A 72,089-nucleotide genomic window follows, 5' to 3' on the forward strand; every position below is an offset into this window, starting at 1 on the left:
GAGAATTGAAAAGTGTATCCATGATTTTGAAAGTTTGTATAAAGAATATGTTGAGAAAGATGTAGGTAAGGAGTCAAAACATGTATCTCTTTCACCTCCTCAAGCAAAGAAAAGGAGGGTGAGTCAAGCAGGTTCAAGTGTTACTCAATCAACTGTAACTCCTCCGAAGAAGGATGAAGCAAATACTCCTCCAGTATCTTATGAGGATTCAAAATATGGGGGCTCGACAAGAGTTCTTAATGTTCTTAGGAAGATGAAAGAAATTGTTGAGACATCTGAGCTACCTCCTTAATATTCTGAGAAGCAACATGGTTATTATTCTCAGACCATGCCAATTGATAATCCAATAGATACTGAGGATGAGAGGAAGGAATATTCATTAGATTTATTGAAAAAAATAATTTCACCCCAACACACAAGTTTAAAGACTTTTGCATCAAATACAAAATGAAGGATTTTGAAGAGAGAAATAAGTTGAGGCTTGAGGGCACTGATGAATCTCAACATGCCTCAGTTGTGCAACAAATGATAGATGAGTTGAAATTGGATATCATTTCATGTGTTGAAGAAGAAGCAAAAGAGATGGTGAAGAATAGTGATATCTTGATTCTTCCAGGTTTGATATTGAAGGAATTGTTCTTATTTGATCAAGTAATGAAGCAAGAGGATTCCACACTTGGGTCATAATTTGAAACTCTAGACAAAGTGGAAGGAATAGGATATGACCCTGAGACTAAAACCCTTGCCAATTGGGTAATATTCAAAGGAAATAAGCCAAGGATGATTTATATATCAAAGGGGGAAGAGGGAATGGCTTTGATACAAACAATGAACAATATTGACCCCATTCTAGTTGCATCTAGGTTGACACATGAGTCAATTTTTAATTAGGTCTAGATTAAACACACGAAAGAAACAATTGTATAATTACAAAGAAGAGAAATGGAAATGAATTCGATTATAAACAAGATGCATGTGAAAACAAGAAGGTTAGAGAGTGAATTACATGGCTTAAATCTAACAAATCTCAAGCTAGTGTGGTTCATAAGCCTGCAAATGTAGATACTGAAAATAGTAGAATTGAGGAGATTGCAAGTGTTGATCATAAGGAATGTACCTTTAAAATTCTAGAAGAGATTCTTATTTATAGGGTGAATATCATTTTAGCTAAGTGTGATGAATTGTACAGAGGATTTAGTAACATTGAGAATATGTTAGAGTTCTTTGAGAAATGAAAAGATAAGCTTTATGAGATAGAGAGAAAATGGGGACCCTCCAAATATGAATTAAGAAAACTATTTGAATTCACAAAGAGAGATCATGATTCCCCTACATAGATAAAGACCACTATTGATCTTATTGAGGTTGTTTCAAAGAATTTAAGCCACATAAGATAAGATCATTCAAAATTAGAAGAAACGTTGAATCAACTTGCTTATGTTGATCATTCCTTCCTACCTCTTATTAACAATGAGGATGGAAAAGTTAAACAATTGGAGGAATGGAGGCTAGAGTTTACAAGGTTACCTTATGGTGCAATAGCCAGATTCAAAGAAGAACGTATTTTTCAGATTGATTTATTCCATAGGTTATTAAATAAAAAATTCACAATAAAAGTGAAATATGAAAAATTCATAACATAGGTGAAGATAGCATGAGGGAAAAGTGGGTGGATCTGCAAGTATTTTCTCCTACAATATCAAAGTTTGTATGGCCAACGCACACTCAAATCGTGAAATGAATCAATCACTATCACAAAGTTCTTGAGGAAATCACTGAGGAAGTTGTGGCGGCTGATGAAGTAGGAGATGATTAGTATTATTTTCTTGTTTATACTTTAACTAATAGTTAGTTATATTTATGAAGGGGTTTAAAGGTTTGTGTGCCTTTTCATTTTATAATAAAAGGTACTGAAACCCCTATTTAAGAAGTTACATTTTTTGAACACAAGATAAGTGGTTATTTTTTGAAGTACTCTTTTATGAAAGATACATTATGAAGTAATTCTTGTTTTCTGCAAGTACTCGCTGGATATGCAATGGAACTACTATGTTTTATTTCCATTTGAATGAAGTTAATATGATGATGCATTCTCTTTTCAATCGCATATAGTTTTAATCCCTCATACTCTTTATTTTCCCTTTGGATTATGCAAGTGTTATGATGGATGAGAATAATACATGAACTTGATTTATCAGATATTTTCATAATAATTTATGGTATTTGTCTAATTGGTGTCCTTCAATTGGAGTTAAAAACATTTAGACTGGGGATTATATTTGTAATACCCCAAGATTGGTACATTGGCATTTTGGACCAATTTTGGTGCATCACTCTAACAACATCAATTCCTCAATCAATTAAGTCCTATTGTACTAGGCATTTCAGATTCTGATTGTCTTTATTTTTTCTAAGTGCCAAATGTAGAAACCCCTAATTTGCATTAATCATATACTTTATTTAATCCTAAATATCAACTTAAATAGGCTAAATTAACCTTATAATCAAATTCATTTAATTACAAGTCCTCGCACTTTAATTAAATTAAATTCACCCCCTTTAGCTAATAAACACGAAAATGGAATTAAATATATTTGATTTAATTAAATACCCTCATTCTAATTGTTAAATTTAATTATTCAATTAATTAGAATAATAGGTTATGAGGTCATATTTAATTGAATAAATCAACATTCCTTCCCAATTCATCTCATTCAACTCCTTCAAAGTCGGAAGAATCAATCTCTCCTCTAATTTGAACTATTCATCTAGTTTGATCTTGACCATTGATTAGGTCCAAGATTCTATAAAAGAGACCATCAACCTCTCATTTGAAGAGGATGCAATTGATGAGTATCAAATCACTGTTGGATTGAGCACTCAAGCATTTTGCATTCACAATTCCATTACTTTCATATGTTTTTTCATATAGATTACAATGCATCCATTTAGAGGAATTTGCACACATCTTAGTTTAATCTTGCATTCATCTAGATTGAATCCTTCGTTCTAGTTGGTTTGGTTATTGAACTCTCAATTATGAGAGCGCATAGTAAAACCCCGTCTAAATAGAAGGCAATTGATTGCCTTGTGTAGACATTCAATGAATAATCTCAAAAAATAATGATCATGTTGAAGTGTGTGGTTAATTCAGAGGCCCACATTTAACACTCACAATTCTCACTTTTGAAGGCTTCATATGGAGTGAATGTCTCCCCCAAACACATAATTGACCATTAAGAATAAAGTCTTCATCATTGGAGCATTTAAACTTTGTAATAGAAAAACCTTGTGCATAAGGGTAATGTTCTAAATTGCTTTCCATGAGAGGCCGTACATTGCTTTTGTGTCCATTTGAGCATTTTAGGACCATTGTAGCACTAGTAGTTATATATCTATAAACCAAACCATTTTTCAAAGAAGCAAGCCTCCCCTTGCAAAACTTATTCCCCAAAATTCAGAGCAAGGGAGTGTTTTAGGGGCATATAACTATCCTTATCTTAACCTTGCAAACCCTTACCTTTCGCTAATGTTGCAACCTTAAACATACACAACTTTTGTTCCCAATCCCACAACATATGTAAAATACTTTATTCAATAGAATCGTTGTAGGAAAATTGCCTATATTTGGACTAAACATGGTACTAGAACTAGCTTTAAATTTCTTTTCTACTCACTCTAATGTAAGAGAAAGGGGGCAATGAAATTCACTATTGAATTTGACACTACATTTGGATGAAACAATCCCATTATAAATAAAAATGCCACATTTATTGTATGGTTTGAATGGATGATTCAAACATGCATAGATATATTTGACATGGATCTTGAACCTTTTTAAAAGCTACACACATCAAAATAAGTTTAATCACCCCTTAATCTATTTCCTCAATGTGATCTATATAAAGAAAAAAAAAACTCATAGATATATATATATATATATATAAGCCAATATTAATTATTAGTTCCTAAAGGTAGGATATTGCATCCATTCAACTCACTTTTTCAATTACATTGACCAATCACATAATAGAACTTAAAAGGCTAAATGAAATTTCAAATGTTTACATCTTTCTTTCTTTTTCAAGACTTTATAATTCATATTTTTCTCTAGTGGCCTATGCTAATTTTGGTAGGGATAAAAATTAATCACCCCAAAAAAAAAAGAAAATATTCTATGTCATGTCATTAATGACACTTTATGTCATACATTAATAACAAATTTATCTTTTTACAATTACCAAAGGTTGATTATATTTTTTCACAACAATTGAAAAGATGTCATTTGGCGACGACTTTATGTCATTCATTAATTTAACAGCTTTATCTTTTTATAATTGAGTTAATTAATTAATTCTTTTAATATTGTTTTGACTTGTGCATTTTTACCATATCAAATTAAATATAATTAAGTTATTTATTAACATATTATTTAACTTCACAATTTTTTAAACTAATAGATAATAAATTATATTCATAACTATCAATAGTTTAAAAAAAGATATTGTCAATTTTAACTAAATGGTATTACATAAATTTCACATTCAATTTATTTTTAGAATTTATTTAATTTTCTAATTATAAAAAAATCAAATCAATAATGTTAATATCGATATGTTACTTATTACAACAAAATGGTTCTTCAAATGCTTGCTCAAAACAAGGTTAACAGATTTACAAATTTGTGATGCAAAATTATCACAATCCAACTCTATTGAAGACATAAACTCAACACAAGCTCTAGTCTAAGCACTCACAATTTTCGGTCACAAAGCGGTATACATTTTTGAAGATCTAAATGTATTGGACTATTAGAAAGAACCGAATGCATTGGACTATTAGGAGGAACTTTGACCCATTAAAACCTCTCAATAAGAGTGTCTTAAGAATATATTTTTAAAGTTCACATAATTAACTATTAGGACGTTGATAAATTCATTGCAAATTTTCATTAATTTAAAAGAAACATACATTATGGAAGGAATGGTTGACAAAAAGTCTAATGCACATTTGCACATTAAATCATGTTAAATATATCAACTTTCCAATAAAATAATCAATTACAGTTTTCATTGATTTGAGAAGGAAACATATATCAGAGAACAATGATTATAATAATAAAATTCTACTTCACATTAGTCCAAGATAAAGCAGGACTTTTCGCCGAAAACAAATAAATTTTATTAAAAGCCAAAGACCACTCCACCCAAATAACAAAAATGACAAAACCGAAAAAAAGGCATTTCCCCTCTCACGAAAAATAAACAATTTAAAAACTCAGAGCACTCATTTTTTCTGTTTCTAAAAGGATGGACTACTGTATATCGAGGAGAGCTAGGTAAACCCTGTAACCATTCATGGTGGGTCTTTTTCACCTGTACGCCTCTCTTTACCTCCCAACCACAATAAACATATGCATTATAATAGTAGTGACAGATATTTTAAAAACCCAGATCACACACCTCAGCATTTAAAAGTGGGTAGTTTATTTTGGCCGGTGCAGGCCACCGCGGCCAGACGGACATCTGCCCATTTCACATTCAATTTCAATTTCCAGCCCAGGCAAAAATCTACTCAATCCTGGTCAATCCATCGATCTTCACACATAAAAATACTATCGACAAAAACATCGTTCTCTTGCGTGAAGCTCGGAAGCATGGCCATCCATTTCAAATCGAAATACTGAAAACAAAAAGCTTGCACACATACAGACTGTAAAAGCCCACCATCATACAGCCCAGAGAATTTCCCGTACTATTTTGGTCCCTCGGTTTTGGAAACATTACAGTTGTAGCAGATGGGAAGGTATTGTCATTACGAGTACCTTTATAGTATATAATACTAAGGAGTTAAAGAGAAAATAGTATAAATACATATAAAATATGTACATGTGTTGTTTTGTAACAGTGCGGGGATACAGTAGTACCCACTTGAGCCTTGAACGTACTTCGATTGCAGGACAGTGGACCTGTTGATTTTGTTTATTACTCGGAGAAGCCTCATCGAGTTTGAACTCTTGACTTGTTTTCCTCGTGGCGCTTCTGAAATTTGGTTGTAATCAGGCCTCGGAATCTATATGGTGGAATTCGAGTTTGTGCCCGACGAGATCCATTAGCATTGAATTAGCTGGAATATTTCGACTGAATTCACACTGGGTATGGCTGGGTTGAATCTAATTCCAATGGCCATCATTCTTAGAATGTATATTAGATTGTAAATTAGTACCCATTTCTAATTGACTATAAAATGTTGAATTTGGTGCTTATTATGTTATATTGTGTTGATAGGTCTTTTTATCTGTTTATCAAGTGGCGGAAATGAGAAAGCGGAGCTAGTGCTCGTGAATGCCGGTAGCTGTGATCATAAGACGTTGGTTGTCAACTGGTGAGCCGCCATGTTGTTGTTGGCAACCTTTAATGCTAAGCAATTTCAGCTCGTGAGTGGGGTGAAAAATCAGTTACTATGATAAAGTGAGGCTAAAAGACAACGGAAAGCTAGAAAAGGCAGAACTCTTTTAACATTCTTTGTTTTATTTGCATTTTTACTAATTGTTCAGTGTTGGATTGCTGCAAAAGGAATACCCATTTATTATCTTTCTCCAAACGAACCATAAAAATACTTTTAACCCCTCGCGAAAAGGCGAGCAGCTATTTGTGTTTCTGACGAAATGTAATTTTTAATCGAGATATTTTACTGTTTTCCTCATTTTGCATTTGTCTCGAGAATTTGAGATTTGGTGAGATTCTTTCATGGATAGCAAGAACTCATAGGGCAATTTGATGTCAACTTGGTTTGGTCACTACTGACTCACTGAGTAATGAGGAGGGCTTAAGAAAGTGGGCATAGTTCTTGTCACAGCTAGGCCTGGATGGCAGTGAAAGGACATTAAAGCTTCTATCTTCAGGTCAGATCTGTAAAGTGTCTTGGTTATGATTGAGGACACTTGGCAATTGATCTCGTCTGGGATCTAATAGAAAAGAGTATACTTTATTTTGTTGGGACGCAAAGGGCCAATACCCAGTCAAAGATTCAAGGAAAAAGTATTCATATTGATTAGAATCGAAGAAATGACCTTCCTACTAGGTGCAAAAATTTGGGTTACAAGCAAAAGCTCAGATTAATCCATGTTCTGGAGAGGATCGGTTATCTGCAATTTTACAAGGTAGTAATTCTTCCAGCGTCAATTAAATATCATGCTCAAAGACAGCGCCTTCTTACGTTTCGGCCTTTTGGATAGCACGCCCCTTCAAATCAATCCAGGACTTGCAACCGAGACTGCTAAACTGCAGTAGTGATCCAAACCTCAGACATATGCACGGCTCTGTATATGTGAATCTTAGACAAAATGCTTCGATTGTCATTGCTCTTGTGGGTTTAATCTAGTTTAACGGAAAGTTGCGTATACAAAGGAAGCTGTTTTGCCCTATTCCCGCAGTTTAGATCTTTAGATGACCATTGCCATAGTTCCAGTATCTTAATGTCGTCTTTCTGGTTCACTTCTTGGATTACATCTTGATAATTGGGGTTTCTTATCAATTTGCAAGCTGAATGCCTACAACTTGATATTTGTTAACAGAATCGCAAACGTTTGGATTTTCTTTTGAGCAGTATTTTACTCTGCTGAAACTTTAGTGGGCTCAAATAATTGATATGCCCACCACGTATGTGGCAGAGGTTCCAATTTCAGCAGATACTGTCTTTGCTGTTTGGTAGTTATATTCTGTTTTGAGCCGCAGTTTCTCATCTCATTATTACCATTGCATTCCTAAGGGTACGCACTCTCCCTCTCAAAATAGGCTATCTAAATTTAGCATTAACTTTGTCTTTTGTGCACCTTGCAGCCTATACACCAAATAACCATTCTTGTCCCTGGCGGATATATCCCCTCTGAACATCAACCTTCCTCCTCTAGCTCCCAACTCCCAAGTCGATGCACTGAACTTTGATTCTAGGCCATTGTTTGTTTCAGTTTATATGAGATGTGAAGTTGTGGTTCTTCAACTGTGCTGCTTATAGGGCCATGTCTCTGATTCTGGCCCTGGTAGATGGCATGTCTCTCTGTTCCTAGAGATATCATAATACCATGTGGCTTACAATATGACAATAGTGCAGAATTTTATTTATAGTTATGCATCATCCTGGCATGCTTACTTATCATGCGTTCTGGACAAAAATGTTTTTAGTGTCTGCCACAAGCCCTTATTCAGTTGTTTTTTCTTTTGTCTGCAGTGTTGATACTTGAAAAAACATGGGATGTTTTATATCCAAATCAATAGATGAGAGAGGCACAAAGAAAAAGTCAGGGAATGGTGGGGAGATTGCTGTTTTTGTGCCAGGCTTACGCACTCCAAAAAGCATTGACTTTGGGAGATCACTTAATAGCTATTTGTCACCAGACTTGATTGCCTGCCTTTCAGACCTTAGGACGCGTATTGTTGTCATGGCAGCAGGAGAGGGTTCGGCTGCAACCAAACCAAGGAGAAAGACAGCAACCCAACATGGTAGGTTTTGTTTGTGACTGTTATACTGAGAAAGTTATTCCATCCTTAGCTGTTGCAAAGTGTAACTTGGAAAATTGGCTTGCATGAAAACCTGTATCCTAGCTGTATAGTTATTGGAGTTACCGACTAAGTTATTTCACATCATTATTTCTAGGTGGTTCTACTCTGGCTGATCTGCAGCAGGCTCTTGACGATTATCTACCTGTTTTGCTAGGATTAACCAAGGAAGGTAACTTGCATATTTATCAGATAATTTGCTCTATTGCTCACGATCTTATTTTATAAATATGGAAACTCTGAAGAATTTCAGAAATGGGTAATTCAGCAATAAAGAGGCATATTTACCAAGAAAACCTGGTGTTTCTGGCTACTCATTAACATTATTTGAGCACATGAATGGAGAGAATGAAGTTGTATACTGATTGATGCACAGCTTGATTAGCATTCTAATAAACTAATATTTTTGCAGGAAGTCAATTCAAAGATTTGGTAGAATTTATTTGGGCCAATCAGGAGGACAATGAACAGGTTAGTGCTAGTTCTAAGGGGCAGGTTTGTGGCCATTTAAATTTTGTTAATGTTTCATAAAGTATTATTCTCTTGCTTTTGTGATACCCAATTATTAAACATTTATGCACAACCATAGCTCATGAAAATATTTGCTTTCCAGGAAACAGCAATATCAAATGCGTGGTATGAGGTTTTATCTGTTCTACACATGATGGCTATGCTGTCTTTGTCACAAGCAAATTTTTTACTGATTCCAAAAGCTTATAGTGACGGTTACCAGCCAAAGGTGACAGAAGGTTGGTTTGTGAAGTTAAATGTCCTTAGCATAAGGGGATTTAAAACTTAACCCTCAAACATGCAGGCAACACATATGATGGTTGCAGTTAGAGATATCTTGCTTGTAACTCAAATAATCCTTTTTTTTCATGTGGCATGATTTTTTTCACATCATTTTTTGTCTGCTAGTAATTATCTATATGTATGTTTATTCCCTTTTTTATCTAATAATTTTTTTTGGTTGTTCCATGGCTGATATGGCATTTGTTCGTTTCTATTACAAGAAAATAAGAAGGTGGCCATCAACATATTTATAAAGGCAGCAGGATATTTAGATTGTGCGGTTCGTTGTGTCTTGCCACAGTTACCAGATGACATCAAGTATGCCTTTTTTGAAAATCTGAATGCTATCTTTCAATGTTTCAAAAAGTTATTCTTGTCTTCTATTGTAGCTATAAGAGAAATTTGTCCTATGAGTTTTTGATGAAAACTGTAAACATTGTTTGATCCAATTTTTTTTTTTTTGTCTCTGTATCGATATGTTCATAACCTGTATGATTTTCATATACGTTTGGATGGTTCTGATATATATTTTGCTTTGAAGGAGGAAGCTTCCAGCAGATCTGAATGATGGAGTATTGCAAGCCCTTGCGGTCCAAGCATTAGGACAGGTTTGCTGATGTTTCCTTAGACCTTTGATCCTTGCTGCAAAAAATAAGTGAAATCAATTAGGTATTCATTGTGTTAATCTTGGATGCTTTGAGATTGTGGAGTCTATTTAGATCAGCTAAATGATATTAAACTCTTTTGGATGTCATCTCAACATTGATACACTGGTCTACCAAAAACAGGAAACTGCCTTACTTCAGCTGACAATATTGCATTTATGATTGTATATTCCATCTTGTGAGGGGGCAGAATACTGTCTTTAGGTATGTCATTGCCACACTAATTAGTGTTGACTTGATTAATCATACCTTTTAATTTGAAGAAACACATCTGATACTGTACTAGAATGATTCTTACATCAGCTGAGTGCTAGGATTAGAAGTAAAATATCTCCTTAAATAGGTAAATAGAGAAAGCACCTTGTCCTGTATCCTGATGGGAAAAAAATATGCATCATTTTGAAACCATTCAAGCTTAGCATTGACAATTGTCGACAAATCCTTCGATATCTACCATAAAATGAGTAGGAAGTATATTTACCCAAGAAGCAGGTTTGCATCTTGCCACCTAAATAAAACTGATTCTTGCCAACCAAATTATCAATATCCTTGACCATTTAAGAATCACCCAAAAGAGGTCCTTGCCTAGATTCACATAAGTAGAAGGGAAATTGAATTCAGCTGGTTGCCAAACCCAACATATCTCAACTGTTGAACCTTTCTAGAAGATACGGTCAACTGCCTTCTCTCTCCCACACAGAAGGCAAAAGGCAGCAACGACCCCCTTTGCTGAGCTATACTTCTTTAATGTATTTCTAGATGCCCCAATCAATGCCTTTGGTTTCAGGGAGGTTCTTTCTTTCCAAATGACTTGACGCTATTGTTTCCTTTTTGCTCGAGGGTAATTTACCTGGCATGACTTGTTCAAGTAAGGGCACAGGCATTAAACTGTCTTACTGTACAGTTTTTTTGTATAATACTAATTGTTAAATAAGGACTTGCTAGGGCAATTCTTAACATCTCTTCGATATAATTTTGCATTGTCTATTGCGATCTTAAAAGACAATTTTCAGTGATAATCTTGTATAACTCTTTAAAATCTGCTTATAGATTGACATAATTGCCTGAGCCCTACTTAGCCCTGCAAAAAGGCCACTGTTGTCGGCCAGTACTCCAAATATCTGCCCTGCAAAATATGCCCTTCCTTTTTCCCGAATGGAACAATCAAAGGCCAACTTGTTTATGCAAAGACTTGAAAGCTCAAATAGGCTGTGTGCATGAAATTCAAGCATCCCATGCACCCCTCAAACTGCCAACTGAGTGAATTGGAATGAATTTGCCAAGCAGATCTATTTCTCTTAAATGGCGCTGAATTGGAAATTACAATGACTGTGGTGCTAACAAAGTGCTACCATTTATGTCACATAGCTCAAAAGGACCCTTGGGTTTTTGTACATGGTGGGAATGAAGGATTCTGTAGTGCGTAATGATCAGCTGAGGACTTCCATTACTCTCACCATCCCCTTCTTTGCAAGTATTCCTTGCATTCTTATGTCTGCAATTCCCCATCCTCCTACTGTCTTTAAAGTGCACAGCATCAAAAGCAATGAGGAGGCCTTTCATTTGTTCTATTTAGCCCCATGAATCTGGAGATGTATAAACAATGCTGAAAATTTACTATCTGCTTCGAGACTTCTGTCATCAATTATAACCTTCCCAGCAAGTGGAAGATCAGGCTCATTCCTCATAAATAGCTTCTTTTTAGAATTTTCATGTGTTCAATCCTATTTCTTAGCCATAGTGAGATGAATTCCAAAGCAAGTATTCTATTAGCCCCATGAATCTGGAGATGTATAAACAATGCTGAAAATTTACTATCTGCTTCGAGACTTCTGTCATCAATTATAACCTTCCCAGCAAGTGGAAGATCAGGCTCATTCCTCATAAATAGCTTCTTTTTAGAATTTTCATGTGTTCAATCCTATTTCTTAGCCATAGTGAGATGAATTCCAAAGCAAGTTGCCAAAATAATGGATGATTTGACTTAAAAACTGATTTTTATATTTGGTTCCGCCAGATAGGAGGGGTTAATTTGCCTTATCTGCAAAACTTATGCTTTTTCAATTCCCTGAGTTGGTAGCTTTAGCAAAAGTATCTAAACAAATCTAGTGCATTCAGTTGAATGCTGAACAAAATGAACAAATGAACATTGAAGACCTCGCAATATAGTAGAGGTAAGGAACTCAAGTATATCCATGCTTGATGACATCTACAACTGAATAGGTCTGTGGGTATACCATTCACACTAATCCTTGCAAAAACATGTGAAAACGTCTCAGCTACTTTCTGAAAGAATGATCTAAAGCTCAAAAAATCAAGCATTTTGAAATCAAATGCCTCATAAGGGTCATAAGCTTCATAAGAGTCATTTTCTTTCTAAAGATGCTTTGAGCAGATTCTCATGCCCTTTCATGCTTTCTTATGAAGTCATGGTACTTTTCTAGGATAAATCTATCCACAAAAAGGCAGTCTTCCCTCCTTGGACTATTCGTGCTATCTGCTTAATGCAAATTACGAGGATTTGGCAAGAATTTTATAAGAAATAGTTTGGAAAGTGATGAGATGGCAACCACCTACTTACTCTCTTTTAGAGTGCTATGAAGTGAGCTCAATTTTTTTTCATTCACTCACTTGTCTGTGGCTTGCTTATTGATGGACTCATGATATATCTTTAAAATGGTCCAACAATAGGCCACATCTTGTAGAATTCCAAGGGTGTACTAGAAACTTGTCGTTCTTTGTATCTTTCATAGCCACCTCCAATTCAAATTCTACCTCTCTAGTTGGGAAAAGCTTACCTACTTTTTGACCTTTTGAAGTACTATTCATTTGACAGTTATCGTCAACAAAAATGAAAATATTATGGAATTGACATTCACAACTATCTTGAAGAAGTTCATGCTTAAAGAGAAGAATTTGTTGTATTATGCTCAAGTTTAAGAGACTATAAATGAAATTTGGAGGAATCATTGTCTTAGAAAAAGATACCGGTTGCCTTACACATCTCAAAATTTTCAAGGTGAGGTTCTAGCTCACTAGCTGCTCTCTGCCTTTTGGCATTTGAGGTGTCAAATTCCAACTTATACCTGGCTTGTTGATGTTAGAGTAAATAATTAATATCTAATTATTTATTCTATTGCTTAAGTTTACTTAGGTCATGCATTTATTTAATATTTTATATTTAATGCATGTTGTGACAACACGGGAGTTTGTTCCCTTCTAGTTGTCACACTTATCTTCTAGCTTGTTCTACAAGCTTCCATGAGCTCTTTATATTCGAGCTCTCCTCATTGTATTCTCATATTGTGAAGCCATTTCTTATTGTAAATACATTTCTTATTGTGTTTGCATTTTTGGCTCTCATGTCCGTTTAGGGTTTTTTCCCGTGCTCCATGCTCCTCCCCTTCTTGGCTTCTCTTTGACAGGTTCGCATGTAGGTGATCTTGGCGTCTTCGGAGTTGGCTTTCCTCAACTCCAACAGTTGAAGCTAAAATATAATCTTAGGTGAGTGGGGAATGCAGTGTGATTCCACATTCATATTTGGTTATCCTAATAGATTGTTTGTAGGTTCCTAATTTGTTCTTTCAGCTTGATAACCACTACATGGTGTATAGTTCAGGAGTTAGAGAACTGTTTCTTCTTCACTATTATTTTAGCTATGTTACTAGATATACCCTGTGTCCTGATTCTGGTATGATGGTACGATCCGGTTCTTGCTTCTGCCCAGATTCTGGCAGGATTCCAGACGGGAATTCGGATTCCCATCCGGAATACATGCAGAATCTGGGCTTGTGTTGGCCGCTTCTGCCTATAAAGAGCTTTAATGATCATTGCCAATAAGTTGCTCTATAACTAGACATTCACTTTGTATAAAATCTATTGAAATTCAGAAGCAAATAACTTGATAGCATGGAGAGGCGCTTTTGCAATGGCAAATCAGACTTTGTTTGAAAAAATACATAGCAGAAAACAGAGAGAAATGGCTACAACAATCTCAGTGCAGAACATTGTAATGAACAAGTAGGACGAAAATTCAACAGAAATGTCACATTCGTGTTTACCTGTAATACTCGTAGCATCTATTGACAAAATCTTTCCAGAAAATCTCCTTCACACCCAAACTAAGAAATTCTCTTGAAATTTTCATCTTTCCTTTTGCATCGTAGACATGATTTCTCCACAGTCCATGGAAAATAATGGAGCACGCTTTCCTGAAAGTTTTGTTATTCGATATCTTTAATATTCTTTAGTTTTACTTTTAAGTAGAGAATATATCTTTAGTTTCAAATGAAGTCGAAGAGGAACCACACGTTGTCCTTGATTCCTATGAAGATGAATTTGGATATTAATTTTTAAATATGATCTATGGCTTGTAATTTAAATTTTCATCATGTAATGTCATTTTGAGACTTTTGAATATGATATAATCATATATGAGGTATTTTATTTATAAATTTATTGGCAATAATTGGTTTATCATTTTATGAATCACGCTTCTAACTTTAACCAATTATGAATGAACATTGACATGTTACATGCACGAATCTATGAATACACACACACACACATATATATTTGAAAATGTCTATATATATACATGCGGTAGCGGGATCTGCCCAAAATTCATTTATGCCAAATCCTGGAATCCGAATCCAAACTCAAACCAGAACTAGGATCGGCTACTTAGTAGAGAATTGTGTACACAAGTCAATATGCTTCACACTTTATAACATCCTCTTTATCATTTGTATCATCCCTCTTCAGTTTTATAATTCTTTTGGATTTGCACCATTTGATTAGGTTCTGTAATTTTTGTACTTCAGTTTGATTTTCAGCTCTTGGAGTTTGTCTCAATACTTGATCATAATTTATACTATTTAGCTCCTTCTTTGGCCATTTGTGGGCATCAATTTTATACCTTTCATTATTCTTTCTGAATGTAGATGATAGTTTTCTAGGTCAGTCATCTATCTTGAAAACTTTATGTTTTGGACAATATACATATGCTCTAGTGCAAGTTAAATTGAGGTAGGAAAGTTTTGTTGTACTTATATATATATATATATATATCGATAGAGTAATCCTGATGATGGATCATGGAGCATGATCTGAAAAGTTGATGGTAAAAGAGTGTTAACACAGTTCAATCCAGAAGCTACCGAGACTCAAATAATCTATATAATAGCCAACGTGAAGCAATGTAAAATTAGCTCCAAAGCAATTGATGCATATTTTGCAATTTTGGTAATAATGGCATGATCTGTGCAATTTTCTCTACCATTTTAACATGGTATTGGAGCAGTCATGGTACTAGGCCTGTGCAGAAGCAATGAAGAATCCTTGCAAACAAGGATTTGTGTGATATATATTATTAATTTTTAATGGTGTTTTTGTTACATCAACATTACAGTCACAATAAAAATATCATATCTTTTTCATTCCCCAACAATTTTTTTAAAGTGTTTTGGAATGAGAGAAAAGAGTAGAACATAACCCAGAAACTGTTTGGAGAAGCAATCAGTGTTCTGCGAGCAGTTTGAATTTAAAACAGACGTTTGGTGTGAATTAATGTTTGCTGGCTGCATGCAAGAATTGGAGGACTGCGTTTGATATTTGTAATTTATTTTCAAAATCCTGTCTTGTATATAATGAGCAATAATAATTCTATGTACCAGTGATTCTTGAAGTTTTTTTGTAATGTGGGAAGTGGTAGCAAGGGCAATATACAAACCAGTGAATAGAATGTGGGTAAAATATAGTCTGTGTTTTTATGTCCACAATAAAGGATTCTGCATTTGTGAAAGAAATTTTTGTTTTAAAATCTTCTTGGAGATATTGATGGTGCACAAATCTATTTGGATGCACAAGCAGTCATGATATACAGATAATAGAAAAAAATTATGCACTACTATATAGGCATACATCAACAGATGAAATTGAATTTTTAAATCATTGAGTTTGTTCTTTTAAGGAAAGTTGAGAAGGCACGAAAAGAGGCATTTCATACTAATTTTTAGGTTTGAGAGGCACATGTGAAGTGATGGAAAATAGGAGAAAGGTAGAAAAATAAGGGATGCCAGTTTTAGATCCCTTTAATTTGGTTTATTGTACATATAGTGTGAGAGTCTAATATGATCACAAACATACAATATTGTTTAAAATCACTTAAATATTGGTTAAGGATATTATTGGAAGAGGTGGCCATTCTAATAGGTGAAATCAATTATTTGGAACTCTAATTTTCAAACTTATCAAATGATGGAAAATAGCATGGAGACTTAAATTGACTCTTCGAGGTGTATATTTTGGTGGTGCCACTTGTTGAAGTAATACTCTCTGACTATAGGTCAGAATTCAAACTTCGAATACATGTTCAGAAGATATAGTTATGAACCATTTTCTAACTTAAAGTTGTTTGCTAAGTGGAGATTCCACTATGAAGAGATCCCACTATGTGAAAAAGGAAAATTATAAAAAAGTACTGAAAGATTCAATTATTGGAGAATTTCAGATTTATGTTCAGACTGATTCCTGGATGACTTGAACTGCTTCCTGAATCAACACAATAAATGCAGTCATACATTTTTTGTGTATTTCAATTTTCAACCTACCTTGTAATAATAATTCAGTGACTATTCTATTTGAATATGCAAGTGCATGCCTTAGATTAGTCGATTGCTTCTCTTTAAAAGATAACCCACTTCACTTTATGTATTCCAATATCTCTAGTCTTTTAATCTAGACTGTAAAGCAGTGGCAAATTCCTTTGTTCTCTACCTACCTTTCAATATTGCATCAGTGAGTATTATATTACAACAATTAGATGCATGCATTGATTACTGTAGTTTGTAGCAAGAAATTGTTGGTTTCTTAAGGAAGAGTCCTACAAGTGAATAGTATGGTCTTCTATTACTTCTGCATGTGGGATTGTAATTTTGCATATGCCATTGGTAATAACCTAATAAGTCTTGGTGGAACTAAGTCCAAATTTTCTGTTAGAGAAACTGCTCTTGTGTCATGCTGATGTCAGTCATTCTCTTTATAAGTTTGTATAATCCTGATGTAATGGAAACATGTGGGATTCTTATTTTGGTTTGGATTTTTAATTGGAGAAACAGGGAGTAGACATCCAACTTGGATTAGCAATTGATAATGCAAAGGCTACCTTAGCAGTGAAACGAAGGCTGGCGTGTGAGGAAGTTAAGTACTGGCAGCAGGTATAATACGAGTACATTTGATATATATACTTTTACTGTACTTTGCATTGGTATTCTTTTCAAAACCAATGATTATCATGATTATTTTATAATAACATGTTAGGGTACGTTGAAAAAATATCCAGGCCTGTGATTTAGTGCGCAGGATGTAGTTGTGAACATATGACGATGCTTGAATGTTTTTTTTGATTGTCCTCAACAACCCTTCATGCATTTTTTTATTGAATTTTATAAATACTTTTAGAGTTGGTTGTCCTGTTTTTTGGCTTCTTTGTTATCAGTCAAAGTATCTTCTTACTTTTCAAGATAAAGTTATTGATACAGATATCTGTGTTTTTGTTCACATCAACTTTATTTTTGTTTGAAAGTAGGCTCAAGAGAGCACATCAAATATTCTTTTGGGAGGTGTTTGGGGAATAAAGCACCAGCTTTTCATCAAATGGAAGCATTCTGAAGCAAAGGTTAGAAATCTGCATTATTTATGGATTTCTATTTTAGTCCAAAAGCAGTGTGTTTTCTTATGTGTAGGAAACAATAAATACCAATGGTCCTATTGATTATTTTATTCACATCGAACTTCTCTGTCCTCGTTCATTGAAAGCTACTGAAGTTTGTTATGAAGTCTAATCTTAAACACAAATTGTTTTATGAAAACTTTGAATGGAAGTTCCTCTTGAAAGTATTGTATGTGTATCAATGAAAGAGTATGCACTTTACAAGACTTTCTCTCATAAAATATGTGTAATGAAAGAGTAATCACATTAAAGGAATACTTCTCCTAACATAACATCAATGGTAAGAACTGTATCTGTACCCCCCAATTGATAAAATCATAAAATTCTTTGGGTTTACCAAATGTAAGAGTTGTTGTCGGTAAATTCTATACTGTAGCCGACGGGTAGAATTGTATCTGAAAGGGCAGTAGTAAGATATAACACAAAACAAATACTTTATTCATATACGCAATATGCACTCCAATGCTTATAATGATTATGACGATTGCAATGATGTTCCAAAGTCCTTTCCAGATGGTGTACATATACTTTCCCGAAGGGGTGACTCAACCATCACGTGCCCTTTTGGATGCAATTCTACCCATCGGCTACAGTATAGAATTTACCGACAACAAGAGTTTGAAGTTATATTGTTTGTTCAGAAAGTTATTGCATAGATTAAATGTTCAATTGTGTGCTTCACTTTGTAAAGACCTCTTATTTATATTAACCATATGCACTCTTTTACCAACTGGTCACATTTCCTCAAGCAGGTCAGCGAAAGAGGAAATAATAATTTTATTCAATTTTAAATTTGTCTCCAAAAAGGAGTTCTTAGCCCATGAGGTCAGCCAACAATTTTTTTGTTTTGATTTTTAAAAACTTCTAACATGGGCATTACATAAGGAGAGGATCTCTATGTTGTAATGGAGGGAAACATCAACGAAAATTGGCGCTAGAAGGAGGGCTTGAACCTCCGACCTTGTGGCTGTTGATGTGAGTTTTGTTCCACTACAACAAAATCAAATACTTAGTATTTTAGGACGAAACACCAAACTCCAACTCTCTTTTGAATAAGGTTGCTCATATGCTAAACAATGTAGATGAATTGTATATTCAAATGAGACAACCTTAAGGTTCCTTCTTAATTGTGGATATTCACTCAGCTTCAATGATGTGATATGTTGGTTTTCACAAAGGGACTTGCATCATTCATTCAATGGATACCAACTTCATTCACTTCCAACCAAATAACTTGCTTAGGAAAGGGTTTAAGAATTCTATCCAACTCCAATAATGTAAGACAATGTTGATGATGGGGTGAGCCTCTAACCAATCCTTGCTTCGCATTAGGCATAGGAGGATTCTATCTTCTAAAGATGTGAGAATGATTTTCACACAATCAATATTCATCCAAATACCTTATGAAGGTGCAATCCAAATGGACATCTCTAATAGAAGTTAAACACTTGCGATTCAGGTCTAGACTAACCTCACACTGATACTCACAATCCACAAATACCAAAAGGTATGGACACTAGCTCCACCATTAATCACCATTCAACAATATCTTACATTCATCTACTTCCTACTTCTACTCAACATGAAATGAGATCCTAATCTAAGCGAGATATGCAAAGAACCATGCAATACTCCAAAATATATCCACTATGGAGACCAAAATTGAATAAAGAACAATTTTGGTAGTACTTTGGCAACAATATTCCAATATAACTCTCTTACAAATGATGTAAGCAAGCCTTTATATAGAGGGCTCAATTACAATGAATGACTAAGATTGATTTGAAATCAAGGGCTAAAGATTAAACCAGATAAGGCCTAATTAGGGTTTCCACAACAATAGCCACAAATATTAAATGCCCACCCAATGACATTAAGCACCACCATGTGGGCCAATAGAAAAATTCCATTGATTCCCAAAGACCAATGACAAAATTCAAATGCTTAACAACCAGATAATGTGCAATGAGAAGTGGACCAATGAGAAGAGAACACTTGTAGAAGAAGCCACCACCTAGTGGACCAAAGAGAAAATTCAAATGCTTCCAAGAGTCAATTAGAAAAAAGGCCATGTGGGCCTATGTCACGTGGTACCAAATGGGCCAATCAGAAATAGGTATTTATTTATCAACCAATGAGCAAATGCAGAGCCATGTGGGCCTACACCACCTCATCACCTTGGGAATTGTGCTACTCATCCTCATTTTCTTTTTCACATTCAATGAACCTAGACACAATCTCATTAATCATACCCATAGAGACACTTGGCACGTTCTCATTGGTTGAGCAAAGGGATGCCACCTTAGCATACTCATCTACAAACTTGATAAATACCCCTTGCTAATGAGAAATCATTGTTAAGCCTTCAATTGTGATGGCTCACATTCACAATTTCTTCATCTTTAATATTCTTCATCTCTTGCTCTCATGCTCTTCGAATGGTTCTTGTCTCGAATCTTGGCTTCTAGTGATAATTCGGTCCTTCATCTTGATCTTGGATTTCCAAGGGAAAAGTCCAAGATAGCATTCCCTCTTAGGTGGAAGCTAGCCTTGCCTTCCTTTTCGAACTTGCTTTGTCTTTATTCTATTTCATGATATCTTGGAGATGTCCTTTATAGTGTTCCTTGATCTTGAATCAAATTTTGCCCTTGGCTTCGTATCATCTTCTTTTCAACATTTTGGAACCATGTATGATCTTCTTGGTCTTGATGTCTTTTGATCTTTGTCTTGTACTTGTTGCTCGAATCGTTCTTGGAAACATATTTTGTCCTTTGACTGCTTGCACTTCTCGTTATTTGTCTGTCGCTGGTGATTCCTTCTTTTCCTTCGCATTAGACCTGAGCTCTTGCCACCTTTCTCCATTTTTAGGCCTGCAACATCAACACTTAGTCAGTTTTGTGACTCTATCGCATGAAATTAGAAATTTCTGATTTTATCATATGAAATTAGGACTAAATCTAAAATATCTACTCGCTGCTTCCTGAACTCAGACCCCTGTGATTTGTATCAGATCTGAAAATTACTTAATATATACCATGAAAACAATAATAGAATGATTAAACCATTGCCCTAGATATCCTAAATCCTTTATTGCATCATTTTTAACAAGACTTTACCATGAAGAGGACAAAAGACACTACAAACAAGCCTTTGTATAGATTAAAATAGTCCCGAAAATGATGATTAACCTCTGAAATGTTGCAAATGATGAAGCCTTGAGGCGCTTGAGTAAGTTTGCTTAAATTGGAAGTTAAAGCTTGCTGGAAATGATCAAAATTGATGTTCTAGATGCTGGTAGTCAACTGATACTTGTTGGTAGATGAGTTCAAAAGTTGATGCTAATCTGCAAATTGAATTTCACCACTTGCTGTCCATGGCCCTGCAAACAAATGATCAAGTAATATCCACAATCTGTCCCCTCTGATGGTTCGAACCTTCTGAGTTGTTCCTGTATTTGCAATTATAAAATGATCTTTAACTTGTGGTGAATAGCCTTGAATATATAGAAGGTGGTTTGGATATGGTGCAATTACTAATACAATTTGTTTTTGAATATTTGCAATCCATAATTAAATGGCAGCCACTTCGTCTATTGGATCCATGGCCTATCATTTAATTCAATCCACCTCAAAATTTGATTTTTAGAGCCCTTTATTGAATCAAGCTTCCTTCTTTCATGTGATTGCAAATTGGCATTAAATGCATGGCCTCTAGTGTTTAAGTTCGAGGCAAATTCAAGTTGCAAAAGCCTTGCATTGAGTTTTGCATCATATGATTTGCATTTAAATTTAATCCTTATTTTGCAATTGCATCGAACTTTGTGCTTACTCCAGCATTGGAGCCATGTTTGGGATCCTCTTCCTCGAGTTTTGAGTCAATGTTTGGATGTTTTATTTGAATTAGGGCCTAGGCGCTTTAATTTAGGGGACTAATTGGACGATTTGGGGCCTAATAAGGCCACATGCTACTTGTTTATGGGGGCCATTCAATCCTATTGATCTGATTTGCATTTCCAGCTCACATGCTACATATAGGCTGGGCCTTATTCCATTTAATGCACAGATTCCCTATGGGCTACATGTTACTTGCAATAACCCAGATTGCAAACTCCAATGCTATACACCACATTCTAGGGCTGGATTCAATTCAGATTTTGATCCTAGCCCTTGCAATTTAGTCCACACGCCTCATATTAAGGCTGACTTCTTAGAACTTTAAGCCCAGATCAATTAATGAGGCCACATGCTACCTTCTAAAGGCCTGCACTCAAACCTAGAGCCTTGATCTTTGAATTTTAGCAGTCTGCGTCTCATAAATAGGCCCTGCTTTTACATGTCACTTGCTAGCTGAGGATCAGATTTGAGGTTGAATTAAAGGCACCAATTGCACATGTTACATCATTTATAAGGTCTGATTTAGTTCACTGAGTTCTCAAAGCAACTTAAGGAGTCTCTACCTTGAGTTTTGGGTTAAGACTTATGAGTTTTCAAGGACCGTGTTACATGAATTATTGCTGCCAATCAGATCTGGCTCCTTTTTGGCTTAGGCGTTGGCTTTTGATAGCCCAATCAGAGCCTCATTTCATTGAACTGTGGAGGAAGAGGCCCACATCTTTTACACAGAGCAGCATATTTACACAGAGCAGCATATGTTGCCTTTAAATGATGTTGATGGGTCCAAGGCCACAAACTTTGACATGAGGGCTTGTTCATTAGAGTTTTGAGTATTTGGTTTAGAATTTGAAGCTCATCCTACTAGAACTGATCTCATGCATTATCTCTCTTTTACTTTACCCAACATGAGAGGAAGAGGTGCTTCCTCTACTTTAAGTTTGAGAGAAGGAAGTGCTTCGTCTATACCGTTTGAGACTAAGGGGTTGTTCCTCTACCCACTATTTGAGACAAAGTGGTTCTTTCAACTCCTCTGTCCATACCTAGGCAATGTTGCTCTCCCTTAGCTCATGATTTTTCTTTTATATGTGACTTCTAGACTTAGCCAAATTTTGCAAATGTTCCAGCTTTATCCAACAAGGCCTTCTAGAGCCAAGATTCATACGACTACCTAGATCTACCAGTAAAAAGAGGGGGATTCCATTTACAATGTGGCAATGGTGTGAAAACCTCACAACAGGTTTCCACCCCATCGACTAGTGAGATTCAAGTATCCCAAATTGAGCCAATAGCAAAATTACAAAATAGCGACAACCAATCAAATGACACCAAAACGTGAGCCAATCAGATTTAAGCATCTAAGTTAACAACCAATGAGAAATTTGTTTTCCACTCAGGCTCACATCAACTTATCATTCAGATTATGGTTTCCTTTGCATCTTTCTTTCTTTGCCAATTTGACGAACATGGACACAATATTATTGAGCTCACTCATTGGAGGCATGGATGTATTTTGTATTCTCCAATCTGCTAAGTCCATTTCAATCTTAGTTGTAGTAATTATTTTCTCCCATTCAATTGCATTGTCTTTTGGCTAAGGCCATGGAAAGTTTGAGAGATGAAAATCTTATTAAATACTCCTAGTCCTTTCTATAATACTATTCTCCTCAAAGGTGTAAGTTCTCAACCTCTCCTTCAAAATCTCTAAGATTATGTTTTCTTCCTTTTTCTCCTCAAAGTGGAAGGCAACCTTCATAGCACCTATAGCCTCCTCAATCATATTTAGGATGGAGACACCAAGATGAGCGCTATCATTCCTTATTCTTTGCAATGTATCTTTCTCATGGATCAAGGCAAAGTACCACACTGTTGCATCCTTCATCTTTGTTGCTTTGAGCACTTTACTTCTCTCCAAGAATTGCCGAAGAAATTCTTTCATAGCCTTCAATTTAGGTATCGTCTTGTTCTTGATATTACCCAAGTAATTGGTAAATTATTTGTTGTATTAACAAATGATCAAAGAGATCATTATAAATAATTTACAATAGGTACGAAATAGAAAGTTTCTGATAAGAAACTAAAGAATATTGTAGAAACAATCTTAACTACCTAATTTACATAATATACAAAAGATGACCATAAAAGTAATATAATAATATTCTAATACCCTCCCTTAATGATCAATTTGTCAATGACACCTAGTTGTCCCCTGAATTCAACAATCTTATCTAGACCAAGAGGTTTGGTGAGAATGTCAACAATCTGCTCTATCGTTGGAACCTACTATAAGTGAACTATATTGTCTTCAACCAACTGCCAAATGTAATGACAATGAACGTCCACATGTTTGGTTCTTTCATGGAAGATTGGATTCTTGGCAAGTTTGAGAACTCCCTAATTATCAAAGAGCAAGGAATTCGGGCCTACTTAAGATAAGTGCATATCCACAAGCCTCTGACAAAGCCAAACTGCCTCACAAGCTGCCTTAACAGCTCCTCGATACTCTTCTTATATGGAGGAGAGTGAGACTGCATGCTGCCTTTTACTAGTCCAGGTGACTCCACCAAATCCCAAACTGAATACATATCCAGATGTTGACATCTTGCCATATCGAATCTGCCCAATCTGAATCTATGAACCCACTGAGTCTAGAATCATGATTCCTAGTGTAAAGGAGTCCATAATCTAAGGTAACCTTCACACTAAACAATACATGCTTCTTTGCTACCCAATGATCAACCTTGGGGACTGTCATAAAGTGTGAAATGTTGTTCACTGCAAAATTGAAATCAGGTGTAGTGGTAGTGAGATAAATGAGACTGCCCACTAGTTGCTTATAAATAGTTTCATTAACAAGAGGAGAGTCAGAACTAGCTGACAACTTCAGTCCTTTCTCCATAGGTTTGTAAACAGGTTTAAAATCCTGCATATGAAATTTGTCAAGCAAGTTCTTGACAGACTTAGACTGAGAAATAAAGATGCTACCATCAGTCTACCAAACTTTAACACTTAAACAAGAGTAGAGAAGCCTCAATTGTTGTTGAAGATTGTAGCTGTGATAGAGATCTTTATCTCTGGTTTTGCTATTGAGAAAATACCTCTGTGTTGTGCCAACAATTGGAGAAGAGTATTTATGATAGTATTTGAGATAATATTTATATGAAAATGACATGTGTCATGCAAAGAGTAATACATTTGGATACATCAAGAGTCTTGTGTTCGGAAATTGAAGAGACCTTCGGGTGTAATATGAAGTCTCTCATTTCAATTTATTTATGTGATTTCTTAGTGTAATGTCACATGTCATCAAGTGGAAAGCATTGTACTTCAATAATTATTATCAATAAAAGAAATATTTTTCTGGTGTGGCTGGGTTTTTACCTTCAAGTGAAGGGTTTTCCTTGGATAATGTCTTGTGTCTTATTGTGCCTAATTTTTGATTCTATTTTCTTTATTGCTGTTTATCTTTATTACTGGGCATTTCATTAACATGGTACCAGAGCTCGGTTTTGATAACAATAGTAAAGGGGAATATATAAAGCTATTTGTGTTTGCTAAAGTTTGGGAGCATCTTTTTATTTCTGGATGCCTTCAATTAGGAGGTCGACTCAGCATAATATGACAAGTGTGAGATTATTTTGTGAAGTCATCTCCATGTCAGGGTATTTTCAGTTATTGTTTCAGGCGAATACTGGACTCTATACCTTATGTGTCGAAAATCTACTACAAATTGTGGAGCTAATAATAATTTGAATTTACATTTGGTGATGTTTATGTTTGGAAGTGCATGGAAGCTATACCATTGACATGAGCTGGTCGACTTGGGCAGCAATTGTATTTCCTTTTCGAGTCTATGTGTGTTTGTAAGTTCTTTTACAAAATAAGTAGCTACTACTTTGTATTGGAAGTTTTTGGTCTTCATTAGAGGTCATTGCATCTTTTCCATCTCTGAGTTTATTCAAAGATTACTTGGTGATGGAAAAGAATGCGTTGATGCACTAGATTTAAGGATGTCTAAGTTAAAAGATTTGTCTGGAAGCCCTGAGGTAGGCTTTTTAGTGTTGAGGAATATCGAGTAGTTTGTAATAGAAAGAACCATAGGAGTTGGGAATCCATATATCTAGCACAAACAAAATTCATCTTCTCCTTTTCATGCATATTGAGCATATTGATCTTGGTGAGTTGGGGATTTACATATAATATCGATTGTAATCTGAGTCGGGTCAATTGCTGCCTATGAGTTGCTTCTTTATATTGTTGAAGTTTAGTACCGGAGTCGAGCATAGTTATGTGGGTCTGCTGGAAATTATTCAAGTATGACTTCTTTTTTATCTCCCTGTTAGCTGAAAGAGTTCCTACATAATGACATGGCAATTATTTTATTTTATCAAGCCTTTTGGCAGTTCATTGACTTCTCTTTTTTTCTTTTTTGCATCACACCCTTTGGTGTTGTTGGAAGTGACCAAGTAGTTGGTGAAATATGACAAGATTTAGAAGAGGAAGAGGAAGAGGAAGTTAGGGCTTGAATTCTCAATCACCATAAGGGATGAAGATGAAATGTGTCCATATCCGTAGGTATTTGAAAGATTAGCAAATGAGCTACATTTCTACCCCCTAGCATTTTATTCAGCACGCTTAGATTATGATCCCTACAATAGAATCAGAGTGGTGGCTATTGTAAAATACTAACACAAGATTCACCTTGAAGACTTCTGGGCCAACGTTGCAAATAAGTACAAGGTCAAACGCAGGATGTTTTCTAGATTGCTACTCAACATGTTTAGGGAATGCAAAATTATCCAAGTACCAAACCATGTGGAAGGAGATACAAACCTGTTCCAGTTCAAAAATGAGGTGGAAAGGGAGAAGATCATCTAGCCTTATGATTGGTTCAAGAAGGAAATACTTGATCTTGTTTAAATATCTGGATCAGTTTTACAAAATGGTGGGTTGAGTGTCTAATTAGCAAATTGAAGGTGACCAAACATAGCTTGACTTATAATTTGATGGGGCATCATCCATTGCGGGATGATAAACCAAGGTAGTCATCACGAGTTAGAATTAAAGAAGGGGAAATTCCACTAGAGAGTGTTGGACAAGAAAAGGGAAGAGTATTGCCCAAGAATCGCAATTGAGAAAGAGGCCTGAATTGCTTGATGAGGAACCCCTATAAAAGAGGCAAAGATCAGTGACAACTCCATTATTGCCAAGTAGGACTTCAAGCTTACATGAGATTGACCCTTTTACAAGGGGAGTGGTTGAAACAGGGAGGAGAAGGATGCCACATGAAGATCAAATGACCTAGTGTAAAATAGAAAGCATTGCTTATCAAGAATTTGTCCAAGGAAGAGATAGAGAGCAAGAGTTTGCTACTGAGGAAAGCCTTGGAGCCATATTAGAAAAGGAAATGATGGAGATAGAAGTTTCTACGACAAAGACAAAAGTTTTTACTACAGAAGTAGAAGTTCCCATCGTAACAGTAGAAAGTCCCATCGTCGATGAAGAAATTAATGATAGGATGGTGTCGAGATAGGAACAATTGTCAATCCATGATCAACGTACTATCATTCAAGATTGGTTAAGGCAAAGGTTGTAGAGGATTTGTCAAAGAAAATTGTCCCTGCATTGGAATTGCAAGAAATCTTGGACCAAGCCAACATGCTAGAAGAGAAGGGAAAATTGGTTTTTTTTGCAAAGTTCATCAAGGATGAATCTGGATCTAGGACTCTACAAGTCGCAGTACCTATAATTGACAAAGCTAAGGACTAGAGTGCTTCAGACAAGTATAATGTGACATAATTGGATCTAGGACATGCCACTAGGGAGTAGGTCATTAAAGAATATGAGGACTTTGTCTAAGAAATAAAGGAGAAGATGAGGAAGTTGAAGGAAAAATTCCAAAAGGTGAAAAGTGGGAACATGACTTTGTGCGAATATCTGAACTACTTATCCCATCGAATAAGAAAAGAAAACCATGCCTTTGTTCCTCTTATAGTTCTTCTAGCTGAGTGACATATATTACTCCACTAAGGAAATTGATTGGTCTATCTAGACCTATACATTAATCGTATATTCTCTTTCTCTTCCCTAACCCTAATCAAGGTTGAGGTGGGAAAATTTGGGCTGTTGGTTTTGTTTAAATCCGGGACATTGGACGACTCATTGTAATTTGAGACTTAAATAAATGCCTCACTTCTCATTTATAAAGGATGGAATTTGGAGATTGTTGCTATGAGTTGCTAAGATAATAAAGTTGCCATTGAAGTTTGGTGATTTCTTAATGTATCTTAGTGCTTAAACATTCCCTTTGTTCCCTCACCCAGAATAGTTTTGTTTTCATGTATTTAGATGAATGTGATTGAAAATGTTGCTATGGTGAAATCTTCTTTCTCATACCTTTAGTTCTCAGGTAATTCCTAATTGTAGTGTAAGGCTAGATCCGAGTGATTATGTGGATGCTTTACTTCTATCTTTTTTGCACATTATTTGTTTTGATGGAGCTCATTGGGATATGAAAACTATTTGCACGACTCTTGAAGATTGCACCAACTTCGTGTAGTTGTTGAATTTGGCAAAGAAAAGTCTGGTAGATTTCGTCATAGCAATGTTCATCTTTCAAGTTCTTAGGATTAGAATAGAATTCCTCAACCCTAATCTCATTCACTTTTTGCATATTGCAAAAACCTCCCAAAAAAATACTATCATTGTAATATCATTTGAAAGCTCCTATAATGAGTATTATTCTAAGTTGAATTGAGGAATATGACTTAAGGCCTCCTGTGATACTAGCATATCACATTTACCATTGAGCTTATCCAACCTAGAAGGAACCCTAGCAATTATTTGTGTGATCTTACTTGCAACCTTAGCATACATTAAATTTTGAGAGGACAAGTTACTTCGATATTATATTCTATTGTTTATGTGGCCATAAAACACCCATCAACAAGAGTTTGTAACCCTTAAAGAAGGACAACTCACAGAGCATTGGCAATTTGAACTTCTTTTGCAAATTTGTAGCATATTCTTGGCACATCTTGTTGCTACTACCACAAAAATTGATGTCACCCTTATAGATCACAACAACCAACAAATCATCTCCTTTATTCTTGATATTAAGATTGCTATAATTCCCCTTTTGAAGCCTTGCTCTTGAAGATACCTATATAGCCTTGAGTACCAAGCTGTTAGGGCTTGGTTTAGTCCATATAGTGCCTTCTTTAGCTTGCAAACATAGTCCTTATTTTCTAATAGAAGAAATCCTTCTAATTGTTCAATATACATTTCTTCCTCCAAATTTTGTTTTAGGAAGACTGCTTTCACATCCATCTTGTAGACTTTGAAGTTCTAAAAGATGACAAGGGATGAAAACTTCCTTATTGCTTCCATACAAGCAACAAGAGAAAAGGTTTCTTTGAAATCAATTCCTTTGACTTGAGCATATCCTTTACATACTTTGTTCCTTCCAATGTGGCCATCCGCATTCAATTTGTTTCTGAGCACTGTTAAGTGTCGATGACATTCTTGACCTTAGGTCTTGGGACAATTTCCCAAGTTTCATTTTTCTTGATTTGATCCAATTCTTGTTCCATAGCCTTTATTTAATGCTCATCCTTGCTTCTATAGAGTGTTTTGGTTCTATTTTAGAGAGCAAGCACGAATTTGCATGTCTTGATGTTTAGTAAATTTCCTCCTTGCCTGATCTTTGTATCTTTGTATCCAATGATCAAGTCTTTGGGAATTGTTTTGGAGAAATTTGGATGGAGTCTTAGCTTGTGCTCTTGATGGTGTCTTTGGCTTCTTTTTCTCATTTTTTTCTCGTTTCTTCTTTTTCTTTGCAGATGTCTTCATTTTGACGAACATCTTCTTGAACTTCTTTACTGTGTCTTCTTTCACTTTCTTTCACTCACTTTCAACTACCACATTTCGCCACTTGCTATAACATTTGTACTCTTTGCTTCTCGTGGAGTAGCCAAGGAATATTCTTTCGTCAACTCTAGTATCAAACTTTCCTAAATCTTCTTCATCTCTCCTTATATAACATGTTCTTCCAAATACTTTGAAATAGTCCATTGTTGGAGGTCTCTCTTTCGCTAGCCCATATGGTGTTTTCTATCATTTACTCTGATTTTTTCACTATTCATCAAATGTAGACTGCTGTGTGAACCACATTCCTTTAGAAAGTATCAAATAACTTTGACTTGTTTAACATAGCTCTAGCCATTTGTTGTACCGTTCTGTTATTTTTTTTCAACAAAACCATTTTGTTGCAAAGTTCTTGCAGCTGAAAATTGTCTTCTTATCCCATGCTTTTCACATGAATTTTCCAATTCATTAGAGGTGAATTCTCTTTTATGTGATTGAAGACATTTGATTTTCAAATCTTATTCATTTTCCACTAAGGCTTATATGTTAAACTTGTGAAGAGCTTCATATTTCTCTTCTGGAAATGTAACCCAAGCCAGTCTAGAGTAATCATCAATTAATAACATAAAATATATTTCTCCTTACATGCCTCTTGTTTTGGTTGGACCAAAGAGATCTTTATGTATAAGCTCTAGTGGTTTTGATGCAAAGTATTTAATATAAAACTCTCTCCAGTCTACTTCCCAAGTTGATATTGTTTACAATTGATGCTCTCAGGCTTTGAGATCCTTGTTATGTCTCTCATGACTTATGATTGATCTTGACAAGATTGCGAAAGTTTAGGTACCTTATTCTCTTCTGCCATAACCAACACTCATCATCGTGCCGCATCAAACATCTTTGGCTTTCAATCTGACTGAGGAAATAGAGATTGTTAGATGTTCTGTATGCAACTGCTATCAATTTCCCATCCTAATTGATTTTACATCCTCCAGGATGAAATGTAAGATGGTGCTCTTGATTACACAATTGACTTATACTTAGGAGATTCTATATTACTCGTAGTATTGTCTTTAAATTTCACCATTCCTTCATCCTTTTGTTTGAGAGTAAGAAACTTACTTTTGTCTTCTGTCATTGTCTTGGGCAACCGCTATCAACATACCATCTATTTGCATTGTTTTGTGCATTTTGAGCTGTTTGAACAAATATGGAATTTTCTTTCTTTTCTTGTTCCTAATTCTTCTTTTTCTAAACTTAATTTGATTAATTCTTTCTTTTGTTAATATCCTCCTTGTTTTGTCTTGGAGACTCACTAGAAATAGTTATGCAAAAATATGTTGCATGCTCAAAATTATTGCATCTGTAGCATATGAAGTTATAATGCATCAAAGGAGCAAATGAATAGTAATTTCTTTTGGTGAAACCGGGATTATTCCTTCCACAAATTGTACACTCTATTGCTTTATGACTAAAATGATTGCATGAAAAATATTAGCCATGAAAGGTATAATGGAACTTGGCTATATGTGGCGGGATTTTATGAAAGGGCCTTTTGAAGTTGTTCTTGATTACCTTTGGAGGGGGATTGTTCTTTTATGGAACTTTATTGTCCTCCTCCTTGATCGCCTCCTTTTTTTGTCATCCTTGGTGGAACTTTTGAGAGTTTTGTTGTAGCTTCTGACTCTTCTTCATTTTCATTTTGTGGCTGATCTGTAGCTTTGGAACTTGTAGCCTCCTTTGTCTTCTTTTGGTTTTCTTCAAAACCAAGATCAGTTTTGATGAATGGTGACCTTTGCAAATTGCTGATATCATCTAATATTTTAGTGCTTTTGTCAAACTTCAAGCTTCTACTCACCTATTGAACATATTTTTTTAAGGTCTACAATCATTTTATCCATTTTTTGAGCTTCACAAACCTCTTGAATTCATATCTTTTAATGCCAATAGGTTTCCACAATCCATGACATTATGTCTGCAGTGCTTCCGGATTAGATTGCATATGTAAGTTTGCATCAACGTTTCAGATCACACTCCATGATCCATTATGAGGATGAAATCTCTTTCATCCCAATGATGGACCACAGAGTTTGCATCAACGATTGGGAGCACATTTTGTGATCCATAATTAGGATGAAATCTCTTTCATCCCGATGATGGATCATAGAGTGTGATCCGAAACATTGATTTCATCATGATGATGGATCACAGAGTGTGATCCAAAACGTCGATGCAAAACTTAAATACGCAATCTAATCTGGAAGCACTGCAAACATAATTTCATATCTTTTGTTTTGGAATTTATTTCTTGAGCTTCTCGTTTTCTCAATAAGCATGGTGGAGTTCTTTCTCAGATCTACTTCTTCCTCTTCATTGCACGCTTCCTTTTCTCCATCTTTGTTTCTATAGTCTTCTACTTCCATCAACATGACAAATATTTCTTTGCCATCATTGCTTGAACTTTCATCGTTGCCTCTCTCCAATGAGCTGTCTTTTCTCCAATAAAAGCTCTTCTTGTATTTGTAATGGTCTTCTTCATCCTCACTCCTTTCATTTGTAAAATCTTATCCTGTGGACATTATGAAGCAAACTGTCCTATTTTATCACAGCTAAAACATTCGAGTGGTAACCCACCTTGATATTCTATAGTCTTCTACTTCCATCACCATGATGAGTATATCTTTGCCATCATTGCTTGAACTTTCATCATTGCCTCGAATAAAAGCTCTTCTTGTATTTGTAATGGTCTTCTTCATCCTCACTCCTTTCATTTGTAAAATCTTATCATGTGGACATTATGAATCAAACTGTCCTATTTTATCACAGCTAAAACATTTGAGTGGTAACCCACCTTGATATTCTATAGTCTTCTACTTCCATCGCCATGATGAGTATATCTTTGCCATCATTGCTTGAACTTTCATCATTGCCTTGAATAAAAGCTCTTCTTGTATTTGTAATGGTCTTCTTCATCCTCACTCCTTTCATTTGTAAAATCTTATCCTGTGGACATTATGAAGCAAACTGTCCTATTTTATCGCAGCTAAAACATTTGAGTGGTTACTCACCTTGATATTCTATCATTAATTTTCTCACAAATAAGCTTCTTCTATATTCGTTTCATTGCATGAACTCTTGCTTGGTTCACATACTTTGCTTTTTCACTTTCTTGATGCTCTAAAGGCTGCCTTTCCTTTTGCTGGCTTGTCTTCAATGCTTATAAGTTATTTCATAGGTGGTAAGAACCCAATGCTACATGTTTTTTGTTAATGTATCCAGATCTTTGGTTTCTTCAATTGCCAAAACTTTGGAATCAAATCTTAAGGTCCAGGACCTTAGAACCTTTGGGACAACAATGCATTCATCAACTTATTCACTGGGTCTTCAGATAATGTTCATGATCTCATCAGCGTGAAGCAAAAATGAAGCTATGATCTCTTCTTTCATCTTCAGCCTTTCAAATTTTTTATGATGAGTTATAAGCTTCACTATCTTCATTTTAGCATCTCCTTTATAGAAATGTTCTTCAACTTATCCCACATGTCCTTAGCTGATTTGCAATGCATAACTTTCACAAAATCAGATTCAGATAATGCACACAAAATCACATGCTTGGCTTTGCCATTATTCTCACTTTATTTCTTTCCAACTTGATCGATTTGGGGAGTTGATGGGGTTGTGCAGCCATTTACTACCGATTGCCAAACATCACATCCTAGGGCATTCAAGTAGGCTTCCATCCTTACCCTCCAAAAGGCATAATTTTCTCCATCAAAGAGTGGTCCTTCGTATGATGAGAATCCATGTCCTTGTTCAACCATTAATGCTCTTGAAGACCTGGTGATTTGCAATGCATAACTTTCACAAAATCAGATTCAGATAATGCACACAAAATCACATGCTTGGCTTTGCCATTATTCTCACTTTATTTCTTTCCAACTTGATCGATTTGGGGAGTTGATGGGGTTGTGCAGCCATTTACTACCGATTGCCAAACATCACATCCTAGGGCATTCAAGTAGGCTTCCATCCTTACCCTCCAAAAGGCATAATTTTCTCCATCAAAGAGTGGTCCTTCGTATGATGAGAATCCATGTCCTTGTCCAACCATTAATGCTCTTGAAGACCTACATCCAAGTGGTTAGCCTATATTGATAGGAACCTGCTCTGATACTAATTGAAGAGCACACAATTATACTGAAAGCAGGGTGAATCAGTATAATACAATTCTTTTAGTTTTCAAAACTTGATTAGATCCGGTAGTAATAATTCTAAACTTAAGCTACCTCAAATGCAAGATTTGGCAAGAAGAAACACAAGAAGAACAAATGATACATGTGGAAACCCTTTTGACAGAGAACCATGATAAATATTGTTTTTGTATTACAAACTTCTTACAATTTTTATGTGATAACCCTCAGCCTGTTATAGCTTGACAACACTAATTTTCCTTAATTATTTAGTTGTATGAAATTTTGTCTAACACTTGGCAAGCCATTCGGTTATCAATGTATATATGGTGTTTTTAAATTTCAAACACAATATTATGAAGTGTAATGAACAACTCACAATTATTAGAGAAATCAAGCTTCAAGAATTTTGCATAGATGAATACCAAACACAGATATGAAATTCTGCCTTATGATTTGCATGTATAATTCTGAATATGTAAGGCTCCTCTACTAATGCAACTCAATTGAAACACAAACTACAACTGAAATGAGATTGCATATACTCGATTTAATTACAATGAACCTGAATAATGTGCAGTCCATAGTGTCCAAAGACCAGGCGTAGCAAGATACCCGTGTGTTTCCAGCCAGCTTGATATATTTTCCAAATTGGCCACGTTTGGCAGATTACTCACAATCACAGGCCCTTCCAACTGATCACAGCTCCTTATTTCAGGTGTGTAGGCTCTGAATTATGTAACGTGGCTCCAAAAACTCAAATGCAGCCTCCCCAAATATGAACCACAGGTGACTGAAATGGATCACAGCCTGTCTAGGGATGATCGTGGGCCTCAGGAAGATGATTGCAGACCCCTTTAATGTGATCATAGGTGTGTAGAAGGTCCAAACACTGCTACAGCTGATGTATGCAGCCTCACAAATTGCATCACCAATGTGATAAACTCACCAAGTCTTCAATGTTTTCCTAGCAACAGTTCAAACAGAAGGAAGACACCAAATTTGAGAATGCCAATTCTTAGATTTTTAATCCACAATACGTCAGCTAGGGATTAAAATGCACTCCTCAGTTTCAAACCCTTATACTTCAGCAAGGGTATAGATTCTAGAAATCATCAACCTCAGAAATCCTCACAAAGACAGCAAAGGAAAAATAGGCAATCAGATGGCATTTTCCTTCACAAAGGCTTTATATTTGTAATCCCTAAATGACACTTAGTTTCCCAAAAATAACTCCACTTTAGAAGCTTCATCAACACAACATCACTTTATAACATTAAATATAATAAAGTGCCTTATAATAATGTAAACTTAATTATTAATTAATAAATATGAACCCGTGCAATAAATAGCCCCATCCCCTGCAGGCAATGACCAACTACCAGCGTCACCAATTGCACTGCTGTATGTGTATGTGCTAAATGTGGTCAGCAACACACTTCAACATAGTCTTTATATGCAAGATTCATTCATTGGTGGATATGAAGAAATCCATTGTGAATGATCCAGCAAGACGACCTGTTGCCTTTTATCTAACAGGAGTTTGATTTGCTCTTAGAACGGAAAGACTCAGTGACCATGAGTTGCTGCTAGAACGAAGGATTTGAATGTGTATGAATGCAACTAATCTATGTTTTTGTAGTTTTTCAAATGCAAATAAGTGTAAAGTTAATCTAGATGAACAAGTATAAAGAAATTTAATCTAAATATATGCAAGCTATTATAGAAAGTAAATAACAATGCTATTAAGCTAAATGATATGGAAGTAACTAGTAAGCAATAAGCAAAATTCTGCAGAGTTTCAATACTCGAAATTTGCACACTTAGAAATGAGAGATAGGAATCCTCAATTTATAAGAAACCCAGAAAGATCAATGATGGAGATCAAATTGGATGAACGGTCAAAGATCGATTCACAGTTGAGTTCAAATGGGAAGTTTCCATTTAAGAGGGAGTTAACTGCTCAGTTTAATTAGTTAACTTGTTTGTTTCCCTTTGTGATTCAAGTTAACTGATTCTGTATAATTTCAAACTTGAGAGATGATTTAAAAAAATTAAGGATATTAATTAAATATTATCTCATTTTATTCTCAATTATTAAATATTAAGTTCAAATAATTGGCAATTTGAGATAAGGTAATTTAATTAATTTAATAACTTCCATTTCATGTGTAATTGGCTGAAAGGATATTATTTTAATAAAAAGTGTTACAACTTAATATTAAATTAATTAATCAAAGAGGTTTAATAGCTAATTTTAAATCAAACATATAGGAATTTATTAATGTTTAAAGATTATTGCATATTAAAGATTTTATGTAATTTATACTCAGATCGAGTAGAGATAATTAGGACCTTGTCGATTGATGTTTGGAGATTAGGGACAAATTGGTTTAGGAGATCAATTTTAGGGTATTAGAACTGCCAAAAGTGGCAACTGCCCAAATTAGACTTACTAAAAATAGTAAGTCCACAATTGAGACCCTCAAATCTCACTGTCAGCTCATGAGGGTCACTATGATGAACTGACTCAATGAACTGCAGACACCAATCTTCTTCAGATGATTCGTAAGCACCAGCCCACTGTAGATAGCAATCCCCAAACTGAGCACTGACTCAGCAAGAGACATCAATCTCTTTTAGCGAGGCAATAATGTCAAATGACAAAAAATTGGTCTCCGTAAATCTGGTAAAATTCTGCCTTAAATGGCTAATCCGGTAACTTCCAGATCTGCCCTAACGAATTCTCAGAATTCTGCTAAAAAATTTATATCAACAAACTGCAATATTTCTGCTCAAGATCTTGCAATAATTCCCCTTCAAAATCTGCTCTTAGATCTGCATTTAACTCATCCTCAAAGTCCATCTTGGGATTGAAACAATCTGCCCGTCTTAAAAAAAACTTTGCTCATAGGGTCTGCAATAATCTACTCATATGTCTGCAACGATATTCAATGATGATTGCCGATTTATGTTCCTTAGATCTGCTTCTAAGATCTGCATAAGAACTGCTACAAATGGAAATGATATTCAATAAAAGGCATGTTAGAAAGATCTCTAAAGATCTCTTAGTTATATCAAACATATGCACCCTTTCACCAACCGCTTGCTTCTCTTTCAAGTGTGTTGGTTTCAAAAGCGACTTTCAAGTGTTGGAAATGTTTTGGAAATACAAGAAGAAACTTTTTGGAGTTATAAGGCTTATGAACTTTTTAAAGTGATTTATAATGGAGTTTCTGGAAAGTACCCTAAGAAGGCCTATAGATAAGAGGTTTGAGAGCTCTCATTTGGTATGTTGAAGATTATTATTTCTCTTTTTTTAAAACCCTTCTGGCTTTGGAGATTAGTCTTGGTTATTCTCAGTCTTTTTGAGGGTGGAAACCCTCTTGGGAAGATTGGCTTTAGTGGTGAAATATCTACCTTGGTTAATATTTGGTGGAGTCAAATCTGATTTTGCATTGGGGATTAATGATTGGATTTTCGTAACTGGTGAAGTCTTCTTTAGAGAAAAAATTCTATGATTTACAGTTTGGCAAGTTGTTTGTTTTTGGACTTCCTGTTCTTGGTCTGAGAAGCTCATTATGTGTTTTTATCTTGGGCATAGGGGTTTGATGATATTATTGTGTGCTTTGAGGGTTTCATATGGTGATTTGTTTTGAATAATTCTGCATGAGGTGTGTGGAATTGTAATCCTAAGTGTATGCGATTATAGCTTCTTTCTTTGTTGAGTCAGTAAGTGTGCCCTTGGCATGAGTAGTTTAATGCAGGGTAGAGTTGTTTTAATGGGTTAAGGTATGAAATTCTTATTGGCATATCTTGACTAAGTTGAATGCCATGGTGTTCAGATGATTATAATGGCAAGAAGATTGCTACAGAGACATTGGATAAGATAGCCTGGATGCCTACATTGTATATCCACTCCTGAGTTTATTTATAGTATCTTGTAAGGCAACATACAGTGTTCACTTCTGCTTATTCTGGCCTCCTTCCATTGCTATACATTTCAGAGGTTTGGAGGGCTTGATTAGAAATCATCAAGGTTGCATGGGTACTCGTACCCACACACCTGGTACTCGTACCCACGTACCCAAGTACCGGGTACACGTATCCCGCGTACTGGGTACTCGGTGGAGAGCATCATAGCTAAGGACCTTGATTAAGATTCTGATTTTTATTTTTTGGTTTTTTATTTTTGTATTAGCTTGTTGTTTACCAAACTTAATTCAATACCAAATCAGTTTGAAACTTTGATACTCATTAACAATAAACTTTATCACTGTTCAAGTCATAAGTTTATCATTTGCAATATGTCATTGTCATATGATTTAGGATCTTCTTGTTCATGTTTAAAGTCTGCCTTCTTTGTTATGCATCCAAGCATTTATCATGTATTATTATTTCATACATATAGCAATTCTGAAACTGAAAACAATACATTACATTTGCAAACTTTATCACTGTTCTTGTTTTGAAAAACCATTGTCATGACTCATAATTTCAGATTTTTTATAAATATAAAAGTATAATTTTTAAATAAGTTTAACATACCCAAGTATCTCCGTCCCCTATTATGAAAAATACTTTAAACATTAAACATTCAGCAATAGCATATATATATATATATAATAATTTGACTTATGGCTCATGTTTTCAAATTTCTTGTTTTGAATGCTCAATGTCATGACTCATGACATATATTTTGATTTTTATATTTTTAATAAAATATTAATTATATAGAAAAAATTAGGCATACACACGTACCCCCGTCCCCTATTTTGAAAAATATGCGTACCCGTACCCATTCCCGTTCCCGTACCCATGTACCCGTGCAACCTTGGAAATCATAGTGGGCATTGGTTATAGCAAGTTTTGGGATTAAATTTCTGTTTTATCTGTAGATGTATTTCTGCTATTGTTATGAGAGATAACAGCCAGATTTTCTTCAGATCTGCCCTTTACCTCTGCTTCAAGTTCTGAAGAAAAGTTATATCCATTGCAATTGCTGCTTTTGAGGAAGAAAGGTCAGAAAGAAATACCTTTCTCCTCTGTAATTTGCTGCCATTGATCATAATAAAATGTCTATGATCAGCATTTCATTCTATTGGAAACTTGTTAAATGTTTGTGTAATTTCAAATATGACCTGCATAATATTATGAATGCTGGTAAACTAGCTTGCAAAATACATTGAAGACATATCTGCAAACCTAAAACTACAGCAGAAATGCTATATTTTCTTAATGCAACTGAACTCTTTGATAATATGTCTGATTACTAATCCATTGAGAAGTGAAGGTGCAATAAAATTTGGGTTGCAAACGGGGTAGCATCTTACATGGGTGGGGATGCATCCCTGTTTAACACAGGTTTGATATGTTATGGATTTTTTGCTCTCCTGTTGTCCTGAAGGTTGCCACAGAATCTTTCACCTCTGGGATTGTACGATTACTTGTGCAACCCTTTTTGACTGATAAACATGTATACGATTCTATTTTACTGACAAGATGATTCAGATCTAATTATCTAAACTGAACATACTAAATTAAAAGCGTCAGCTGCTGCACTTGACTGGTCACCATTAAAACAACAATGCAATCACCAAAATGGGGCATGCATTCACAAACTACTTATTATTTATTTATTAGCAACCCCAACAAATAAAAGCACAATATAGGCATGCAACCTTCTTCCCCCTGTGAGCTTTTCCAAGCTTATAATTATCTTGCTCTCATCTTATAGACCTACGGAATCTGGACCACCAACCTCTGTTTATATCAGTGCTGTATGGAATATCTGGGACAGGGACACATGCAGACTCTTGGGAATGGCAATTTTAGAACTAAAATTTGGGGATGGTGGGGGATATCTATTGTAAGAAAATATAAAAATTAACTTTTAAAAATCTAATTATGAAAAGAAGTAAAGAAGTTGCACATTATCACATTGAGTTAAACAGCGTGAAATTTTTACAAATTTGTAGTTGTACAACTTTTTTTGTGACATACGTCTTTACCTCTATTTGAAGTGGATTTTTTTTTTGATAGGTAATGGACCAAAGCCTAGATTAATTATTATTATTTATTGAGATTAATTATTATTATGTGTTAAGTGGATTCGAACCCAAAACCTCCCCGATGAGAGGCTCACAAGTTACCGTTGTGTTATAGGCTCTTGCCTATCTCAAGTGGAAATTTTACTATTGAGTGTTGACCAAGATTCCACTGTTAGACTTTGGATGTCTTCATTCCATCTTGATTAGAAATTTTTACCATTGACCTGGACTCCACTGTTTCTTCGTAAGATCATGTTTTGCACCATCCAATGTCTCGATGTCAACAATGCTATAAATTTAGTGAGCAAATGCACCACTTCTGTAATTTCTGTTTTCTGTAATTACCGTTGTGTTATAGGCTCTTGCCTATCTCAAGTGGAAATTTTACTATTGAGTGTTGACCAAGATTCCACTGTTAGACTTTGGATGTCTTCATTCCATCTTGATTAGAAATTTTTACCATTGACCTGGACTCCACTGTTTCTTCGTAAGATCATGTTTTGCACCATCCAATGTCTCGATGTCAACAATGCTATAAATTTAGTGAGCAAATGCACCACTTCTGTAATTTCTGTTTTCAAAGATGACAAAACCTGGTGCCATTCTTTAACTGAAAAAAGAGTAGCAGGCTTGACCACTATTCATCAGAATAAATAAAAGTAGATGGACCAACGTTGGACAAGTGTCAAGAAGCCATTTTCTGATATCAGGAAGGAGCTACACCATGTTCCAAGTAAGAGTTTCACTAACAATAAAGGTTCACAAAGATTTGTAGGAAAAGTTGCAGTACAAATATACGTGTGAAATCCCATCATCTTCAGTAAGATCATCTTTTGATTGTAAGCATGGTAGTGTTATTTGGACCCAAGATTGATTTGGCAAACCAAAATCATAAATAGAATTTAATTATTCAGGATTTAATCCAGCACAATGTATGTATAAAATCCAAGCATCGTCACTAAGATCATTGTATTTGCTTTCTACATCATTTGACTGTAACTATGGTAGCATTATGCAGAATTGAGATTGATTCAGAAAACCAAAAATCTAAATAAAATTCAATTTCTTGGAATTTAATCAAGTCCAGCTAAAAGATTTGTTTTTTCAACTCTTTAAGCTGAGAATGGAGCTCTGAGTTCTGCAGGTTCTGGGGTAGCACCCCTTGTGGGGTCTAGGGGTAGTGCCCCTCATGAGATTTTGTTTGTGTTTCACTAGGCATGTTCTTTAATGTCATCTTGGGTGGGTTTGAGTGGTGGACCCTACAATACCAAGCCCTAATTAAAGCCTTCAAGGTCACATGCCTCAATGCATGTTTTTCAAATTTTTAGGTTTAGGGTTAAGGCTTTATGTTTGCTTCTTTCTAAAACGTTGTTATTTTGTTTGTAGAACATGGTGATGCCTTCCCATAGTTAGGATGTTTGAGAGACTGCATATCCCCTGGCTCAATTCCTGTTCTGTAGTGCTGTCCCAGAGATGTGATGTGCCCCTGTGATTATTAGGGGAAAATGAAAGAACTAGAGGCTCAAATGTTTTATTGGAAGTTTCTTCCGATGTGATTGTGCCATCCCAAAGGATGGCAGGGAAATCTTCGTCTGTCTCACTGCACTTGTTCCTGGGAACAGGAGTTTCATGCCAACACTGTGTTACTGTAAAACATTGCTCTGTGGACTCGTGCATGGTTTCAACTCCAGCATCGTCATTCATACCTTTCCATGACACCTGAAGAAAAGATTGAAAAAAGAATCTCATCAGCATTCCAAATAGGAGAATTGTACATTATAAGTTTAAACAAAGATAATGATACCATCATAGTAGAATGTTGTGGAAAATATAATAAACACGTAGTTTGTCTAGTAGTGGTGATAGTTTGTTGGATGTAGTTTTCTACTTATTTCCTTACTGGGAGTCGCAACACCAATTAACCTTGATCTTCCTGATAGGATTGCATTAAATTGGCCTTATTTCAATTAAATGCCAAAGTGATATATATAGGTCTTGCTAAAGCACTGGTGAAAAAGGATAGAGCATAACTTGCTTTGTGACTAGAAAGATACCAGATAGTAGAACAAACATATTTGGTCTTCCTTTTATGATATAAAACTTGTATATGGTCTAGTATCGCATGCTTCTAATAAATATAATGAAGGTATATACTATTTACCATGAACTTGGTTCCAAAATCTTAATCGTAATGTTTATAAACAACTTTAGCATAACTATTTAGTTTTAATTTGATAAGATTTTCACTGCATTTCATGTGCTTCAATGTCTATCTGTGTTCCTCAGTGTCATCCATGTTTGGAGTTTCCATTATTCTTGTTGTCATTTTGTCTCATCACCCAATCTTATTAGAAGTTTAAAATATCTTTATATCTTGAAAATATGTGGATGGAATTAATGAGCACCCTTAACATACATGGAGTCTGGCCAGGCTGCAGCATACTACTATCATGGTTTAATACTAGATGAGGGAAATGCAGAGAACACACATGCTAATGCAGTATCATCACTTCAGGCAGCAGAGCAGTTTCTGAAAGACGGTAAAAAGGCTTGTGCTGAATTCTGTCAGGCAACTCCAACAACAAGGTAGTCTGATTTCTACAGGCATAATTTTTGCACATTTTCTTAAAATGCATATAAATTAAATTTGTTCTTTGGTTGTCATCTGCAGTATTGTGCCTAAATGAAAAATAGTTATTTCTCATCTTTTTCTGGAAGTGTACATTACATTCTGAGTTACAACTATGAATATAGACTGAATTTATCGGACTTGTCATGTAGTGTGCCTCCTCTCTGGGGTGCTATGAAGTATCTGTCTGAGAAAATTCCAAAGGATTCTTCAAGCAAGGCACACATCAACAGGGATATTTATAGTCGTGAAAAGTAAGTAGCATAAATTCCCATCTAGATACAGTATTGGAAAAAATCATAATGAACCTTACTAGTCCTCTCAATGATCTTTAAAGATTAGGTGTTTTTTGTGATTCTGAATGTACAATGCAAGACTTACAGTAGGTTATGTAGGAAACTCTATAGCTAGTTCTTTAGTCATTACTGTGTATTAGAGTCATTTAGTTTCTAGTCATGTATAGTTTTTATTAATTCATTACTCTGATATTCTAGATTGCAAATCCCAAGGAAAAATTAATTGTATTGTCTTCTTTGGAGGGTCAGTTTTTGTAGTTTTAGTGGTTAGATCCAATGGAAATTCAAATTCTTTATTTCTGTTAAAATGACTGCTTTTGATCCTTAATTATGCTCTTTCATATTTACTCTTTAATATTTATTTTGTGGTACAAAGCATTGATCATTTCCATTTAAACACTCTCTTAAGATCTCTTACCTACAGATCTGCTAAATTTGAATTTGACTTCACTGTTCTGATACAGAACACTCCAAATGTATTGTGTATATTATTGTCAAGATTGCAGTTTTTTCCTCTACCATAATAGCTAAACAAAGTAGCCTCTAGTCAATTTATTGTGGTAATTGTCCATTTAAAGGATCTATTAAGAAAAATAGGGATTCATAAAATTATTGTTTTCATTCTGCTTCTTAACTGCAAGATGAATATTTAAGCAGAAGGCATTAATTTTTTGAGAAGAGCAACTTGATGTCTGAGATTAATGGTTCATGTTTTGTCTAAAAATGTGCAAGACCATTGAAATGTTTGCCACCATCCATTTTCCCTCAATTCTTTTTATTGTTTTCCGCTAGATATTGGGGTTCGTGCTATTTTTATTTGCAAATTGTATCTGTTTTGCATGCTAGCATTAAGAAAACAATAATATACTACGACTCAACTTACACATATATAAATCACTGCTTTTTTACACCCATTTACTTGTGTGAAAAGACCACCCAAATATCTTGCATCACTGTTTGATAAAGGGTGATGTGTTGAGGCAAATCTGCAGATTATATGAGATAATTAAGTTTACAAATTATATATATATTTTTATGATTGATTGTTAAACCATTTTTTAATATCTATTTCTAATTATATATTATATAATTTTTAAAAAATATTTTGTTTATATTGTGATATTGCTATTTCAACTGTGTAGTTTTTGAGTCAAACTCATTGACCCGTGTTTCATGATTAGTAACCTCTCATGAGAATGAATGGAACATCAAAAAATATCATAATAGTGACAAGTGTTTAATGGTTTATCATTGTACCAAGGCCCTTCAAGGGTCATCAAAAAATGAGGGATCAATGGGTTCATCCCCGACTGCAATGAAATGGACACCAAAATTAGAGAGCCAAATGAGAGAGAAAATGAGAAATAAAACGTGTTTGATGTATTCTAATAGGCTCCATAGGGTTAGAAGAAAAAAATCATAATAATAAAATTTAGTTTTTTATGTTTTTAACATACTTTTTGACCAATATATATTGTATAAACAAAAAAGAGAAGCATACATAATTACAACTAAATCATTTCATTGTATGAATATATGTTGCTTGATCATTGATCAATGCCAAATACCAAAAATAAATATTAAATACTCGCTCATTAATCTATGTTCACAATTCTAAAGAAAATCATAAATTGAATAACTGAATTGCAAAATGAACTTTCAAAACATATACTGGTTCATCAAATGTTAAAGTTTGAAACATAATGACAATATCATAATAGTGACAAGTGCTTAATATTTTATCATTGTATCAAGGCCCTTCAAGGGTCAAATGGGTCATAAAAAATGAGGGATCAATGGGTTCATCCCCGGCTGCAACTAAATGTACACACCAAAATTAGAGAGCCAAATGAGAAATAAAATGTGTTTGATGTATTCTAATAGGCTCCATAGGGTTGGAAGAAAAGAAAAAAAAGAAAAAATTAAGTTCTTTATGTGTTTAACATACTTTTTGGCCACATAGGCCATGGGTCCTCGCAGGTCCACAGACCCACAAGGACCCATAGACTGTAGTGGGGACCCTACTCGGACCTACCACAGACTCAAAGTGAATCTGAAGCCGAGAAGGACCTGGACTGGACCCGGTTGGTAGGGTCCGAACCTTGCAACTAAGTTAATGGGCTGAAGTCGAGATTAATTATTATATTTTGTTAAGCTCGAGCAGACTCAAACCCAAGACCTCCCAAATGAGAGGCTCACAACTTAACATTGTGTCGTAGCTTGCCTAATATAATCATACTTGTAAGTATATAAATTATATATATTATCAACTAAGTTATCGATTCAGATGCAAATTTCGAAGCGAATTCCAGAAGCGAATATGAGATGCGTGGAATTTTTTTTTTGGATGTGGATGTGGGAGGAAACATATATATATCTATATATAATATATACAAAGAAATGTAAGAAATATACAAAACAAATCATTTGATAGTATGACTAATACTTAACCCTTTATCAAAATTCATATGATATATCAATATGTGCTTGTCCAACATTAGAGTTTAGTCTTAGACAATAAGTTCAAATAGGTCATGTTCAAAATTCCAACAAAATAAAAACTTAGTTAATGATTAAAGATTCAATCAGCTAATATGCATTAGAGCCTGAATCATAGGGATTCACAAGAAAATCCACATTCTCATCATCATCTTCAACTGCTGAAAGATCATTTGAACCAAACATGGTTCCACTTATGCTAGATGCACCATGCGCCATGCTATCATCATCACCATCTCCAACTGTAGTAAGATCATGAAGTGTTGCATTCAAATTTGCACACTTAGGTGCTACATCACAAAGCTTTGTTGCCCCTTCCTTGTAACGATCATTCTTACGTGACTAAAGACACAAGTTGGTGTGGACAAAGACCAAGTCAGCTTTCTTGGAGCCCAACCAGTTGCACTTCACTGAATGGATAAAATGAGTATGTACTCCCATTCCTTTCAGTAGCAGAAGAACTAGCAACCTAGATAGTTGTCACACAACATACAAATGAAACACAAATTAATTTTAAAGAATTTGTGAAACACTAAATTCTAGAATGCAAGTGTAAACATAAAAGTTTAAAACATAACAGAATTAAAAACTTACTTGTGATAGGACCTTGATTGCAAGAGGTAGAAGACACTTGAAAGGTTGATACATGTACCACCATGTGATAGCTCCCATTCTATTTTGGTCCTTTAGTGCAAATGGAGAATGCTTTAACCCCGAAGCCAACAACCCAAATTCTACCCTCACTTTTTCATGCATTTCTTCCAGTGGGAAGAGTCTTGTAAGAGCTTTGTGGCACTCCTTAGCAACCTCCTCATCGGCAACTGGTGCAATTCTACTCGGCATACCAAGTACCTCCTCACTACAATACCTAGGAGATAAGGCATATGCAATGAGGTGCAATGGGGTAGTTATCTAATTCTAGAGATGGTGGATAATTGCTTGCACTTGTTTGCATAAGGCTTCGTTTTGTGTGGGGTCACTCTCACATACTTGTATAAAATGTATTACCTTCTCAACCGTGGTGTCCATGCCATCATACACATCCCCCAAGCAAGGGTACCTGTATCAACAAAATGAAGCATAATCATGATGGGCTCGGTGAAATCCAATACATATGCCACACGAGTCCACCAACTCTCATCCAAGATCAAATCCCTCACCCTTTGTGCTCTTTCTAGATTTCAGGCCTTCCATATGCCCCATTGATTACCGATGACCATTTGGCCCAATGAATCTTTTACCTTGAGGAGTCGTCTCATAACAATTGTATGAGATGCAAAACGGGTCTCAACAACCTAAGCAAGTTAACAATATGTCAATTCACAATAAAATTATAAATTTTAATTTTTAACTAAATTACAAATCCATGAAACTTCGTAAGTTAAAAAAATCAATTTACCTTCGGCAACTCCAATTTGGAGTATGTTCTAAAAATGGATTGTGACATGTGGTGGTTTGTCACAAACATTTTTATCTCCTCCCCCTCTTGGTATATTTTCTTGACCCAATCTATTTGAGTGCCAATCTTCTACACGATCAAGTTAAGGGAGTGAACAATGCATGGGGTCTAAAAAATATGGTCATACCGACTCTCAATCAAAGCACCTGCACCCTTGCAATTTTTAGCATTGTCTGTGACCACTTGTACTAGATTCTCACTACCCACCATCTAGATGGCCTCGATGAGAATTCTAGAAATGAATTCGAAATCCTTCACTTGCCCCTCACAATCAACAACCTTCAAAAACATTACACCCACATTAATCAGTGGCCGATTTCTTGTATCCTTCCAACCATCTGACACAATAGTTAGACCCAAAGTTTTCCAAGATTTTTTGATTGGTTGAAGGTCTTTCTTTATATGTGTCTTCTCTTGTTGCAATAGAGTCGTATGCAGTTTTCATACCCTAGGCTTGTGTAGTCAGTTGGTGATTCTTTAATTGCTGCCACAATTTCCTTCCAATATGGTGATGTCACCAAGTTGAAAGGAAGCCCATTCGCATAGAGGCAATGTGCAATAGCTTCATCAATTTTAAATGCGGTGTGCAATGGGCCCCTTTTGAGGGTTAAAATTCCCACTTCTTCCTCTGCAAGAATGGGTGTTGGGAGGATGCAATTGGTTCAGTGGGTGCATGCATCCTGCTCTTTTAGAATGGACCTTGATAGTAGCTTTTTTTTGATCTATTGATCAATGCATGAACAACTTCTTGTTCTCTTACAAATGAAAGTATTTCTACATTAGTCATCCTAGTACCATATTTGCCTTTGCACATTCCAAATCCTTTGCCAGCAGGGCCCATTAAATAAAGCTTCTCCTGGGAATATGAGCTATTGAAAGGTTTTCCTTTGTTACTTTGACAATAATTGCACTTTAAATAGTATGAGCCACCTCTTGCAACATGTGATATCCGTATTGTATGTTTTCACACAGAAGACCCTGTATCAGTTTTGAAATTATCAGTCCCTTGCCCTCCTTGTCCCCCACTGAACTTTGACTAGCACTACCATCGGTATCCATTCTTGCCTAGTTTTTTGCAACCTATTCAATAAGAAAATAAATAAATTTTAATTAGGTCCTAACAACTATGAACATCATGCATACAAGTGGAAATAAGTGAGAAAATACTATTAAAATAGATACCCAAATTTGCTTCTATATATCTTTCAAAAAATATAATTTGGAAAAAAATTTGAAAAATTTCTTCAAGAACTTGACAAAGTTCATCAAAAACTAAAAAAAATTCATCAAAATTCTCAAGAATGGGATTGATCATTTACCTTGAATGATTCAAACTCTTTTGAGAAAGCTATCTTGCCCTTTGATCGGTCCTCTTTGAAAATGCTGAACTTGGTTTCACAATGGCAATGCAAACTAGAAACCAAATGAGAAGTGGTTGTAGGTGCAAACAAAGTTCCAAAATGAGTTGTGAATGCTTCAACATTCACCTTTATGGTCATTTTAGGGTTTCATAGCAAAACATAGCCTAAAAAATCAATTACAACATGTGCATATTGGGCAACTTAAGTTGTTTTTGGGTTTTTTATATTTGTTTTAGTTGCTGGGCTTGCGGATGCTCTCGGAATCCGGCCTACATCCAAACGCATCTGAAAACCTGTGGTTGGCTTCTGACCAACTTCCACAGGGCTTCCAGACGCATACGGAACTCCACATTAGCATCAACACCCGGGGATTTCCCTGAAGAATCAGTAACTTAGATTATCAATAATTTTTTTCAAACAAAATATATTATGTTTCAAGTTTACCTACTTATCAAATATATTTGAAAAAGTCATTTTCATTTTCATTTTTTATTTTTTCATGTATAATTTTACATTTGTGTAAAAAATAAATGGAATAAACAATATCTAAAACAGGTTTCTACGAATGCCTTGACATACAATCACACAAGCATAGGAAATGGAAAATGAAATCAGAGCTATTACTATTTATTTAATTTTTGTGCTATACGTTTCTAAATTTTTTTACGGAATAGTTTAAAATTTTGCCTAACCATTCATTATAGTTCTCCCTGAAAAAATGTAATCGTAAATATCATATTCTTTTCTATAAAAAAATTATATAATAACTATACAATAAATAAGTATTATTTAACATATAGTTATGTTATACTCAAATATTAATCAATTATAAATATCATTACAATTTTACTGAATATTGCATGATAATTTAATATAATTTGGTGATACAATAATAATCTTTAATGTAGTTAAATTGATCAAATAACATGGGAGCAAATTGTGTAGTTTTTTTCTTAAAGATGTCATGACATTTTATGATGATAAAATACTTAGTTTTTGGTTCGAGTTCAATTCAAAATATAGGTTCAAAAAAACCGGTTCGTTGGTAAAGGGTTTTGGGTTTGTTCGTACAAAAACATGTAAAAATTATAAAAACTTATATATATATGAAGTCTAGAAGCATAGTTAAAATTAGAATGTCACATAATATCATAAAATCATATGATTCAATCATTTAAACAAAAAAAACACCATAGGCATAAACTTAAAACTTGTAAGTTGTAATCATAGCATCATGAATCAAGATCATACCATCATATATTTCAAGTTCAACATCAAAGATTCAAAACATTAAAATTAAATCACGATCCATGAATCATTACAAGTTCAAGTATCATTCTTTCAAGTTCATGTTTCAACTAATGAGTGTTAGAAGCCAACATAAGTCATTTACATTCACTCTTTAGGGTTGTGGAACTCAAAAAATTAAACGCTGTTCGCTGGGAGAAATTCGCCCGACTTTGATGGAAATTCAACCTGGGCAACACAAATTCACTCTAGTTCGAATTGGTTGCTTGCTGGTTCAAACCACCCCTCAAATTTTGATACCCTACTCGTATTTGTGGTGAACTAAACCAAAAACATGTACTGGTTCAAATGCAGACACAAACTGAAGGCCAAAATGGCGAACTTGGGTAACTAAGGTTATATATGCACAAAATGGATTTGTTGAAGAGTCTTTAGACTTTCAAGCAAATTGAACCATGTATAAAGTGGTTCCCATATATTTTTTCCTATCTTCTATTTAATTGTGCTAAAACAGGGGCTCTACAGTATGGCATCTACCACAACATCATGGATAAGGATTTTCTCGATGTTATACCCCTCTTTTGACCTCACATTTTTTCTTTTTATTGCCTTCTTCCTTTGGTCCTTACCCTTCTCTTGCTCTTCCTCTATCTATCTCTTCATGTTTTTTTCTCTCTCCCCCTCTCCCTATTTCACGATATCACAAACTAAGGTTTGATTATCTTTCTCATATAGAGGTTTTGTTTTAATTATATTTCAATCTTGTAAGAGGATGCATAATTGATTTGAAACCATCACTTCTTTATTGTGACCTTTGTAGCTCAAATTGTTGGACTAACCACCAATGTTTCCCTTTCGGATTCATGACATGGCTTAACTGCCTTCTTTGTTCTATAAGTCTAGTGGTTGTATTTGGGCATTGATAGGTCCATCTTTTGGTGCAACAACCATAGCTTGTAACAAGTGCTATCATAGCTTGGTCATAGGTTTAAATCTCCTTAGCTTTGGAGGGGGATTAATGGACTACCCACCAATGTTGCTCTTTGGGATTCATGACATGGCTTAATTGCTTCCAGTGTTCTATAAGTCTAGTGGTTGTATCGGCTATTGATAGGTTGATCTGTTGGTGCAATGACAACTTGCTTGTAACTCAAACATCATTTGTTAAATAGACTACAGATTGACCTCATGATTCCTTTTAATTAGGAAGCTATACATTTCATTCTATGCTCCCTTTGTCTCTATCTATGTTGTATTGACTCCTACCTACATGTAATTTACCTACCCAAATATTGTTCCCATGATTTTTGGAGTGATTTAAGATGTATTTTTTCCACATTTACTTGTTTCCAATATTTGCTCCACCACTTGACATAGAAAAGGTGTAACATACCATTTTTACTAAGCTGAAAGTAAAGAACATATTATAAGATTATAACAGAATATCGTAATGGAATGACATAAAGTAATTTAGAAATCAATACATATTACAAAAATGAAACTATTTCTGAATTTATTATACAAGATATAAAATCAGTCTTTAAGCAAGGACTATATCCATTTCCTATGAAAGACAATTCATTTAACTTCCATAACTAACTTCTACGCTTACATTTGAAAGAAAACTAACCAACTTAACCATATTTACAATTATACATTTCAAGTAATATAAAAGTATGTTCAAGTAAAAGATTTAGAATTCATACATGAACTGAAATAACTGTCGATGTGTTGTTGTGCAAGCCTCGACATTTGGTGAAGAGGAGAAGCATTGACATAGGCTTAACCTCCCAACCGTAGACCATAACATATCCCTACACAATCTCTTACGAGAAAAACCCTCCCTACCTCGAGTTAGGCTTGGCGCACATAGTCTTGCCATTTGAGCATTTTGGTGTTAAAGTGTCAGCTAAGCAACAGATGAGGCTGAGGAATTCCTCCATCAACCTTCCCTCTATCGGCTAGCACTCTCGACCTCTAGTGATCAATTGTGGCAAGCATGCCTCTAATCTACCTTGGCCAAAAATTAAGATGGGCAATGAACAACCCGATCACCACTGCTCAACTTGACGACTGAATATATTTTGGACAATCATGAGCTGACTTAGACTAAACAATTTTCTTTCTTTAAATGTTAATGCACTTTAGACACTTTTTAATAGTTCATTCTTCTTACAGGAATACCTCTCTTCACCCATTTACACTTGGCTCTGCTAGCCTTGGGTGCATCTAAGGAGATTGCTGGTAATTATGAGATTCTCATCAATCAGATTTTGTGAATACCATTCTGATTATTATCATAGCTGGTATATAGCAAATACCAATGTATAAGTCAGAGAAATACTTTATGCCAAATGATGGAACAAACCTAATACAACGTACAACATTATGCATTAAGCAATAGTTGAGCATTCAGTCTTAAGGGAACTATATCGGATCAGTCCCTATGGGTATGCACCCGATATGCATAGATAAGAAACTAGTCATAAATAAAGAATGAGCAGGGTTGGTACTTATCATAAATTCTTACTCCTTTTGAGCCTTGGTTACGGCCCAGATATGTAACCAAGCTTGTGATCATGATATTCCTTCATTCGATAATGATATATAAAGAGAAGTTTGCATTCAAAAAGGCGTAGCATGAAATAAGAAAATACTTGCAAAAATGTTTCATGACTTGAGAAAAACAATTCAATTGTTGACGTGATCCTAAGGCAACTATTCCACGTGATAATGCTTTCACTAGTGTGGCCCAACCTTGCAGATCGAGTATGGTAATATGTTCTAGGATATGGATAGAAAGAAGAGAAAGGTATTTTGGTTCAGAGTAATCGCATGACAAGAAGGAAGTGAATAAAAGAATGATCCTTCAGCCACAGGGAAAGAAGATAAAGTCTCCCGTGCTTCCAGTTAGAAGAAAGAGCTCAATATCGGTTACAAGAACTTCATAATTTCAAATTTTAAAAGTTGATGCCGATAAGGTGGCAATCGCTCGTCGATATGGAGTCATAATAAAACATAAAGATTATGGTTTCATGATAAGGTGGCAAATGCTCGCCATATGGTTTAAAACATATATATATATATATATATATATATAATGTCATCATGCTATTGATTTCTACCTATAATTGTACATACATATACATATATCTATACGTGTGTGTAACATGTGAGTGCGTATAATTCCTTTTTATCATTATATTTTCTCAAGGTACGCACGCATATATGTATATATACATGTAAGTGCAATTCATAGATATTACCAAAATATCATGGTGGCATTATATATATATATATATATATATATATATATATATATATATATATATAAAGTTACAATGTTGACCACTTGCACAGTCTCAAAATAAAAGAGAGGTAATAGTTCTTCTTATGATATTAAATGTTTAATATTTCTCTTGTTACATGACTGTCCAAGGTATACTGCGTTGCTTAGCTGTTAAATCCTTCATCAAAGTAGTTAGAACCCATAACTAAGGGTCTGACAATGGACAAAATTGGTTCCCCATTCGTTGAATCCCGTTTAACAATGCTTCCCCCCTTTGTCTGCTCCGCCACCAAAAATGCATATTCTACAATAATAACATGTTCCTACATTTAAATTGAAATATCAACAAAACACAATAATTGATAACTGTAACAACGGCTAACCACCACTAACATTTATCTTAAAATATAAGCATTCATTTTTAATCAAAATAACAATAATCAACTAACAAGTCATTTACACATGAATCAATTTGGTTAATCATAACTTTTAATTGAAATAACAATAATCAACTAACAAGTCATTTACACATGAATCAATTTGGTTAATCATAACTTCCATATCACAAGACCATGATATCCGAGAGTTTCTAACTAATCATTACAACTGCTATAATATTATTTCAAAAGATCAAGAATTTGGATGTAACAAAAAGTGGGTGACAAATGTAGATCTGGTATAATAACTATAATGAAAGCCACGAGAAGAACCATGGAGAACACTCTTTGAATTGAAATATGGATGTTTCTAATAGCTGATTATCTAATGTATAAAAATTGATTAATTGCATCCTTTACATGTTAAACAGAGAACCGATAAAAGTATGCAATAATTTACTTGATGCCATTAAACTATAAAATGCCAGTGAGCATAAGCACATTCCTTGAGGATTGATTGCAATTATAAATTCTTATGGCGACATTCATTTGATGCATTTGTTGAGATAATTTCTTGTTTTGCAGGGTTCCGGAGACTCCACCAAAGCTGCCTGACTTTTCAGTAGCATTGAAACCTGCCGAATATGAGTTGCCTCCAATTGATCATAGATGGAGGGCAGAAGTTGACATGCAACAATATCCAGTTTCATCTCTTGAAGAAAATAAAAGAGAGGGCAAATGGGAGTCATTTCAAATTGATGAACTGAAAAAATGAAGATTATTTAAGCATTGTAGCAAGAGCACGGGGCATTCTCGCAAGACTTTTCTCTTGGTCTTCAATGCAGCAATCTGCTAAAGCAGAGTTGAGATGTAAACTACCTTGTAAACTGAGGTACATATTTTTCGTGGTCAGGAGCATAAATTGAAATTGTTTTGATTTTGTTGATGGCTGTTCAGTTTTGAACAAGAAACAAGAAAATTGGATCCTTGCTACAGATGCTACTGGTTCATCGTAACTCGATTTTGTATGAGAATCAGTACATGTACAGTAAATGAATAGATATTCTGCATTGCAGTTGATTTTTTGTGTACATTGAACGAAATGCACAATTATTTCTTGGGGATTCCAGTTTGGGATATATATAGCCTAGCTACAATCACAAGCTATTATCATCTCACCAAATTGGCATTGGATGATGATTAGTGCACTCTGCCTTGCAGAGTTGAGTGCTCCCCACAAAGTTAGGCTGTTTTCTTGTTAGTTCTTTCTATCCAATTTGACTGTTGCAATTGAAAGGTTTCTCTTCATTTGTGAAAACCTATTTTTGATATGTTTATGATATTGAAGCTGCTGCTTTTCTGGTTAAATTTTTCTTCTATTTTTATTGATATGGCAGCAAATAGTAGTCTATTCTTCCACCATATAAGTGAAGCATCACTTAAATGACTAGCATGAATTCAACATATATCATTGAAAGGTGTATGACCCAACAACAATTAATAGAAAAGGTATGATTTGAAAAGCCTTCACAAATATGAATTTATTTTAAATTCTTCAAATAAATGGAATACCAACATCATCATGAAACCGGAATAAATTAGGACTGTTTAAGCACAATTGTAATCGATAAGTAGGAGTAACCTTCGAATGGAGTAATTTCAAATGGTTAAGGAAGGTTTTCTTTCTTTAATTGTAAGAAAAATCAGAAGTGTTTTTGATTCTTTAGATTTTATTTTTCAATCTTTATGTTGGAGATGAACATAAATGTTCACACAAAAGCGTTCGATAACAACAATAACAATGGATAGTCAGTTCTGTGCCTCCCTATTCCTTTTATATTCATCCTTGTAATTTGAGTTCTATATCAGACGACCTATAAAAAGAGAGAGTATATCAGACCTATAATAATAATAATAAATATTTTGATTATTTATATTTTTATAAAATTATTGGTGTTAGGATAAAGGTGTTCTAATATGATTATTACTTTAATTATTTTTGCACTTATTTTGCAATTGATGGATTCATATGTTGGGACTATATTCACTATTGTGATAAGTTTGGTGGAAGAGTCGCGAAGAGTTATATTTAGGTAGTTAGGATTTATAATGGAATTCACTTTGACTTCTGGTGTGAGGTAGGTGTTGCATATGACAAGATGAACATTATGAATGAGTCACATGTTAGTGGTTTGAGAAGTTGCTATGTGCAATGTGTCATTGAAATGGCAACTTGTTCTAATAACACTTACCTTTTGAGTGTGAATTGGTTTTGGAAATTATTGGCGCTTTCCACTCGTGTTGAGCTTTATAAATATGTTGATTCTTAGTGTATTTTGTATGATAAGTTGGATGCTTTCGAAGAAGTTATAAGCCGGAAGTATTTTGTTTTGTTTCTATAATACTCTTGAAGAGCATTGGCTATATGCATTGTACAGTAACTGCTAGTTGTTGTTGATAATGCAATTGAGCTCTTGCTCTTGGAATGTGGGTTTTTCTCGAAAGAACTTTCCCACACGAACCTTGTGTTATGGTATTATTTGATTGAACATAATTTCTATATATTTATCTTGCTAGAATTATGTTTTGTGTTGTCATTGATGTCAACCTCCAGTGTGGCATTACATCAACTTGACGAGGAATGAAATATTATTGAGATTTGTAGAGATTATTGAGAGTGAGAAGATGTTGTTGAGACTAAGAAGACATTGCTAGGATTGAGAAGAGGTTGTTGAGACATTGATGAAGTTGTTAAGGTTGAGAAGAGGTTCTGATTAGGTAAAAACAGGTTTTGACAGGACCCGAAACCTTGTACATCAAATCAAAAGATATAACAATATAAGGCCCAAATACAACCATGTGAGTCACCAAACAAAGATAGGGAATAACCAACAAATTCCCACCACAATGAACATCAATCCTAAACAAGGGAGCTTAAGATTTAGATTTAGATTTAGAACCTCCCTTGTAGGACCGCAAATTCTTATCTAGAGGAGGGATGGAGTACTTAGATTTCTTTCCTTTTACCGTTGTCCATCCATCCTCTAGCTTAGCCGCATCGTTCTGCCAATCCCTTGAAGAAATGAAGGAGTCCACATGGCAGACCAAAGAAGTATCATCCAACAAAACACTCTCCCTAGGAGAGGCCAATTTGGGCGAACCCAAATCTAAAACATTCTGTACTGCAGGTCCAGAGACAACAACAAGTCTAGAGACAACAGACTAAAAAGGGTCAGCATTTAGGGCAACATGACCAACAATCTGGGAAGTAGGAACCTCCTCCAAAACAGGTTGATCCAAAACATCAGTAGTATACCCTTAACTGTCAAAAGCAAGAGACCCTTCAACAACTTGCTCCCAAATAGATGAAGATTTAGTAACAGTGTAATGCTTATCATAAATACCCGCACACCAGGAAGGAGTTCGCTTTGATCTTGCCTTTTCAGAAGAACATCGAGCTGCCACATGGCCAGTCATGTGACATTTCCTGCATCGGAAGGGAAGACATTCATAATCCAAGATTTGAGTCCAGATACCTCGTGAAGAACCCAGACAAATCTTCTTAGGGAGACCCTTAGAGACATCCATCTCAACTAGGATGCGCACAAATGTCAAATGAAGAACATCAGAGGTTGCTGTATCCACAATTTGAAACTCCCCAAGAGCCTCCCCACCAGATTCCAAAACAGAATCCAACCAAAGATGCATGGGAAGATTCAGAAGCCTAACCCAAACAAGAATCTTATTGAAAGATTATGTAAGTGGGTCAAAATCCTTATGCCAAGGTTTGGCCATAAGGGGGAAATGTTCCTCCCAAGAGAAGCTGTAATCACACAAGATAGTCTTTCTATCTTCAACATTTTCAAACTTGACAATAAAAAAACCTTTAGCAACAAGGTAAATTTGAAGATTTGCAGATAAAATCAGCCTCCAAAACTTGGCAATCCAATCATGAAGGGTAGGGAGGGCCAAAATCTTCTAAATTGGAAAATAGCAGCATGGCAGGAGAAAACCTCTGCAGTTTTGAAAATCTCATCTACTGTATCAGAGTCTAACAAAACCTAAATGGGTTTAGTCACACTCACAAGAGTAGCCTCACGTTGCTTTAAAGATCTTGAAGAATAACCAACAAAAGGGACAGACCTATGAAGATCTGCCTCAAAAGAAACAACATCCGCGTATATAGCAAGACCAGTAGACCCTAACCCCCCTGGCCCCAGACACACTAGGAACCCCTGAGGCAAACCCAACACTCACTGCAAGAGAAGCACCAGACCCAACAAGAGGAGAGGGAGACACAACACCCCCCACTGCACCCTCCACAACCAACGCGACAACAACATCCATGACCGAAGAGGAAACCATGACAGGAGCAGTGATAGTTTGAAATCGCCCTTGGGTGGGAGCGCAAGCAGGAGCGAGAGCCATAGTGTTATGTGGCACCAGTGCGTAGGGTATTCCATGAGGTTGAGAAGAGGTTGTCAAGACATTGATAAAGTTGTTGAAATTGAAAAGAGGTTGTTGAGAAATTGATTAATGAAGAAGATTTGAAGTTGTTGAGGCTAGTCCATTGATTGGCGAAGATTAAATGAATAATGGCTTAGGAAGATTGTGAGTTATTTGGAAGATAGAAGTATGATAGGCAAGGATATGTAAGTAGGAGTATTAGAACTTTTCTGGAGAATGTGTTGCATTCCTCAACATGAGATGATGACTGCTTGTAGCTTTGGGTTTAATGACTGGCTATTGTGAATATTGCACTATCTTGTGTGTAGGTTCCCAATTGGTTATTCAATAAAGATTTGATGTTTTGTTTGGTTGACAATAAGGCTGGTTGTCAGAAAGGTTTGGGTGGGCTCCAAGAATGACTTGCATTGCTTCACAATGAGATATGTTATACAATTTGGTGGACTTGGTTATATGGCATGTGTGGTGTTTCAACATAGATATACATTTTTGAGCTTTGTAGATAAAGATTTGTTTTCGTATGCACTTTTGTTGTCTGTGTTGGCTTTTGACCAACTCAACTACTCACAAGGACTTGATTCGAGTATTATGGGCTCAAATTTTAGTTACGGGAAGTGCCAAGAGACTTGGATGATTTTTCCATGGTGCATAGTGCTTTAGATCACACTATATGCTTTACAGAAGTGTTTTGGGCTAATCAATAACTTATTTTAAATGGATTTTCACACATTACTTTTGGGTCTAGCCTTGGAGATGTCACAATGCATATGGATGACTATCATTTGAAGAACTTTTAGTGTAGGATTGGGTCCCCTTTATCTTCTAAGGTGGAATGCATTGAGCATTTTTTTCGAGGTGGCCAAGTTTGTATTAATGATGCTTAAATTTTTATTGTCGATCTTGTTGATATTTCCAATGGAGAAATCTGTGAATATTCTAGTTGAAGAGACGAATAAGAGAGCATGTGAAGTAATATAAAAAATTATGTGATTCATTTGTGAAGGCAAAATTAGGAAACAAAGACCAAACTAAGGTGCATGTTGTTGAATTAGACTAGAGGTATTAGAGTATGCATATTAGTTGCACTAGACACATTTGCTCATCTATTTAATTAATTGTACGCATGGTCAAGAATATTCTTACACATCATTATTATACATAATTTGAGTATAATTGCACATTCATGCTCTAGCTTGAGTTCACTTAGTTAAACCTAAATTTAGGTTTGTTCAATCTAGTTAGGCTCTATAATCAGCCAAAATTGGTCTAGCATAATCAAAAGACATAAATCATAATCAATAGCCCTAAACCCTAATCAAGGTCATCAAATTAAGTCAATCCTAAGCATAATTGTCTAACAGAATTAGATCGATTTAATTACCCAATTCATCAATCATCAAGTTTCAATGATCAATAATCAAATAGTATTAATTAATTAATTATCCTAGCTTATTTAATTAAATCAAAAGAGAGAAATCACATGGCTATAGATATTAATTAAATGTCGTAAAATCCCATGTCACTCAACTAACTCACTAGAGGACAAATGCCTTAAATCAAATCAACGAGGTTGAAGTGCAAGGATCACTCAAGGTTCAATCTCCATCATGTATTATGGATTAATCCAACATAATAGTTCACATCTGAATTCATCATGTAGCAACACAATTCAATAGATTTAGCTTGCCTTCTTGCTTGATTGCATCCGTTTTAGTATCAATTTCATCATTTAACTCCATCATGATCATCAAGTTTGCATTCATATAGTTTCATTTCATTGTAATCTTTCATTTCATAAGTGTCATTCACTGATCTAACATGTTGAACTTGAGAGCATACACAATTAGATTATAATCTTCATGACTAGGAAGCAATAAGTCACTTTCAATTGTGTTTTGATGTTATTTGATTGATTTCTTATGAACTAACCAATTGAACTAATGATTTATTCAAGTATTGTGGTTGATAATAGGTACACAATAATATACACCAAAGCTCTAGTTTACACATGGTGCATATCATGCACTTATTTTTTTGGATATCTAGCTCTAGTTTTGTTATTTTTAACTTGAGTTTGATTCAATATTTTTAATATCCCATCTTTCTATAAAGAAAGTCATTCATTCATTGTAATGTTCCCCAATCCCAAGCCTAGTCCCAATTCATTGTTTGTGTAATCAGTACAAAATTATAAGGTTGTCACAAAGCATATTGTATTTGCTTGTTCTCTTTTATGTGATAGATTTTTCTTACAGATGATTCCTAGCTCTTGCTGCTGTTCCATCAACTCTTAAACATGGTATCAGAGAACAATCTTTGCTCCTACATGGTATCAAAGTTCTAGGTCTACCAATTCATGTTTGCATGTTGAAGTGATCCAAGCTTAGGTGAATCTTCTTGGCACTTGCGGTAGATCTATTGGTTGCAGAGGATTGTCTTTGATGAGCACTACATGTTTAAAGATTTTTGGGGTCTAATAATTTCATTTGATGATGTATCATGGATATTTTGGTTATGTAATGCCCTGGTCGAGAACCCAAGAGAAATAAACCTAATATGTTACAATGTTTATCGAACTATTTTTTAAAAGTTTAGACAACACAAGATAACAATGTGGAAGTAGTATACACATTCACACCAAGTACACACAAGCAATTACAATACAATTTTCCATTCCTCAAGGGTTCCTTCAAGTTGAATCATGTTTAAGAAGATTATATTAATTAGTCAAGTCTCAAATATAATATTCATGTCATAAAGAAATAACAGATACATAATGTCATAAGTGAATGCATAAGTACAACCGATACAATGAAAATACACCTAAAGAATAACATCCACTGCACATGTTGCAGGGTATGCAAGAATAGATACAAGTACATCAGAATAATGAGATACATGATAACATATATACATAACTGATTAGAAGTCTCCAAGACGTAAATAAGAATGATACAGGTACAATTGCATCAAAGAAGATCTAACAACTCTCAAACCGAGGGGGACCCAAATGGTAAGAAGACACTACCTCTCGACTGTGTGGTCACCTAGTTAGGCTTCCACTCCCATCGTATAGGGAAGATAATGAACAATCCACAAACAATTAATCAATCATAGGAGATTCCTAGGCAAGAAATCCTAATACCCAGATCTACCTCAAGGGTATTCGATCTACTCATAACGAAAAGATAACCAAAATTAAGAGAGGGTCAACCAATACTGACACCACACACCAAAGTCAACATATAGATGCCAAGTACAAAATGAGCATCAAAATTAAGATAAAGTCAATGAAAGATATCCACCTTAAGTCAAAGATGTATATGAACAATGTTAGTATGCTAATAGAAACCAAATTTAAATAAAGCTTCTACAAACTAAAAAAAATTCATAAACTTCAAGATAGACTAAGATGAGCTCTCAATTGAGAATATGAGCCATTAATGGGCTCTCTCAATGAGAAGCTCTCTTGTTGAGTAGCTTTATCTAAATGGATAGGATGTATGCTCAATATGCTTCCAAAGGCTTCAATGGATGATTGTGGATTTTTGGTGTGGATAGATGGCTTTAGTATGGATTTGGCTCTCAAAATAGCATTATAACTTTACTTCATGGATTGTGTTAAAATGACTTGGGAGAGGATTCCTTAAATAGGCAAAGGGCTTGAGGGATCAAGGGCTAGGATGCAAGGATGTGAAAAAGCTTATAGAAGGCTTAGATTGCATGAGAGGAGAGCACATGGATTGTGCTTCCTTACAACCAATCAGGGAGTGACACATGTCACATGGTGAGAGGATGGAGGAAAGGGGAAAGATGAGTCAACAAAGGAGGCTCAAGGGATAAAATCTTCATAAAGACCCTCATAATGACTTGTAAGAGCCATAAAAGGGCTTGTAAGAGTCATTTATGACCTAGTGGACTTCATAAAGTTTTATGGTTGAGATATTTTGAGGGTGATGAGAGCAATTTCGACTTGGACTTGATTAGGAGGGTTTTAAACTTGCTTAGGCTTGTGCAAATGATTAGAGGATGGATTAGGATGGTTTAGGATTAGCTTAGGGATAGGCAAGTGGATGGCATTTAATGAGGGTGGGTGAAGGAGGAGATATTTGTTAACTTTGGCTTGGGTTAGTAAGTTTTAACCCATGTTTAGGGAATGTGACAAGGTTAGGAAGGGATTAGGATTAGGTTTAAAGACATCTTCTAGAAGAGTCTAGACTTTGGATGAGGATAAAGACTTTCTAGAATAGTCTAGAATTTCCTAGGATGAGGATGAAGACTTTCTAGAAGAGTCTAGAACCTCTTAGGATAAGATTTTATGAAATAAATAAAGTTTTATTTATTTCAAGGGTTTGGGTTGAGGAGATATTTATTAAAATATTTTTAATAAACATGAGGATTAATATTTAATCTTGATTAAATATTTTGAGTTGGGATTAGGGGTAGGAAATGATGGGATTAGCCTTTAATCGAAATTAAAGAAGGATTAGAAGATTTTGGAAGAGGTTATTGGTCATAAGAAAATTGGCCAAGTTTTGGGCAAAAAATAAATTTTTTATTTATTTTAAGATTTTTGGTCAATTTATTAATTAAATAATTAATAAATAAGGAAATAATGTTTAAATAAGATTTAAACATTTTTGGGAGGGATTCCTTAATTAAATATTTTTAATTAAGATAAAGGGATTTAATGGCATAAAAATTAATTAATTAATTAAATAAATAATTAATTAATAAATGATGATGTCATCAGGACTTTTTCAGAAAATAAAAATACTTTATTTTCTAAAGGTTTTTAGGTGTCTACATTTTGCCCCTCTTTGATGTGATGCCGCAAGTGGCATGACATCAAAGATAAGAAAATAAGATGCCCAAGGCTAGAGCAGAAGAGGAGAGAATGGACTGCAAGATGCCCCCTCAAGAAGGCGACGGGGAGAGAAAGCAAGGCTCGACGACTTCTTGAAAAGTACAAGAATCTCGGATGAGCAAGGAAACTCAGATTGGCAAAGAGAAGGGGCTGAATTAGCTCAAACTCTCACTATGGGAGAATGATAAAGGAGAATCATATGCAGAAGAGGAAGCAAGCTTAAGACTTTAGGGAAGGTGGAGGATGAAGGAGCAGAGCGCTATAAAAAGGAATCCAGGATAGGGAGATGGATGAGGGGATTATAAAGCTGATGCAACAGGATTTCAAAGAGTCAAATTGGTGGAAGATGGGTTTCGGAGATCCCTAGGACTAGGATTGTGGATCTCGAAAGATGAGGCTTGGTGGATTGATTTGGATTGGTGGATCCCTAAGACTAGGATTGTGGATCCCTAAAGCTAAAGGTGAGGAGTGATTCAAAGAGACACTGATGCATAAGGTGGGGTAGGAGAGACAGATGCTGGATATGGATGGGGGATAATGGAGATGAAGGAAAACCATTGAAGCTTTTTGAGCGGGGGGGATACTTCAAAGAGAAGTACCACCACGTAGTTGAGCACTAGATTTGCTATAGGACTGTTGGTTAATTGCCAAGGTTACCAAGAACATCAAGGCCTTTTCACCAACTGTCCAGAGGACTGACAGACTAACTCAAAACAAACATGCAAGGATTGCCCCAACATCACACATGAGTCCAAGAGGAAGCAGTGTGGAACCGACACTGGGTAACCCACAAGTAGAAAAGAAAAATAAACAAAAGACTTGATCAAGACCTTACGCTCAGATTGCCCCATTCGTAGCATACCATGATATGGAAGATCGTGGCAACCTTGAGGAGGAAACAAAAAGATTGCTGGGAAAAGATATTTCAAGACCCAAAAGGGAAGATTCCAAATCAAAAGAAAGCGAAAATCCAAAAGAGAACCGTTTTCCAACGAGATGGGTAGGACGAGGTACTAACGGACCAAGATCAGACATGAGGAAAGCTATATCCTGCAAGGATCTATCGGAGAGCACCTAAGCCGATGGATCTGGATGGGTGATGCGTCTGGCAAGTTGAACTAAGAAGGATATCACTTTGGTGATAGGAGATCTAGCTAAAGGATGCATTGGAATAGCTAAGCAAGGGTTGTGCGATGTGTGTAAGATGCTAATCAAGGAGGAACGAACATGAAAGTTGGATAGATACAACAATACTAAGCTAAAGAGGATGTACAAGCTGATAGACCAAGATATTTACAAGCGGGCTAATCAAGATATGGTACAAGCTAACAGACCAATGATAGGTATGATACAGATGGATAAAAAGCTCAGGATGAGAGGATAGCGGGATGGTTCGATGTTGTGCAAGATGCGAAAGCTAAGGGTGGGGTGATAGCTAAAGATATGGATTTGGCAGGATGCATCCAATGATGAGGAGAGATTTTGTGACCAAGGATAGCTAGAGGAGAAGGATGAGATGGATGGATAGGATGGTAGATAGCTAGGATTATGATGGATATAAAGAGATGACATTGGGTTTGCATGAGGATAGCCTAGAGCTAGATACCAATGACAAGGGAGGATGGACAAGACAAGATCTCCAAGGAATATAGTGCCCCCAATCAGAAGATAACATGCGAAAGGAGGTCTTATGATGGATGTGATAGGATTGAAGCTAGGATGGAAAAAGCTGAAGGGGCTAGGGAGATGGATGATAGCTAGGATGATGGGGTGAGGTTGCATAAGATTAGTGGATGGTGTGAGATGGAAGCTGGAGGATGGAGGATAGGTGGATAGATTGGAAGATGGAGTTGGATGTCAAGAGATGACCAAAAGCATGAGGGTGATAGGCTAAGCTAGGGATGGCGGGATTACGCATGACGCTTGTTTGCCAAGTTTTCATCATGGTACTTGTCCAAGGCGTTTGAATTGCCAAGTTTTCACCAGTGGACGCTTTATTTTTCTTTACTTTTTTTTGACTTTTTGACTTTGGACTTAGCTGGAATGATTTTGGCTTTCTTCAGCTATTTTGGCTTTTTTGGGATTTTTCACTAGCTATTGGAATATTCAATTTTGTTGCTAGTTGTTGGTACACCGGATGTGTGATTTATGCAATAGATTGGATTAGATGGGATTGATGGTAAGAGATGGAGGGATGAAAAGGTTGGAAAGGAGCATGAGATGGGGATGCTTGCAAGAGCAACATTGGCACATGTTGGGACGGGTGTGAAAAGAGCATATGGGGGATAGATGGTAGATGCGGGCGTGATGGAGGATTTGTGGAAGCGTGCTTGGGGATATAGGCACCCAAGATGGAGTTAGGAGATGGGGGACATGAGTCACTAGATGGGGGATTAGCAATGGTGGATGCCATTATGCATTGGGTTTCAACCTTTTTCTTGGGGATCCACATGGTTTTGGATTTTCTTTTCATAGGCTTTTGCATTGTTTTGCATTCTTTGATTGGATTTTGCCTTTTTGGAGTATGTCTTTTAGAATAGACATATGATTGCCTAGGATGTGGATTTTTAGCTTTATGCATTTTGAAGTTGGCATTCACATTGCTGTGGTAAGCTTTGGGAAGATGGTTAGGAGAAGCTTTGTGATATGGAGAGGATATGAAAGAGCATGTAGGGGGATGATGATGGATGATGTGCCCTGATATGTGCCTTTGTTGATCTTGCATAGAAATGGATGGAATAGGATTTTTATGATGTCTGATAGGAGGATGGAGGATGGTAGATTTTGGGACATAGGGACCCAAAATGGACTTAGCGGATGAAGGGGGGATATGGTAGGTTGTTTTGGGTTGCAAAGATGGTGGAGGGGGGATGCCATAAGATTTCTTGAAGGAGTGATGGGAGGCTGGCATGGTGGGCTTGGAGATAGGCTTGGTTTGGGGGTGTGGTGTACCAACACCTTTAGATGGTGAGCCTTTGGATACATATTGAAGACCATGAAATCCTAGATTTTTTTGTGCAATAATAGGCTCTCTGATTCCTTGCTCTTGTGGTCCTAAACCTTGACCTTGATAATGCCATCGATTGAGCATTTGAACAAGATGAGGAAACTTTTTGCTTGCAGAAAATGGTAGAAGTGATTTATTAGGTGTATTGCAATGGGGAGATACTGTTCTTAATTCTTTTGCTGAGAGAGGGCCACCGTGGATGAATGTAAGTGAACCAAGAGGGTAGATTATAGATGGTGGAATAGCTTGGATAGGTGGTAAGATGGAAGCATGGAGCGGGGGAGATGGAAGGATAGGATCTTGATGTAGCTGGTGGGATGACAAGATATCTTGTAGTGGAGGAGATATGGCTCAAGGTTTTGGAGATGGAGGAGATGGTGACTGCACTATGGATGGAAGACATGGTACGATGATATCTTCATTTATGCTTTGGGGGATGTCAACATGCTTTTGGGCAGGATCTTGATAGGATTGGTTTGGAGTGGATGGTGCGATAGGAGGTGAAGGGATGGATTCTTCAAAGGCAGCGGATGGATAGATGGGAGATTCAGTAGTGGAGATGGGTGAGTAGAAGATGGATGCATAAGGGTCATTACAAGAGATTTGGGAAATGCTTGGAGGCGATGTGGATAGGATTTGGAGGGATTTGACAGGTGGTGGGGTTTTGATGCTTGCGGGAAGTGGAAGGATTTTAAGCAATTTGATGGATGGTATGGGGATGATAGCTATGGGAGATGGAGGTGATATTATAGATGGGGAAGCTTCATCACTGACTACTTCACATGGTTGGATTAGATGACATGGCTTATCGACTGTTGGAGGCAACTTTTCTTGTATTTCCTCTAGGAGATTCCTTGGAGACTCGTGTGTCGAAGGTGGAGGTGGATTGACAGGAATAGCTAGTGTGATGGGGGTGGAAGATTGGAAGCTTGGTTGATGGGGTGATGGAGGGGAAGCTGGAATATCAGATGGCATGACTAGATAGTTTGGAATAACTCTTGGATTTTGGGGGATGCTTGGGGGAATGTTTCTAAGGCTTTCAATATACTCGTCATAGTCAACTAGATTTTTATCATCATTGGAATAGGAGGTGGCGGGAGCAAGGACAATGCGACCAAACACATCATGATAGGATTGGTACTTCATGCTTTGATGATGAGTTTGATGGGGATGGGGTCTTGCGTATGGATGAACACGGAAGCTCATGGTTGGATTTGGGTTAAGCACAGATTTTGGATTAGCTGATGAAAGATTTCCTAGGGAGAGTCAAAGTTGCATGACAGACCTAAGGAGGATTGGTTGGAGATTTTTGGCTTTCCTGTGGATGGAAGACTTCAAGGGCATGCTGTCAAAAAGTGAGAGTTTTGCTTTCCTATGTGCTGGATTGGTGGAGATTGTGTCAACCTAAGAATAGACTAATGATCCTATGGGCATGACACGAGATTGATCACTTGTGGATCCCAACCTTTAGCTCAAGGTGATGAGGGATAACAGGTGACAAAGCTAGATTACCTTAGACAAAGCTCTGTCAAAAGGATAACCGTGGTGAGGCTGGTGGATTGGTTGGATTGATTGGATAAAAAATTCTAGCAGAATGACAACAACTCTCTAAAGGCTTGGGTGTGATTTTGGATTGGGTTTCTAGCTGGCTAGGGGGGGATGATTTGGAGAGACTTTGGATTTGGGATTGTTCTAAAGCAAGGAACTAGATAGATTTGGTTGCAGCGGGGGAGCTTGGATGATTTTCTGATGAGGCAGTGACTACACTAAGTATGCCTTGAGCTGGGAGATTTTTGCTTTTTTGGGATTTTGACCAAAGTTGGAAAAAATTCATTCAAAAGCTATGAACAAATAAGCAGACAAAAGTTTTGAGCAAGCACGTCAAACACACCAACATCCTAGGAAGCTTTCTACAAGGATGAAATTTGTTATAGCTAGGGAGTCCTCGATATACGTGAGGCCCAAATCCGTAGATGAAACCAAAAAGATGTCACACAGCCAAGAGGAGCAGTAACCCACTTCTCCTCTTTCACTTCTCAAGGGTATAAAGTTCCTTGAGGCTTAGCCCGAGTGACAAAATTTTGATCCCAAGAGAGGTGTCTTTGGATTCACCTCCCGATCTTTATACTCCGTCGGAACGCTAGAGTTGAGGTCGTCCCAAGGGGTGATGAAATTCTCAAGCAGGCCTCCTAAAAAGTGTAAAACAAGACCACATACATGATCTTGGGCTTTAAAAGACACACGTTCATTCCAATTGATGATTTAAATTTTGTAAGCTATGATTGAAGACACTTGTGATTATGGCATAAATGTTCATTCCAATTTGACAGCGTCATTAGCATAATGAAAGTCGAGAGATCGTCAACATAAGAAATGCGAGCACCATTGAAAATGCATCAAAACCATGTGATGTTCATTGATTTTTAGGCATTCAAGATTGAGTGTGAGTATATTTTAAGCCCAAAACAAAGATGTGTGAAACTCGATTGCCAAGTGCGCGCCCGGAGGCCCTCCACGTCAAGAGTTGTTCAATTTTTATGCCCAAATGAAGTGTTAGCAAGATTAATGTGCATTCAAGGAATTTTCTAACTTAGAAAAACCACTAAAGACCCAAGTGAGTGGAGTTTGATCTTTGTGGAGCACTTAACACCCTCTTAGGTAGACCCATCCCCATAGATGGCGCTGAGATTGTAACCAATGGTTAAATTGATGGGTGATTAAAGAGGGTGAGTCCAACTACAAACTTACTCAAAGCGTCTTTATTAGTTTTTATAACTTAGAAGATTTCAAAAATGTGGATTCCTTTTATGCCCCAAAAGATGATTATTTGATCTATGGCATTCAAGATTAGATTTGTTGTTTTAATGATGCATTCAAGAAAAATTTGATTTTAATCCATGGCATTCAAAAGTGTGTTTAGCAACATGCATTCAAAGACAAGTGATTAAACATTCAAGTTTTTTCCTTTCAGCATTCAAGATTGAGATTTTGTGTGTTGTTTTAAGAACTTTGAAGTGCTTTGTTTTAACCTTAGATCATTCAAGATTGTTTTGGACTCAAAAGTGAAAATGACTCTTTGGACTTTGCTTTTCATTCAAGATTTTGTGTTCTAGTTTGCATGTTTTAAGCCCAAAAATGATATTCCTAGATTGTTTTGATGCATGAAAAACCTAAGAAACATTCAAGATTTTGCAACAAGACATTTGTTTGGAACAAATAACAAAAGTTTTAGGACTCTTAGTTTTCATGAGATTTTTAGAAGAACTTTAAAATATTTTCAAATGAGGTTCATTTTATCCTTGATTGATGCTTTGAGTTTGATTTAGATTTTAGTGTGCACTTAGTGTTGATTTTGAACCTTTTGAAATGGAAACTTGAAGTTCTTTTTAAATTTCCAAAAATGAAGTGTTCCTAACTTTGCATGAATGCATCTAAAACCTTGATGTTGCAAGGATGCAAATGATTAGATTGGTTTAGTTTCACTTGTTAAAAGATTTTTTTTTCTTTTTTGCAAATTTTTAATTTTTTAATGGATTTAAGTATGATTTGGGGGTTCATTTTAAGCACTAAAAAGAAGTGTGTATGATTTTGCTTCCTTAAAAAAAAAAATGGCCAAGATCTCCCACAAGAAGAAGAAGAAGAAGTAGATGGAATGAGAAGAATATAGACAAGAAGAGGAAGAAGAATTCCAAGTGCTTTGTCCACCTATAAGCTTGAAAAATCTGCAAATACTATGAGATAGACTATGAGTTCCTTTGTCTTCTTCATGCTCATGTGGACCTACAAAACCAATTTATAAAATCCTACCAATCACAAAAACAAGCAAAATTAGCCAAAATCAACAAATGACGTACAAAACTTGACTAAAAAAGCTAATGAAGATGACCCATGCGGGGTCCCACCGGGCGTGCCAAAATGTATATGAGCAATGTTAGTATGCTAATAGAAACCAAATTTAAATAAAGCTTCTACAAACTAAACAAAATTCATAAACTTCAAGATAGACTAAGATGAGCTCTCAATTGAGAATATGAGCCATTAATGGGCTCTCTCAATGAGAAGCTCTCTTGTTGAGTAGCTTTATCTAAATGGATAGGATGTATGCTCAATATGCTTCCAAAGGTTTCAATGGATGATTGTGGATTTTTGGTGTGGATAGATGGCTTTAGTATGGATTTGGCTCTCAAAATAGCATTATAACTTTACTTCATGGATTGTGTTAAAATGACTTGGGAGAGGATTCCTTAAATAGGTAAAGGGCTTGAGGGATCAAGGGCTAGGATGCAAGGATGTGAAAAAGCTTATAGAAGGCTTAGATTGTATGAGAGGAGAGCACATAGATTGTGCTTCCTTACAACCACTCAGAGAGTGACACATGTCACATGGTGAGAGGATGGAGGAAAGGGGAAGGATGAGTCAACAAAGGAGGCTCAAGGGATAAAATCTTCATAAAGACCCTCATAATGACTTGTAAGAGCCATAAAAGGGCTTGTAAGAGTCATTTATGACCTAGTGGACTTCATAAAGTTTTATGGTTGAGATATTTTGAGGGTGATGAGAGCAATTTCGACTTGGACTTGATTAGGAGGGTTTTAAACTTGCTTAGGCTTGTGCAAATGATTAGAGGATGGATTAGGATGGTTTAGGATTAGCTTAGGGATAGGCAAGTGGATGGCATTTAATGAGGGTGGGTGAATGAGGAGATATTTATTAACTTTGGCTTGGGTTAGTAAGTTTTAACCCATGTTTAGGAAATGTGACAAGGTTAGGAAGGGATTAGGATTAGGTTTAAAGACATCTTCTAGAAGAGTCTAGACTTTGGATGAGGATAAAGACTTTCTAGAATAGTCTAGAATTTCCTAGGATGAGGATGAAGACTTTCTAGAAGAGTCTAGAACCTCTTAGGATAAGATTTTATGAAATAAATAAAGTTTTATTTATTTCAAGGGTTTGGGTTGAGGAGATATTTATTAAAATATTTTTAATAAACATGAGGATTAATATTTAATCTTGATTAAATATTTTGAGTTGGGATTAGGGGTAGGAAATGATGGGATTAGCCTTTAATCGAAATTAAAGAAGGATTAGAAGATTTTGGAAGAGGTTATTGGTCATAAGAAAATTGGCCAAGTTTTGGGCAAAAAATAATTTTTTTATTTATTTTAGGATTTTTGGTCAATTTATTAATTAAATAATTAATAAATAAGGAAATAATGTTTAAATAAGATTTAAACATTTTTGGGAGGGATTCCTTAATTAAATATTTTTAATTAAGATAAAGGGATTTAATGGCATAAAAATTAATTAATTAATTAAATAAATAAATAATTAATAAATGATGATGTCATCAGGACTTTTTCAGAAAATAAAAATACTTTATTTTCTAAAGGTTTTTAGGTGTCTACAAAAGATACATGTCCAAGAACAATAATCAACAGACAACAACCGTCATCAATAAGAGTAAATCACCAACAATAAGAACTTCCAACAATAAGTATACCACTAGAGGCAAATACAAACCACTAGAGGCAAATACAAAATCTATGGAGGAGACTTAGGCTACATACTAGGGAGTGTCACATGGTCAAACAACTTGAGTTACTTGGGACTGGTTTCTCATTAGACCCTATACCCCCAAGCACTGAGTTATCCTAGACTAGTCACTTTGGACTCCGAACCCTCAATGTCACCCATGCGGAACCAGAATATCCTCTCACAAAGATGAGGAACAAGTAGTCATACCTTTTACTAGGTATTATCCCATTCTCGTCCTTAGCCTATAGAAGCACTCAAGGCATGGTCGAGGCAATATCTCTAACTTATCTTTTTAGTGTGTTTCTGATGTAGTACAAGGTAGGAGATTTCCCAAAAGAGATATCCTAACCCTCAACAAATAACCACACAACAGAAACACATAACAAGATACAAGAGCTGATACCAAACTCAACTCTTTATTCATCAAACAACTTATTATATGCAATATGTCGGGTTGTAAGGCCTTCCTTGTTATGACCAAATACAAAGCAAGTAATAATTCTACAAGATCCCTCAAGATCCAATCCAAACCCTAGCTAGTCTAGATTTGTAACACAACACTTTGGTAGATACCTCCAACAATATCTAAACTTGCGCTTGCAATATGCCACACAATCTCCTTGTTTCCAAGCCGCAACTAATAGCTATGCTCAAACTTCGCTCCTCTCAGCTACTCCATGCTAAACTGAATAATGAATCAAGACCCCCCTAAACCCCCTACTTATACCCAACTAAGCCACAAGTTAAAAATTAAATAAACCCTTACATTAAATGCATATTTAATCTACAAGTCAGCTTGCAACAAATATAAAATATAAAATGTTAGCCCTCATGTTAACTTGCATAACCACATGATTGAGTGTCAATACACACGAGCAATCCAGGAACTATTGAGAAAACATGCCTGCCGAGCACCATAAGCTTTGTTGAGCTCCTTCAATGACCACTCTCCTTCTAGGATCAAGCTCCCACAATGACCGAGCTCCTTGGCAACACATCAACCAAGAACTACCCCAATAATGACTGAGCAATACTTCCTCAACTGATTAACATACTTCAACTGTAATGTCCTACTCAGAGATCCTTGGAACAAAGATTCAATACAAGCCAAGATATATATATATATATATATATATATATATGAATGCACATGACAACATCATATAGGGATCACAAAGATCACAACAGAAGACTTCACCACAATCCCAACAACCAACGAATCTTCGAACACCACTACCAAACAGAAACACACAAACAGAGGCCAACAATGACCACACACATGATGAGGGCTCAAAGAAACAACCACTTATCA

The 72,089-nt window shown here is 35.6% G+C and overlaps 1 protein-coding gene across 8 annotated transcripts; it reads left to right on the plus strand.

Annotated features, from left to right (window-relative positions):
* Window positions 1-5,297: 5,297 nt before the first annotated feature.
* On the plus strand, window positions 5,298-54,219 carry LOC149546844 (uncharacterized). 8 transcript variants are annotated; one of them, XM_089791384.1, is made up of 14 exons: window positions 5,298-5,805; window positions 5,908-6,155; window positions 6,288-6,503; window positions 8,230-8,501; window positions 8,656-8,730; window positions 8,971-9,029; window positions 9,172-9,307; window positions 9,572-9,668; window positions 9,892-9,958; window positions 17,134-17,232; window positions 17,604-17,693; window positions 42,175-42,329; window positions 42,525-42,626; window positions 53,487-54,219. In XM_089791384.1, the coding sequence occupies exons 4-14, from the start codon at window positions 8,249-8,251 to the stop codon at window positions 53,674-53,676; spliced, it is 1,323 nt and encodes a 440-aa protein (XP_089647510.1). In that variant the 5' UTR covers window positions 5,298-5,805; window positions 5,908-6,155; window positions 6,288-6,503; window positions 8,230-8,248; the 3' UTR covers window positions 53,677-54,219. The 8 variants fall into 8 exon arrangements, with proteins under 8 accessions (XP_089647510.1, XP_089647507.1, XP_089647511.1 ...); XM_089791381.1 differs by having other exon boundaries at window positions 5,354-5,805; window positions 6,288-6,384; XM_089791385.1 differs by having other exon boundaries at window positions 5,473-5,805; window positions 5,959-6,155.
* Window positions 54,220-72,089: the final 17,870 nt, after the last annotated feature.

The sequence above is a fragment of the Cupressus sempervirens genome, chromosome 7, assembly GCF_028749045.1.
Source record: "Cupressus sempervirens isolate cs-2001-9-10 chromosome 7, ASM2874904v1, whole genome shotgun sequence".
NCBI classification, from domain to species: Eukaryota; Viridiplantae; Streptophyta; class Pinopsida; order Cupressales; family Cupressaceae; genus Cupressus; species Cupressus sempervirens.

Coding starts and splice junctions, on each gene's coding strand:
- LOC149546844 (XM_089791384.1), top strand. CDS start 8,249: ATGGGATGTTTTATATCCAAATCAATAGATGAGAGAGGCACAAAGAAA. Junction 17,233..17,603: donor AAGTTAAGTACTGGCAGCAG/GTATAATACGAG, acceptor GTTTGAAAGTAG/GCTCAAGAGAGCACATCAAA. Junction 17,694..42,174: donor GGAAGCATTCTGAAGCAAAG/GTTAGAAATCTG, acceptor GAGTCTGGCCAG/GCTGCAGCATACTACTATCA.